The following is a 72,089-nucleotide window of genomic DNA, read 5'->3' on the forward strand; positions in this document are numbered from 1 at the left end:
AGTGACACAGAGATCCTCCTTTTCCCATTGGCAGGTGAGTGGCACTTAATGGCACTCCTTTGTTAGCCAGTGACACTCCTATGGCAGCTAGTGACACCCCGAGTGGCACTTGGTGGCACTGATGTAGCATCTAGTGACACTCCAATGGCAGTTAGTGACACACCTTTCTTAAGATAGTGACACTCCTATGGCAGCTAGTGACACACCTTTCTTAAGATAGTGACACCCTATGGCAGCTAGTGACACACTGAGTGGCACTTAGTGGCCCTTGTGTAGAACCTAGTGACACTCCTATGGCAGCTAGTGACACACCTTTGTTAGGCTAGTGACACTATGGCAGGGTTAGGGTTAGGGTTAGGGTAACCTGGCAAAGCAACATGGTGGACCCTGTGGAAGAGGACCGGCTCCCTCTACAGATATAAAAGGCTCATCCTACATTCATTTAATTTGGAGTCATGTTCTTGGTCACCTTACAATTGTAAATCTCCTTTTAGCTCTTTTTTGGTCTCCGCCAACTCCTGAGAAAATATCTGGCTCTTGATGATACATTGAACATGTTCACTGGCTAGTTGCTAACTCTGTGTGCTGTTTGGTGCTGAGCAGGTAGCATACAGTGGGTCCATCAGAGTTTTGAGAACACTTTGGCTGGAAACAAGGTTGATGAGACCAGTCAGTAACGGGAACACCCGAAAAGTAAATCTGCAGGCCAGGAAACCAAAACACCAGCCATATGTACCCTCTATTTTCTAATTTCCTAGTTTAATTAATATGCCTCAAACTAATTCACACAAGAAAACATTGGGCCAGGTGGTATTCTGGCACAGGAGATCTGGCTAGTTTTTCTGTGTGTGGGCAAATAATTTAAGCTGCCATGGACAGTCTGCTGTATTTATAACAGGGTATAATGCACAAAGGTGATGGACTGAATTATTAATATTTATTTATTTTGCTTCAGGGCCCCTGTTACATGTCAAACTGACCATTTACCCAACAGTATCTGAGCATTCACCCAATTGTCTAATATAATATAAATTATGACGATAAATCACATTACTACTGAGAGAAAAACACAGCAAGCACTCAGATTCATTTCAAATGCCTTGTTAACAAGGATCTCTCCTGCCCCTGTGCTGCTCTGGTCCATGGTAAACAGTTCCCCATGGAAAAGTGTGTAAAAGACTGGACATGTAAAGCACTTAAAATGACTGGTACAATACAATCTTATTCATTATGTGAGCAGAGTAGGATTATGTTTAGGCTTCAAGGTTTCCTGTTGTCTGAAAAGTAGATTTCTCTGTTACTTTGTGCAACACTGTAGGTGCGCTTACACACACAGCAAGACAGGTTATGTGGTTTCAGAAGCTTCTGCCAGACTTGAAGGACAAACAAGCGTCAAACTGTGAGACTGGCAGGGGAAAGAGTCCGGCACAGCTATTATTACACACACACACACACACACACACACACACACATACAGTGATGAAAGATGTGCATGGCTGTCCATTGACAATGGCAGTGTGAACCCCACTGGTATGCTTGACTGTTGTTTTCTCTCTCTCTCTCTGCACACACACACGTTTGCGCAGAGTGACAAATAGAAAGAAATTCCTTTTTCATAAAGAACGCCCAATGTCAATGGGTCGCTCTTAAGCCTGTTGAATGAAAACAGAAGTGCTTATTTGCATTCAAGTGCTGTCATTCACAGTGTATTTTATTTCAACACCAGGAGTTCTTCTGAATGACACCAACCTTTCTCGCTGAGAGATACCTCTTGAAACGTATTCAAGAAGCAACTGAGAGCAAAATTTACCACGAATGAAGAGCACACCAAGGCTAAAAGAAATCATGCAGTTGACCTTGTTGCTTTCTCTGCGAGGTTGAACTCTTGTTTAAGAAGCCTGGGGTCACATGCCACAAGGCTCCCATGAAGGTTCTGCCTGTTGCTTGAAAATTGACATGATAATGATGTACATTTTAACAAGATAAATCTACATTGTATCATCTTAGCACTGAGAAGGAAGCTTCATAATAGGGCCTTTGGTAGAAACAGAAGAAACACTGTATAAGGCACCAGCGCACGTCGCTTCTGAATCCAACCCGGGGACACAGATAAATGAGCTGAAAGCCTTGCACCGCTTTTCACAAGGATCAGTTCATTTTTCTACTAAAACTTGGGCTTTTTTCCACAAAAAATCTACGTGTAGGAGCTTTAAAGGAATCGCAGAATTTAAGAGGAACCAAGTCTGTTTCCAGGTGTTAGAAAGTACTAATGTATACGTGAAAAAAGTTGTAAATCCTCATGCAGCTCCAGAGAGAGCTACACAAAGTCAGATAAATTGCCTCAAGTGATGTCGGTTAGGGCTGAAGACTACAAGTTAGAAAATGAAAACGGTCTAGGGGTTTGGAGTTGAAGAAGTGAATTTACCAGACTTCTGTAGCTATTCTTCATCTCAGCTTGAGGCTAATTGCTCAAGGCTACATTAGCATCTCCAACTGAACTGTTAGAAATCAGATTGCATTGTGGGTAATGTAGATGCATTTCGACAAGGACGAAGATATATAGTGTTACATATGCAATGCTGAATTGGAGGAGTGTTGTTTTAAGAGATCCTGAATACACAAAAATCTGAAAAAAGTTTTTTTTGCCATATTAGCATTATGGTTCCAAGAATGACAGCGTTGGTTTGGTCCACCACTTGTGTCAGGACTAAAATATATCTAAAAAGTTCCACTGATTACAGATTTGTTACAGATATTCATGATGCCCACCAGATGAAGTATAATAACGTCAGTCATGGTTTCTGACCAAATACCTTTATGCTAATAGCATTCCCATCGACCTCAGCTGTGCTTAATGCTAATAAGCAATAAAAAGCAATAAGATGTTGAACATCACCATGTTAGCATTGTTATTGCCAGCAACTTAGCATGCTGACTTTAGCATCTTCCCTCAGTGCACAGCTGTACCTAATGCTGCAATGCATTACAAGACAGAAGTCGATATTTTCCAGTCATTATTCCCAACTTCCAATCTAAATGCGTCCCAGTGCATTTGCTTGGGAAAACGTGGATGCCCGCGACAAACGGATGTTTGTATGGCAAGTCTGTGGGCTTCACAAGCAACTACATCAGCTGATTTAACAGATTGGGGCACTTAAAAATAGACTAGAGGAGTAGGCTCCTACTGCATGCTCACAAAGACTTCTACTGTATCAAGCATAAATCAAATGAATTGAAATGACAATGACAACTACAAAGTTGATATTACAGCACGTTTGACAACACGAATAAAGTAAAAAGTGATGAAAGGTAGTTGTTCAATATGTGCGCCGCCATACTGCTGTGATGTCATCTGTGTTTGTGTCAGTGAAACTGGGCTTCGTGGATCCTGCCCGAGTTTCCGACTTGGAATTCCGACTTGGATGACCGTTCCATTGCACTTCTCTGCATCGGAGGTCATTTTCCCCCCAAGTTCCGAGTGCAACAGATTGCAGCATCATTACAGTAGCAGCATAAAGACAGTGTTGAACTACAACAACTCAATCAACTCCACCTCCAGACGGATGTGTGGCAGATTGAGGAAAATACCTGAATAAATGAAGCAGCTCTGTTTGGGTCCACTTGTCCCCTTAGAGGGAAGGGTCATTGCAAATCAATACAAAGTTCTTCTGAGTGATCACCTTTATTCTATGATGAAACATACATGTATCTCACCTGATGGTAGTGGTCCCTTCCAGGATGCCATTGCCCCATCCATAGGGAATGAGGGCTCACTGAATGGTTTGTGAGGATGAAAAATGATGTCAATCATATGAGGCCTTTGCGGTCAGTGAATCTCAAGCCAAGTAACACATATGGGAGACTCTGGACCGTGTCAGCATCCTCTACCACCACCATCACCAGAATTACCGCATCGCGGTTGTATGCCTCCAAGCACCAGTCAAGTTGCTGCTCCTGAGCTGTGGCATTGAATATTGGCCAGAACATTTTTTACAGAATATTATGATGTCACAGTATATTTAACCTCTGACCCTTTGGATATCAAATGTCACAACTTCATCAATTTATCCAATTAGACATGTGTATGTCCGATTGTATTGTAATTATCATCTGAATTCTTCAATTATGGCTAAAAATGTGTTATGTGAGGTCACAGTGACCTTGACCTCTGATCTTTGGCCGTCAAATTCTAGTCCCTTCTTCCTCGGGTTATAGTTAACATTTGTACCAAATTTGAAAAAAATTCCTCAAAATGTTTCTGAGATATCACGTCAGCGAGAATGGGACACCATGCGGTCACAATGACCATTAGACCATCAAGTGAACATTTATTCCTAATTTGAAGAAATTTGAAAATTTTGAAATTGTCCCCCATCTGTGTACGTCTCTATGACAAGTTTCATGAAGCAGAAAGGCCAAGTGAAGAGCTCTCTGTGGTCATTCTCTAAATGTTAGTGAATACAGACCCTGTTCATTGTATCTTACGAAAGAGAAACAAGAAAAGCAACGGCGACCTCATAGCTACTCATTCTTTCATACACAAAAAAAAGAAGGTGAAACTCAAGGACTTAAACCTCCTTTTAATGGATTTAGTGGACTTGCAACAAATGTGAAAAAAAGTTGGAATGAAGAACACATCAAAGTTCAATTTCTTCTGCCTGAGCTGCTTTTATGAAATATGAAGGTGTTATGAATAAGGCACACTAGCCTTGCAACACTTGGCATAAATCTTCCACAGTGCACTCCGTGGCCTGTTAAGCACTGAATTGAATATTGGAGTGATTTGACACAGAAGAGAAAAGAAGTTTCTTTTAAAGTATAGCGATAAATTCAAGTAGCAAGAGACATTTTCCAAGACAAGTCAGGCACTGCTAACACAATTGATTGCCTTGTACCTTTAACAAACAGGGGGCAAAGGGGGGTGGCAGTTGCATGTTATATCAGGGAATGGAGATGAAAATGATCAGGAAACTGTAATTCTGTGCCTTGTTATTCAAAGTGGCATTTTTCTTTGACTCCGTCTGTTTGCTTTCTGTCTTGTCTGCTCTCTTTCTCATTTTCCTCTCAAACCTCAGGGAGACGTTAACAGTCTCTGTAATGAAAGGCAGCGGCTAAAAACCTCTCGACAGTGCTGAGCTGCACACATTACAATTTTAAACATATTAAAAAACAGTGGGAGATCTGAAGGCAAGGCCAAAGCATGTCTGGACTGTGAAGACATACACTGGACATGGACATTCTTGTGTGAGGGGGACTTAGCACGTACTACATTTAGGTTGTTTTGGGAGTGTGCAAAACTCATCAGGGGAAACGGGAGGGTCATTTATTTCCTAACCCCATATTTCTATTTCATTCCAAATTTTGTATTTGTGAAATGTTTAACATTAAAAGGGGATCAATTATTTACACCAAAACATGGTTGTCATATGCACCTTTTTCCACATACAGTGGTTATGGGGTGACATGGTTCACTCACTTGATGGCTGTTATTGCCACCCAGCATTTCGTCCAAAGTAAATGACAAAATATGTTGTTTGTCCGTGCCGTCCAAGCGGGAGGCAACCGCCATTCCAACATACCGCCATTCCGACATTAGGCCCTAATTGTCGGAATGGCAACACTTAAACCTTTAATTAAACGTCCCATCATTCCGACATTTTTTGCCTCCTAAGGTCGGAATAGTGGTATTTATTTCTTTTTTAAACGTGTTGCCATTCCGACACATCTTTTAAAAGGGTTAGGGTTAGGGTTAGCCTTGTCGGAATGCCGGGACGAAACTTTGTCGGAATGGCGGGACGTTCGCATGTCGGAATAGTGGTATGTCGGAATGGTGACACGTCTGAATAGTACAATGTCGGAATGGCAGTATGTCGTACTGGCGGTCTGTCGGAATGGCAGCATGTAACCGTCCAAGCTACACAGGCCTACTCGCGTTCCCTGATCTGAAGCCCCTGTTAGCAAGATAACATCATTTGTCCTTTCGAAACTGTTACACTGTTGACAACTATATGTTTTATAATGTGTAACATTATCAACAGAATGTAAAGAAACAGAGCTGATGTTATGTCAAAGACGTCTATGTACTGTCTACCAAAGTTAGCATGCTAACCAGCTAGCCCCGGCACGTCCAGTCTCATAATACCATCCTTTTGTACCAGCAAAAGACGATGTGCCTGTTGTTTCAGCTAGGAGACATATGCCAGACAAAATAAACTCACAAAATGTCAAGACATTAAATACTCCTATTTTCCTCACTAATTCAAGTCTGAATTCAAGTTTGTCTCTTTTAGCGAACCAAGACGAACTTAACTGCCTCATTAACTCATCATAAAAAGACTTCATTCAAATTTTACAGAAATTAAACTTGCCGAAACATTCTTGGTTGAAATAAATCCTCGATTCACAGAGTAAGATGTGAAAATATCTGCTGCTGTGACTCTCGGTCACTTCTCTCCTGCTGCATTGCCTCTCGTGTCTCCACCTGCCGTGTCTTTTCATCCCAAAAGTCAGCGTCCCAGTCATAGCCATTGTAAATCACCTCCATACTGTATCCCCTGTTGTCAAACTGACCTCCTTCGGTCTTGGAGACTGTGTTCAATTTGGACTGGCCATGATCACTCTCAGGCTGCCAAATCCAGTTGAGCTGGACACAGTCACCTGTGGTGACTTCCCCTGTGATCCAAGGTCCTGGTTCAGACAAACTCTTGGGCCGCTGGTTCCACGGCTAAATGAGCCATGAGCTAATTAGCTAACGTTAGCTAGCTACAGCCAAGGGAAGCTGAACAAAGAACAGCAGTTACCCATTTCTCTGTGACATGCTGCACCCTATGGTTTTGGTGCTACCTTCTAATTCTGGCTTTATTTTACAAATTACACCTTTAAACTAAGCACCGTTTGTGTTAAATTACTACTTTGTGAAAGATAGGGGTCCTTTGTCATCATGGTTACAATAATGAACATGTAGAAAAAGTTAAGATCAGCTTTAAAAATAATGTTGACTGTCTGTTAGAAATGGGAAATGACAAATATGTCCTGTGTTGAACTGATGTTTTGTTTAACCTTTCATCCGGCCCAACCACCTCCACATGTGGACTTGCTCTGTTCTCATGTCACCCACGTAAGGATATGTTCCTTTTGGCAGGTGATGAACCAACTGTCATTCTGCTTTGGAGGACATTCTTGTTTTGTTATGTTTATGCCATGTATGTTTATTTTATTTCTAAGATTAGGGGTCAGGTATCGCAATTCATTTCTACCTGAAAGGGAGGCTCATACTTGTTTATAAAATAAAAAAATACAATTCATCATCTGTCCTTAACCCAACATCTTCCACTTGGTTGATGTGCAGTATCACATCATGCAGGAATCATGTAGATTTTCAGTGTTTTGCTGAAGGACACTAATAAGACTCATGGCTGCTGCTGATGTTAACCTTCAGTCCCCTTTTAGCCTCCTTCGCCACACGCCATACTGCACTGCTAGATTTTAGAAGCTCTTAACAACATTTCTAAGTGTCAATGACTGTCCAGATCCATTAACTATTTTTCTTTCACTGATCTCTCCCAGTATGTTTTCCTTTTTAAACCAAATCCAACTGCACAGCAGCTAAGCTTGAAGTGGCTTTTAGTTGCCACCCTTTACACAGGAACACAGTCTATTATTCCTCATAATACAGTGTGGCTTATTCACTGAAGGGCGGAAAAGTGAGAGTGCAGAAAAATAATGTGACCAAATTACGAGGCTGAAGAGAGGAGGGATGGGAGTTTGCTTTTGTTAACTTGAGAATAAATACCTACTTCAGTGGTCCAATTAGAAGCATAAAGGATTCACAGATGAAGAGATACTGTTACTCATGAGTTCGCTCATCGGTTTGAAGCACATAGACACACGGTGTATGTTGGCTTACATACAGGGATGAGTTTTTATATGCCATGCACTCCCACACATTCAACTGAGAACCAACAGGCTGGTTTCACGATCCCATCATACATACGTTATGCTCACTGCAGATTCAGCTAAGTAGGTATTTCAATTGCTCTTCATAGATAACTTCTCTTGTTATTGGGTTCAAACATCAAAAAGAAAAGATAATATCAAGAACAGAGGCTTTAATCAGCATTTCTCTCTCTCGCTCTGTCTTGCACACACACACACACACACACACACACACACACACAGAGAGAGAGAGAGTTTAGCCTCTGCTAGCTTTTACCTCACCTTGAAAATAAGATTAAAATGTTATCAGTTGCACCACCTGCACGGTGCTGCTCTGACTCTAACTATAGATACAACACATCAAGCTTAATCCTGCACATGAGATATGTTAACGCACACACACAGGCTTTGGCTGCACAGAGTCTGATCGATTAAAACGGTGTCTACAGACACTTGTAATCATGATGTGTTACTCTAATGGAATGGTTTTCTTCTACTTCTCTATTCCATTACTACATTAGCAGGCAGACAAGAGGACTAATATCATCTGAAAATCTCTGCTGTGGTTCTCATTTTAGAACAAAGTTCAGTGAAAGGCTGACACCAAGTGGTCGACTAAGATAATACAAGTGAGATATTGTTGGTGACAGAGCTGTATTTAAAGGGTAACTCCACCAATTTTACATATTAAAGTGTGTTTACAGGTTTGGAGGAGTATGACTGCATATGTAAAAAAAAAGTAGTATGCAGCCTTTTGTGGCTCCAGAGGAAGCTGCATGTAATCTGATACATTGCCTCCAGTGATGTCACTCAGTGATTAAGTTGCATTGTGGGGAGTCCACTGGTATATCACTGCACTCCTATAACATTAGCTGTGTTTACATGCCCCAAGTATTTAATCAGAACATAACTTTTTATTTTTTTGACATGTGCAAAGCATCTAATCTGACGGAAATATAATAAAAAAGGGTTTTTTTCCGACCATATCGAGAATATTCAGTTTATGCATTCATTAGCTGTCTGTCAATACACTTTTCGCGTTCATGTTTTTTGAGCTAATGTTGTGATGTTAGCATTAGCTGTCAAGACTTAATTTACCAATAATGCTGCTGTCCTCGAGTAGGAACACAAGCCTCAGACGAGGTATCCTCTAACTCCACAGCCACTCGTCGCTCTCTCTTCAGATCATCCCTAAGTCTGTCTGGGTTCGAACCACTTTTACCATTTTGACTTTCAGCCTCGTAACGTTAGGCTGCCTTCAAACTTCTCCAGCGGTTTCTGATCTGGTCGGGGGTTCAGTGGATTCAGGCTTCATTCATCTTTGCAAACACTTGTTTGAACAACTTGTTGTTTAAAGCCTTTCAGCCGACTCCTTTAAGACCTCCAACAAAAGAGTTGTATCTATCTTGTATCATGTTTTGCTCCTGCCATGTTTTTGTGCTTCCTGGAAGCAACATCATCTATTAGCCCCACATGGGGCGAGAATATATTTATACCAACCAAAGAGAAACAATTGGAATAAGTGTTTACATGGTTAATATTTTCATATTGATCGGAATATCAAAGCTATATACCAACCCTTAAAATCCTGAAATTCATTCAGATCAGGCCGGACCAGATCAGTCTCTTCATGATTGAGGTGTTTACATGTGGCATTTTTTTATTCTGATTAGGCAATTATTCTTATTACTAGTGGAATATTAGGGTCCATGTAAACGCAGCTACTGCTGGACTCACTATGGACAGTTTAAAAACAAATGATCAAAAGTGATACAGCAGAACCAGAGACGTCACCTTTTCAAAACCTGCTGCCTACATTACCCACAATGAAACTCAGCCACTGAGTGACATCACGAGAGACTATTTATCAGATTACATGCAGATTCCTCTGGGGCCACAAAAGGCTTTCTACAACTTCTTTCACCTGTAAACACACTTGAACGAGTAAAATTGGTGGTTACACTTTGACTCTTAAAAAAATCATCAATCTTTACTTTTCAAACAGTCAATTTAATGTTTTTAATCCTTAAAAAATAGCAGCAAATAACAGGTCAAATTAAAAATAGATTTCTAATATATAAATACATAAATAGGTATAAAATAATATGAATTGGAAATGGAAACAACAAAACAAAAGACAACCAAACAAAAATAAATAAATAAAAAACAGAAATAGTCATGTCCTATGAAATGCTTGTAACTGAAAACGAATAACAGGCTAAAAACTGCACTTTTCTGAATTATAATGCTTCCACTGACTTATTGTAAGCCATGACCAATGATAAACTCATACTAGAAGGTGTGTGCTCACCTGTTTCTATGTTGCAGCTATCTAATTCTATCTATTCTTCACCAACTTTAGACACATGTGGAGCTCAGCGAGTAAAGCTGTAAATAATTTGGTCAATAAAGTGTGTAAATTACTTTTATCTACCCAAAATATCACATTGAGCAGGTTGATAAATAGCAGCCCTGGTCCTTGATCAAATACAAAGTAGGTGCTTTTGTGTTCACAGGCATGGTGCTACTGATATAATGGAAGAATTTGAGTATTCACAGAATAAATAGTTATTTATTGATCACACTTGACCTCCTCTCTGTGCGTGATACATTTCACAACACACTGCTTTGTGTCCTATAATAACACTACAACATCTTTGTAAAGTAGATCAACCTCTCTGGAATGCACAGAAGAATTTAGGACAATCACTTCAAGAGACACAGGAAGCATTTTTGCAATGCATCACAGCAACTGTAGTACACAGCATCTTAATCTAAAGGAAACACACACACCAAACTCTTTTTTTTCATTGGCTGTCCACCATCATACGTCCAGATGAATCCTCTGGTGGCGTTTCAGGTTACACTTCTGGGTGAAGCGTTTGCCACAAGCCAAACAACAGTACGGTCTCTCTCCGGTGTGGACCCGCCGGTGGGCCTTTAGGTTGCTCAGCTTGGTGAAGCTGCGACCACAGAGGGAGCAGCAGAAAGGCCGCTCGCCTGTGTGAGTCTGCAAGTGGGCCTTTAGGTTGCTGGGGTGTGGAAAGCACTTCCCACACTGGCCACAGCGCAGGAGGTGTCTGGGGCCAGTGTGAGGGAGAGAGTCTGGGTGGGGTAAGGGGTTGGTGTGATGGGAATTTGCAGACTGAAGTTGGGTTTTGATGCTGACCCACGGGGCACCAGTTCGGTTATGTGCTGCTGCCTGCTTGTCACTCAGGTGACCTCGCTGGACTGAGAGTGAAGGAGAAGCTGCGGCTTTAGATGTAGAGGGGATTCTGTTGAGGGGATTTACGTTCACGATCTGAGAGTGGGCTACAGACAGAGTTGCTGCGGAGTTGTTCGAGAGTGTGTGGGGGGGCCTTTTCATTGGTCGGTGCAGGTGCTGTATAGCAGCTTGCAATCTGAGACCTGCACCCACTTTGGAGTGCAGCTTCACGACCTCTTGCACAGTGGCTTTATGGGAAAAGTGGTTTTGTTTGTGTGGTACTGAACTCACCCTATGGTGTCTAACTGAACATGGGAAAGATGCCATCCCAGACTTTGTTGTTCTCTTTTCCTTACGCTCGCTTTCCACATCAGAATCATCGATAACCTCCTGCTTGATAGTCACACCTAACGCATCACTGTTTTGCGGTCTTACCGTGGGGGACACTGAGGATGAAATCTGATCTCTACCTGGAGCAACAAGAACATCCTCCTCCAAAGACAGATCTGTAGCCATTTGTGTTTCCTCCTGCTCCTCAGGAAAGACATACGCAGTAGAGACCTGTGTGTCTTGCTTAATGACGTTCCTCAATAGTTCCTCACTGATCTCTTGAGTCTCTTTTGGCTGCGCCTCAATCTTCTCAGTAGCACTGTGTGATTCAGGTCCTGCTCCGTCTGGAAAATGAATGAAAACAAAAGTTATATAAATGACTTCAAATGCCTTTTCTATTGGCAGACATTTACCAAAAGAGCAAGTTGGTTGCTCCCACAGATAATGCTCCCAGCTCAGTATTGTAGTCTGAAAACAAAATGTTACTGAAATCATTTTATAACTATAATTTGAAAAACCGCCTGCATGAGAAGGTATTAACCTTTCTATCTAAAAGCCAGAGTTGTAAATGAAATCCAAGGTCTTCAAGCTACTGGGGGAAATTATTAACACTTCATGCAGAGCACAAGGGAAGTTTTGTACAGTGGTAATATGAAATGCACAAAGTTGGTTGTAATGCAACAGAGCAGTCGATGCATGTTTTCAGCCGATACAGATAACCGATAATGATTTCACATTTTTCTATTTTAAAAATAAGTTCATAACCTATAGTTTATGCATCCCTGAGGGTAAAAAGGCTAAGACTTAGTGGGCAAAGATGGATGATTTATAGGGTTGCGCAATTTCTGCCGAATTGGAATATGATGATGTCTACAGTGAAACAACGTGATGGACGATGACATCGCTGTTTCCGAATTTGAGGCAGTGTGTCCCCTCAGTGTTGTCGTAAGGCAGCAGTTGTGTATTAGCTCGCCACTGTAGCCGCCGCTGTGCCCACCGTTGCTCTGAAATGAATCTCCAACTGTCTCACCCTGCAGAGGAAACCACCCCCCATTACCACTGACATACATCACTCTGCCAGGTTGAAAAGCATCCTCGTCTGTAACTTAGCTTTGTTCAGCCTCATATGCATAAAACAATGTTGGCAGACTAGCCAAGGAAGCTAAGTTAAAAAAACTGTGTATAAAAACGGCATGACTGAGAGAAACAGCGGCCCGCGGAGAAAGAAACACTGCTGCCACAAATTTGACAGAGTGTCTTGGGTTCACCTGGTTTAATGAGAAAATAATAAACGGGACGTGGAGACGTAAAGTTAGTGCACTGAGAGGCAACATACTTCTTTTCATTTCCTCTCTCCACATATCACAAACAACAACTCTTGCCTTACAGCAACTCTGAGGGGACACGCCACTTAACTGTGCTCTGGTGTCAGCCATCAGCAATGGACAATGGCATCATTCATCGGCCCAACCCTCATGATTTATTATTCAAAGCTCCGATAAGATTTATTGTGTCAAACTCTTTTTCCTCTCTGAAACACTTGCGGAACATGTATTAGAAAGTTACAATTGTGTTGTCTTCTTCTGAACTTGAAAAACAACGCCCACTCCAGTGACGACATGTGTGGCTCTTGTCCATGTAGCATGGCTCTACACAGGTGCAGCAGCTCTATGTCTACGTTGTTGTTGTTCTTCTCTGTGTTTATTGGCGGCTGGCAGAATAACTTTAAAGGTGCATACCACCACATACTGTGTGTAAATGCTGCACTTGTTAAGTCAACTGCAGCATTTGGCTTTGTATTATCGGTTCCATTTATCAGCTATAATTTCATTATCTGTATCCCCAATACAAGACACTGTACCATCAAAGCGATTTTGAAGCCGTTATTTAAGGTAAATAAGTTTCATAACACAGACAGAAAGTCAATTAATTATCAGCTATGACTTAATATCACTTATTGCAAGGGGTGTAACAGTACACAGAAGTCATGGTTCACTACGAGTTTGGTACATTGGCAAAAAAGTAAAAAGGAATCCAAAATGCAGGAGACTAGGTTTCTTTTCATATATTTTAAACTGACAGTAGTGCAGTTAGTTTGTTCCACCTAGTTAGGACATTACAATTTTTTTTAAATTGCATTCAAAAATAAAATAAAACAAGCAAACGTTAGCAAATAAATAGTTAAAGATTATAAAGAGGTTATGTATCTAACTTATTGTAAAGCCACAGTAAAGACTTATGTTTTAAGCCCTGATTTTAATGGGCTGACAGTTTTAGCAGACTGCAGTTGTTCAGGAAGGTTATTCCACAGGTGGCACCAAAGAAACTCAAAGCTGCTTCACCTTGCTTGGTCCTGCATTAAATAGTAAACAGTGAAAACACACTCTCATATAAATCATCTTTTTATGAAGGGATGATAAAAATGAAAAAAACAAAAAAACAAATGTAAACGTGTTGTAAAGGCTAATTACTACATTAATGTCTTTGGTCCTGTCTGCTCTCATATCCAGAGGCAGCTTAAAAAGAGCGGGGATACTTTGCTGGACTGGTGTTTTATTTACTTATTTTTTGCCTCGCTCCAGTGATCAACACATCTGGGTGCTGCTAGCATGTTCGACGTGTTCCCCCTCACAACTGTCGGACAACACCCAACACACCTTCCTCGTCTGATCCACCACTCGCTCTCTGAAACGTTCCCACACAGATGGTTTGAAAGCAGAGGGCAGGTCTCTGTGATTTAGCCATAGCGCATCACAGTGTCTTCTTCTTCGTCTTGATTTATCACGTCTTCTTCTTCTGCTGTTGTTGTTTAATGACAGTTGGAAAACAGCTTTTTGACGCATTGCTGCCACTTACTGAATTGGAGTTCGGATCAGAACAGTTATTCCCTCACCCACTGATATACGCTCTCATCTCGTCATCACACATACTCATCGTATGACTGTGTGCAGAGGACCATGACGTCCATACCGAGACGGTTTGGGACGAATACATGTACCGTTTCACCCGTACTGATCAGCACTGCCTAGTTTGACAGTTTGATGTAAACTTCGTGAGCCTGGTGCACTGCTGGACGGACCTGTAGACTGGACACTACTGAATAGACAACACATCGGAGCAAGGTAACATGTGAGGTCTGACTTTTTTAAATCTGGATCGGTAAATTTACGGTTGTGATAGGCCCATCACAAACCATGACAGAGGAAATCTGTCTGAATGGGAGGGTGGCCAGACAAAGCTGCTAGAGTACATAAAACCCCAGGTTCCTCTATAAAATATGCAAAATTAATATGCAACAAAAACAAAGGTCGTAGGTGACACAGCGTAATACTCACCATCTGGGCTACTGCTCCACAGTCCCAAATGCACAAAGGAACATGACGGCTTATTCATATCTTCTTTCTTAATATCCACCACTGTTAACACGTCTTCTTCTGGTACCTGAACAGCACAGAGAACAGAGAGACTTCTAAGAAAGTGTTTTCATTTTGATTTGTTAGTTGAATGCGCTGTGCCAAATTTTCCTTTCAGACCAGGTACTCATTAACCCTTTCAGAACAACACTGTTGCAGCACCAGTGACGGAGTACTTCTGCTCTGAGATGGTCTTGAGACCCACCTGTGTTTCAGGGCTGCGAGGGGCTGTAGGATTGTCCGCTGCCTGTGCCATCTCTGGTACGACTTCCTGTCGGCTACTCGTCCACCTTTCCACAGAGTCGCCCTCTTTTTTCACACCGCAGTCCCTCAAAATGTCTGATAATAAGAAGTATTGAAGAAGCATAAGAGAATACAGAGTGCTTATATACCTGATTAAATATCGTTCTGTTTCTTCTTACCATCCTGCTGTTCTTTGGAGCTCTGTCCTGCAGTGTCACAGGACAGCTCCACATCATCCTTGGCACATTCGACACACTTCCCAGTCTTCCCCCCTTCCTTCCCCTCTTGGTCACTTAATTTCCTCTCAGCCCACTGCAGCTGAATCCTCAGGGTCTCCACCTCCTGGTTCCTGCGCTTCACCTCCTCCAAGAAGCCGTCCTCCACCAGTCTGGTGACCTCATACATGGCCGTCTTCACCACAGTCTCCATCACATCCGAGAGCTGGGTCTGGAAGGTGACAATGAGGGTGTCCAGGTCCGACATGATGCACTGTGTCGGGGTCCAGTGTCTAATAATTGTGTAGTAACACGTGTGTGAGAGAGAAAATACAAACGAGGGAGAAGGTGTTCTCTTCTTTCTTGAAAATGCTACCACAGGTTGTTTAGGTTGTTCACCATTATCGCAAGGCAGTCTATTTTCGACTTTACGTCCACTTATTGTTGTTGATAATTAATGTAAGGAGAAACAGGCCAATATTCATTGGATTCTGAATGTTAAATGGCTGGACTTACGATACTCTTCGAGCTATTTAATAACACGAGTAAGCTTCATGTCAGCTAGCCAGCTAACGTGACTCCTTAGCTTGACGTTAGCATTCGTATGCTAAGTAACGTAAACGGCGTCACACCGTTAGCAAAGCGTACACAATAACAAATGACATAAACCATAGTCGAGCCTAACGTGTTGCTCTATTTACACTTGGGTTTATCTATTACTCTAATAGCGACGGTTTATGTGAGCAAACGCATGTGCACTGATCATTAAACCATGCTAGCCTCCAAACAATCGCTTGTGCTCCTTGTTTTTGCTCGTGACGTCATTCTCAACGTAGTACGGTGGCCTCACCGGAAAACTGTGAATAATAACAAAACGCGTTTTTATAAAGTGAAACCCAAAGGTTGCGCCAAGCGGCCGCTGCTCACTGAAGCTTATTGTTTCAAATAAGGGCACGTTTTAGCTATTGAACTACACATACTGGTCCTACACGACCGCTCTCTCCTACAATGCTCTATTGAAAGTGAGAGTGATACTTCCATATAAAAGCTGGAGGCTTAATATTTTGATAATAGCTTAGCAATATAAACTTTCCACTTGATTATTTCCCTCAGATTCCCTCACCAAGTACTACATTTAGTAGTTTGTAAGGAACAATTGCCAGTGGTCGACAGGGACATTGTAGATGAGGCAGATTAGTGCCTGAGAATATACTTTTTTTGTTAATTGTGCTTAGCCTAACAGCAATAAATAGATAAATGCATACATTTGGCCTATATATGCTAACTAGGAGCAGTGTACAGTCAGCACTGTGACCGGACAACATACTGTACTCCCATCCTTCACAAGAAAAGGATTGTTTCTGGTCAAACCTCTTTTGAAAGAGAAACCCCATGTAAAATCTTTGTACACTTAATGATCGCATGACTAATGTACTAAAACTGTGCTATTTTCAATGTACTAACAATGTACCTAGTATGCTAATGATATATCATTAGTGCTACTAAAGACATACAGTAAATACACTGAAGTACAACTGACTGTACTATTTTGAGACACCATTATGATGCACTTACGTATACTTGTGTACATATTTTTGTACCAATGCTGTACTTTTTAAATAAATTTACTTTTTTCTTCAAGTATACTGAGACCCGTTTTTAAATATCTATAAAACGTCTAACATATAAGAAATGTATTTGTAATTCAATCAAAATGTGTGAAAAAGACTTTGTTTGAATTTTGAATTCATTTGAATGATTCAAGTTGTAACAGAGTTGGAATAACATGTACTTTTACTTTTTACATTAATAAGTTGTACTTCAGTTTTTTCAGCTGCTTGCTAATGGTGTCTCAAAACAGTTTTAGTATGTCTTTAATAGCACTAATGTTACACCATTAGCATATTAAGTATGTTTTTAGTATGTAGAAAACTGCACACGTTAAGTACATTACAAAAAAAAGAGGTATGGTTAGATTAAGTCTAGTTCACTTAAAGCACCATTACGTAGAAATTGTCATTGTGTGCGATTTGGCCCCCCCCCCCCCCCACAGCTTCTGAGTGCAACGACTCTGTTGTAGATACAGATCCCAGGTCTGTAACAATTTGTCAGACGTAATGTAGGTTCTAACTACAAACAAAACTCATTACATCATACAGTAACAATGTTATGTGTTGAAGACTTGTATGTTGAAGTAAACACGTGTGTAACGCTGTGATCCTACCCTCTCACTGAAGTCACACAGTGCAGAAACAAGTGATGGGGTGGGTGGGGTATAGCTGCAGTAGAGGATGCTGCACTCTCAGGACTGCATTTCTAGGACCCTAGTTTTCCGCCACAGCGCCACCTACCAAATTTGACAACCGCGGAGATAGAGGGCAAGACATGCGTATGCACGTAGATGAGAGCAAGACGGACAACAAATAAGTGTGAGTGCTGAAAGTGAAAAAAGTTTTATTTGACAAACAACTGAAGACAGAAGGACGACCATTCAGCTGGTAAGTAGTTACCCACTTCACATAAATAATGAATCAATGTATTATTTGGGTGGAATAAACCTTCAGAACTGATAAAAATATTAAACTAGGGTCCTGAAAGTGCAGCCTCCGCTACTGCAGGAACATAGTATTGTGGGGGGCAGATTGGCTGAGACAGAGAGACCATTCGCCCTATTACAAGACACTGTACCATCAAAATCATTTTGAAGCTGTTATTTTAAGGTATTAAAAAAGTGACATGTTGCTTTAAGTTAAACTTCCCAGTGCTGAATGCACACTGGAATGCCACCCAGTCCTTTTTTTTTTTTTTTTTAAGGACCCACATAGATTTCTCTTGACACTTACATAACTTTTGATCATGATTCTCTTGATGTGTCTCTACTGTCACACTCCTCACCCGCACAGCAGCATGGCTCCACACTGACCGGGCCTCTATGCCTCTTCTCACTAGGTACAATTCATCTCGTCCCTCTCATCAAGCTTGTGCTCCCCCATGATTTAACCTGCCCTTTGGCAAACAAGTCAAACTACTGAACACTGTTTAAATCAAACACATTGCTCAACATAACAAATCAAGCTTCATGCATTAAACTATAGTTGTGCCAGTGGTTGCTTGGCTTGCTATAACAAAGGCATTTTTCCATCCCATTCTTCTCCTTTTGTCACGTGGGATTCACTTGAATTTAATTGTAGGCTTTAATTTAAAAATGGACAATTGCTATGAAAATATACCTGTGAAAATACACACCCTCACTGTGTACTGCAATATAGTTTATTGGGTCCTTATACCTTCAGGAGAATGTTGTTTTTCGCAGGTCCAATGACTATTATGTAATTTTGTGTTTTGTAAGTAGTCAGTTCATTGATTAATAAATAGAAATGCAGGAACAGCTTGTGATATAACAAGGATTGAAACTCACAGCTTTGGCTCCAATGTTTAATTTAGAGAAAAAAATTGCAGACACCATTTTAAGTCTTATTTTGAATGTGTAATGAAATCACCACAACAACAGTGTTACTCCGCCTTTTACTCAAGGTCATTTTTTCAGTAACAAAATATGCAAAAAAAAAAAAAAAGCAACAGATGGGACATACTTTATCAAACACATGAAGCATGTATGTTATCTTTGTCCCATGTTTTTCATACTACAAAAAAGCTTTTGAAAATAACAAAGTACTTTGAACTGAAGAGTAGAATGAAAATAATCATGATGTGATTGGCTGATAAATGGCTCATAAATAAAAGCATACATTTTTATATCATCTAATACAACAAACAACCTTAAATGCTCTGAGGCTCTCTCCCAAGTCAAGCTTTATAGATCTGTCATGTGTTTGCGTTGATGTGATTTCAGATGATCGAGGCGTTTGAAGCTGAGGCCACACACGGTGCAGCAGTATGGTCGCTCCCCTGTGTGGGTGCGCTGGTGAACCTTCAATATGTCCGCCCGTGTGAAGCTCTTATCGCACATGGTGCACCGATGAGGTTTTTCCTGTGTGTGAATTCTCCGGTGCAACTTCAGATTCCAGAGACGGCTGAACTTGTTCCCGCATACTGAGCAGCAGTAAGGTTTGTCACCTGTCTGGCCACACTTGTGTGATTTTAGGTCAGAGAAAGAAGGGAAACCTTTACCGCAGTGGCTGCAGAGGTGGAGCCCCTGCCCCGAGTGAATCCTCTGGTGGACTTTGAGGTTACAGGCTTGAGCGAATGTCTTTCCGCACTGGGTGCAGGAGTACGGTGGCGCTTGTCCGGTGCCTTTGTGTGTCTGTTTATGAGCCTTTAGTGAGACTGAATCAGAGAAGGACATGGAGCACTGGTTACAGGTGTGTCTTCTCCCACCTCTACCTCCTGCCTGATGCTGCAACCTCTCACCCAGGTTTAAAGTATCGCTGTATGCAGCCGTTGGTCCATACATATCCGCTGTGCTTTCCAAAGGTGGGTCAGTGCGAATGCTCTGCCCTCGGAGGTTCAGCCTGCTGCCTGACTCACCAGACACATGTTCAGGGTACAAGATATTCGGGTCCTGTAGGTATCCTTCTTCATTGATCAATAAACAACTGAACTCTCCACCCACGTCGATGTTAGTCCTTGAGGGTGAGCCTGCAGCTGCACCCACTGCACCCCTTCTACTCCTCGGAGCACCTGTTTGGTAAGCTTGATGCTCAGCTCCTTCTGGTGCTTCCACATCGCCCTCGTAGTGCCCCATGTAACTCAGATCATCGCCCAAGTGGGATGGTGATCCTTGTAACCCATCCAAGTTACCCATGTCTATCATATTGCCGTCTCCATAGCCAGTCTTGTCAAAGCCACCCAAGTCTTCCATAGCATATCTGCTCTGGAAAAGTGGTTCAGATGGGTCACCCGAGTGTCCGTCCTGACCCGACTCTGGTCTCTGGTCAAAGCCAACTTCCCAGTTCACGTGGCACTTTGGGAGCTTCTGGTCAGTGTAACGTTTACTGGGCCCCGGCTGACCTGACGATTCTGTTTCTGACCAATGAGAGGAGAAAAAGATTTTCTAACAGTGATGGATGTATGGTTACATGGACTACAATGGCAAATCTACTATACTAAAAGTGGAATGTTCATATGGTTGATAATGTGCAACATCTGGTTTATAATTTTCAGATGAACCAGTGCTGTAGAAATGACTACAGATTAACATGAAGAGCCCAACTGATACTGGATTATCGGGGCCAATGCTGATATCAAAAACTTGTGATAAATATGTATGTACAGTAATGGAGGCAGGATACTTTAAGGTTTAACATTAACTTTACAGAAACAATGAACTTCACTGGGAATTTTTAATAATTGTAAATTTTCCAAACATCTATTCTCTGCATTATGTTTTGTAAAAAAAAATTAAAAAAAAGGTTTTCATATATCAGACAACATATACGCCAATATTGATATGTCTGTGATAGGCCAATATCTTCCTAAAATAACAGACAACCAATATATCTTTCTGGCTCTACTTATATGTGACAGAAAAATTAAGGATATTAATCTGCTTAAAATTCCAGTCAAAATTATTTTATTCCTGAATCTATATGAAGACAATGACCTTCCAAATTGACTCCCCATCTCTCTTGGGGCTCAGTAGTTTCTGGAGTTATCCGCAGGGCTTCCTCCTTGAGCAGTCTGTCCAGCTTTTCACCCTGCACACCTGGGGACTGGCAGACAAAACAGGCAGAAAGACATCATTAATACAGGAAGTTAAGCTTTACTCACCTCAGGGGGAAACCATAAGATTGTCATTACATCAACAGGCTGGTCTGATTGAATGCTAAAGCATTTAAAAGTTACACAAAAAAGAAAACAGAAAATACTGTAAATATCACAGAGATTACTTGACTCATGAGAAGTGTACAACTGAATCGTCACTGACTGTGCTGAATAACATTTTTAACAATTAAACCTAATTATTGAAGCTTAAATAGTGTAATAAACTGTCTGCTACCTGTGGTGCCTTCATGGCACTGGGGGCCTCTTCTGCCTCATGACTGCATGTCTCACCATCAGTGCCCTGGGAGTTGTTGATCTCTTCTTGCAGCACTCTCTCCTGTTTAAGATTTCTCTCTGCAGCAGAAGATATGGATTAATTTTTCTTTTACTTTGTTGAGACTTTCAGAAATTTGGATTATGCCAGACAAGCTGTATAGAGCCATTTTATTTATATTTTCAGTTATTTTTTTAGATTGTAAAACAAGTCCCCATCTACTTCAGTTGTTTAGGTGAACATTGCCATGCTGTTTTGCTGTGAAGCTCCAGACATGTTTTGTGGACTGCAAAACTTCACCCGACTCCTACCGACCAAATCGGCATGAGGGTGAGTAGATTATGAAAGAAATTTAGATTTTGGGTTAACTCATCCTTTAATCTGCCCACCAGTTTATTGCTGGGCATGTAGAGGACAGTTGGTTCATCAGGGTGTTTTCTCTGGAAAGCTGCCTGCTGCTGATGAAAGTAAGAGCAGGGAAACAAAACAGCGATGCTGGAAGACTGCCAGACCAAATGTCCACAAATTGAGACAGGTTCTAAGAAGTCTGGTCAGCAAAAAAAACACATGAAACACTGTTTTTGTAAACCGGATGCAAACAAAATTTGGAGATGGTTGTAAGTGTGATTCAAATTGGATTTCTACAGATGTGTCTCAGTCCAGATGCTCTGGCTGCTCACATTAGATTTAAAGGTGTCTTTTGTGTCACTCGCAGCGTGACACACAACGACAGCGTCACCTCCAGAGTCATGGAAGTGCATCAGAGCGACTGAGCAGAATCCATGCTGCCACTAGCAGAGTGGTTCATTGCTGATGTAAAAATATCGATTGAGAAAGTTTTAAAGCTGTTGCAGAGCAACTTGGTTCACTTAAAGGACCTCTTTGTAAGAAAAGTTGATTTTTGACTCCCAACTCACCCCAAATAATGACACTTTGGGATTGTAGGGCAGGTCGGCTGTCATCCCAAAGCGTGGGATCTAGTTAATCTATTTACATGCCATTAGAAAACTGCAACTGATGTTTATAAACCTTGACAATTACTTAATAAATGGTTTATAATGCATTTAATTCTTTATAAACAGTGAAATAAGTAAAGTTTAATGGACTCTAAATTGAACATTTATCAATGATGGTTATTATAAAGTGTACACAGAGCAGGTGTGCATTAAGTCACCCTATGACTGCATCAGTATTTGCTGTTAATACTGTCTGGATGTACAGTACATGACAGTCTCACCTGTGGCTCTGGGCTCTTCCTCACTGGACAGCCCTGCTCTGCCGCAGTCTGAACATCTCCCCCTCGGTTTGTCCCCCTCTCTTTCCTTCCGTCGTGTCTCGGACCACTTCAGCCTTCTCTTCAGGGACTCCACCTGCTCCCTGCACCGCGTCACCTCCTCCAAAAAGCTGTCCTCCACCAGCCGGGTGATCTCATACATGGCAGCTTTGAACACCGTCTCCATGACCCCGGAGAGCTGAGACTGAAACGTTACTATAGCCTCGGCCATTATGCCAACAGTGCGTGGACAGTGTTTTCTTCTCGGTGAACTGAAGAGAAGGCAACTTTTGACTGGCACTTAATGTAGAGGCACTTGTCGGGCACAGCTAACGTTTGGTCACTTTAAACTCAGTTTGTAGTGCAGGCGACGTTTAAACAGGTTGCAGATGTGTGTAAAATGTTTCACTTTTACCGTGTAGTTACCTCCATCACACCAAACCTAATGTTAAACAAACAATAGGTAGCTTGCCATGTCAACGTTAGCTAACTAGCTTGCAGCACTAGTTTTGATTCAGAGTTAACGTCACAGATTCCGACCGCTGTCATGAGCTATTATCGGAAACGTAAAATTGCCATATTTTACACGCGTACAGTGTATGTTTACTGCAAACGCTATTAAAATACTTAGCTTTGGGCTAACGTTACAAATCGTTTTCCGTAGAGCTGTCGCATTTCCTCCTGATTCCGTAAACAATCGCACTTCCGAGATTTAAACTACGGGTCGAGAGATGGGACAATCTTCATCGATTCAGCTGTTTCTGCTGAAGAATCAGGCTTCCTGGGCAAGAATGGTGGACTGTAACGCACATTAATGGTAAATAATTACTATGGAACACAAGGAATTTAATAGTAAATGGCCAGTGATTTAAATGATTTATTAAAGGTCTCAGAAATCAACTTGAAATTACATGTATTTAAGAAACTTGGCTTAAGACAGCATTAGGTTTTGTAATTAAAGGCTATGATACCATACACAGAGATATGGAGTGAAGTGGAGGAGACAGTACAATATTTGTCAAGCAACAAATTGGGCAATGATTGTAAATATAAGTTTCGGGAATAGATAGCATTATCAGAATTAAATTATTTTACAATCCTTGCAAGAGGTTTTTGTAAGTTTTAGTGCTCAGGGTTCATCATGGTATGGCTATATTGATGGAAATGGAGAGGTGATTGAAATGCTGATAGAAATAATCAAAACAAACTTAGAGTAAGATAGAGTAAGAGTAAGATGCTGGAGGATTAGATAGATGGGTTTTCAGCAGTTAAAGCAGATTGGTGATAAAGAAATGCAAAAAACAAACACAAAAAAGTTAATAATAATGATTTTGATTATTAATGTTATTATATTATCATTATGTTTGTGAACAATTCAAAGGAATTAGGGAGGAACAAATAGAAATTTAAAAAGAGAAGGAGTGCAATAAAATCTTAAAGAAAGCACTTAAAAAATGTTGACAAGAAACATCATTTCCAGAATATTTTTTTTTAATATAAAATGTGCGAGCTAATGTAAGGCAATATAAAAGGCAAAGAAGGGCTTTGAAGGAAATTTTGTAATTCAGTAGCTTAACAGAAATGGCCAAATAAAATAATAAAAGAGATAAAAGAGAATGAATGTGATTTGAAGTGAGTATGGTATTCTGTTGTAATCGCCAATAAAACAGCTCAGTTCATCACTCTAATAATATTTGTGAATAGGGGCAAAGAGGAGTGTAAGCTACAATATCTGAGAATAAGGAATTACTATCATTATCAAATGATAAATGATTTAATAAATATTATACTCACATCAGCAGAACTGAATCAAAGATGTCACCAGGGAGGCATACTAAGAAATAGCGATGCAGATGCATAATAGATCTTTATTTTATTTTGAAATTGTATCTAAAGGGTACAAGGAGATGATTTTCAAAAGGTACAGGTATGAATGAGGAGGGCTTTAAAAATCAGGAGGTGTTGTCACAGACGTATGCATGTGTTTGTGTGTATAAAATATTAATATGTTATGAAATATAAATTTGCGGTATATAAAAAGATATAGAAATTTGGTTAATGTATATATGATGTATATTATATTATAAGCTATGTATGTAAATTTGTATGTGTGTGAGTCTATGTATGTACATAGATGTGTGCGTAGGTATATGTACATGTGTTCAGCACATGTATATATGCATTTGTGGGTGTGTATGTGAATATATGTTTATATAATATGTGATTTATTAATTGTACATATAGTATATTGAATTGTATATAGTTCCTACTCCTTTTCGGGCATGTCAATGCTTGTTAATGAAATATACTTTGTAACATGCTTTTCATTTTATTATGCTTATTTATCGAGCTAATTTAACTTTTTGTTTTGTTTTCACACGTCCGAAATAAATTTGCATTCATTCATTCATTCATTCATTCATTCATGTATTAATTCATATTTCATTCTTATAGACGGAAGTAAAGTGGGTCCTGTTGTACATGCTCCGGTACAGCAGGTGGCGGTATGAAGCTCGTAGCTGACAAGTAGGTGAAGCACAATAAGAAGAAGAAATCGATGTGCGTCATACAAAGCGGAGGCCGCGGCTCAGGCTGTCTCTACGGGAAGAAGCCATGTTGAGCCAGCTCCTAATAACATGTATTTAATAACGCTGTTGTGAATGTAGTGTCCTAGCGGGATTTATATTTATATTCGGGCGAACGGTAAACTATCCCAAACATGTCAGCGGACGATTTTCAGTCGAAGTACGCCTCTGTCATGGAGAGCATGCTGAAGAGTGCTGTCGCAGAGACCACGAAACTTTTCGAAACTATGGTCGACGAGCTGAAGGCAGAAATAGCCAAAATGAAGAAGGAGAACGAGGAGCTCAAAGCAAGGTGCAGCCAGTTTGAGAGGACGAGAGACCAAGCGACTGTTTACATCAGAGAAAGTGAGCCTCCTCCGGGGCGAAGAGACACCTCTGAGAAACGTGACACGGCAGTTCAGTGTGGTGAGTTGTGATGCAGAGTTTAGGCACCATAGGCTTACTAATCCTCTCCAGTGTTAATGTCGGATACTGCTATCAGATGATTTCGCCCAAATTATTAGTCTAGTCGTGGTGTATGCAATCAACACAGCAGCTCTAAGTTACTGAAGTACCAGTGATATTAGCTTAGCCTAGCATAGTGTAGAGCGTGGGACCCAGATTGGGAGGGAAACCATACAATGCTGTCCTGGCTAACGGTAGGCTGGAGGTTTGTTAACTGAGTGTTTCAACAACATCCAGGCTGTTATTAATGAGATAACAAAGAGACAGAGGTGTTTAATACACTTCAGGGGGAGGCAATCATCAGCAGTGTTTTAAATATATGATAGAATGATATTTGAAATCATGGGATAATGAGTGACTACTCAATAGGAGGAGAATTACGTACGTATATTACATTATACACTAACTGCCAATTAGTATACAACTTTATAAATATGCTGTCCTCATTAACACTTGCAACAAGGCCTTCAGCAGACAATGTATTTTTCAGTTTGACAGCTAGCCTAAAATTATATTCTCCAGCATTGTATCCTCCAAGGAACAGACAGCTTGTTGTCTTTGAGGAAAATGTGTAATATTGTAGAAATACAAGAGAGAACACAAAAATGCAAACAAATCAGTAAATTTGTAAGTACTGGATAATTTCTCTAACACATCAGTAAAGAAAAGATCACTGACATAAATCAATGTAAGCTGGTGCTATTACGTATGTAAATGAATGTAATAAAATTAGAAAATACAGTAGACATAATTTACACAAGCTCTGATGCTATAACTAGCAAACATGAAAGCATCTATATGAGGCGGACAACAGCCCAGCCATCATCAAAGACAATATAATCAAACTATAAATACCTTATAACTTACAGATAAAGCCGCTTTGATGGACTTTAATGGATGGATTACTTTGATTGCTGCACTGAGATGCTTCTTCTATGAACCCATGGGGGAAGAGAACTTCCTAATAACAACTTCCTGTTGTTGTGCACTTGCAATTTTACCTCACTTCCTCTTCACTGCAGCTGTATGCACCACTAGATGGTACTAAAGTGCATGCAAAAAAACAAAATCACCAATTTCACTACAATAAACAAGATCCCTTGAATAAAAAGGGTGGCCACAGGTCCTCAAAAAGTCTTAAAATATCTTCAATAAAGTTTTTCTAATAAAAGGCATTAAAAAGTATGTCTTCAATTCAGATTTGATGGGTCTTAAACATTTTGGTTCATATTACTGCAAAAATTTCTCCAGTCAGACAGACCGAATAAGAAGAATGTTTTTCACATATGCACTGCATCATCAGAGAGGATTGAGGCAGAATACAGGTCAAACTATAGCTAGCTGGCCAGCCTACTAGCAAAGATGTTGCTGCAGGTGTTGGGAATCCACAGCCTACAACGCAGTCATCCGACCGCCAAACAGCTTTTGGCTCACTCAGAGCTGAGGTAGTGCTGGGCGGTATACCGGTTCACACTGAATACCGGTGTATATTTTCGTTATGATATGAATTTTTAATGTACCGCCATACCGGTGTATTTGATTACACAATGTTCGGAACGCTACGCTGCGCCGCGCGACACTGTTTCAGACCGGACCCTTTTCAGTGTTGCGCTTCTAAACACGCATGGTGCGACTGCGAGGCGTGGTGAGGGTAAACGGTAGTGCTCTGGTGTTACGTTACGGTGAAGATGGATAGGATAGACATTAGCCTCATTCACACTGCCGTTTGTATGCGGGGATCCTGCGCCAATTCTCCACATCCTCCTTTGTGTGAAAGTCTCAGATGCGGCGAGGGGTGAAATTTCGCTGCGCTTCTGATGCGGCTCCGGGGGTAGTATCAGAGGCGCAGTATTGGCGAACCGAACCAGTGTGAATAGATAAGCCAGCGGCACGGAGCGAGGGTGTGTCAGTCTGGTGTTCACTGTCTGATAACTGTACAGGTCCTTCACTCAACAAAATATAGATAAATGTCCCACAAAGCAACATTACAGGACCATACAACAGTAACGTAGTAACTGGTCGTGTCTTTGGCAACTTATTTGTGGAGAAGTGTCTGTCCGACCGACTATTTCTGCCCGAAAAACAGTGTCTGTCCCTGGCAAAAAACTTTTAACTCACCAACTGTTTGTCGCAGTGAAAAAAATCACCACGATGGTCAGCCCTCCCGACCGAGACTTCAGTTAACTTTCCCCCATAAACAGCCTCCCTCCCCGCAAGTGATAGAGTCAGACAGTGTCCCGTTTACTGATGGCGATTATGTAATTATGTAATTAAGAGAAAAATGTAACTTTATCATTTTCCAAGGTGTTTGGTGGGTCAGGATCCCAATCACAGCACATTATAACAGCATCCATATGATTATAAACAGTCAGTAGGTACATGTTTAGATTAACAGGAGGACACCGGGAAACACCTTGAAAAAAAACACATACGTCATCATCATGACGTGTACCGTCACGCCTCCTTTGGAGCCGCGGCCTCTTCACTAAGTCACACTTGTTTTCTATTTCCTTTTTAGATTTACTTGAATACTGTGTAATGTACCTGGGCTTGAACTTGAAGCAAAATATAATTATTACAAGTTGCACTACTTTTTGTATTGGTTTTATGAAAGATGTTTGTGAAATTTGCACAGTAAAAGTTCTGTATTTTGACTGCTATTGTCTTTGCATTCTGATTCCTCACTTCATTAGAATCATGGGTGGCTCTTTTTTGTAAACCTCATCATTTTCTGGGGCCATGCAAACCTGTATTACTACTAGTGTGGCATTATTCTACAATATTCAGTCATCATGACAGTAAAATAGACCATCCTAAGTCAATCTACTGCAGTAATTCCTCTCTCAACCAGTAGAAAATGCTGTGAACACCTGATTATTCATGAAAAAAAAATACCGTCATATACCGTGAAATCGTTAGAATTTTGAAAAAAATACCGTGATATACATTTTTGGTCATACCGCCCAGCACTAAGCTGAGGTGATTTGGGTGCTGATAATCGAGAGTCTGCAGTTTATGTTGATTGTTCAGCCTCATCTGTACAATCAAGTTACATTGGGATGTTGCTCCCAGGCTTTGAAATGTGGGCGGACATTGGGCTAATGTTACTTATGTAGGAGGTATGTCGGAGGGAGGCAGAGATCATCTGCGAGTGATAATAAAAACTCACCGAGTATTTTTTAAAACAGACATCTTGAGGCACATGTTGGATTTTATGACCTTGCTGAGACGCACGAACTGGATGAGACCCACGCTAAGTGTGACTTCTGCCTCACAACGATTATTAATCACGTTAGCCATTTTCACCTGAAGCTAACGTCTGCAGCCATAAATAATAAGTGTTTACAGCAAGCCCAGCTAATCAGCCAAGATCTGAGGAGGCGCTGGCAACTTTGCTGTCCAATTCTGAGAAAGGTTTGTTCAGCAGAGTTAATAAATGCCTTATCTTAAAGCTGCCATGTGAAAACAATATTATTGTAGATTACAACAAATGTGTAAGCCATTGCAGATGGATAGATGTTTTGTTTTTGTAATGTTTATGTATTGAAAAGATGTAGCTTTTATTTTGTTGACTGCTGTCATCTGATTGTTGGAAGGACTTTCTGAATAAAAGGGGATAAAAGAGCCATACATCGAGACTCATTTTGCAGTCAATCACTTAGAGCTGAAGGTGGAGGTCTTATATTGAAGGTCTTACATTTACGTTTAACTTGTTTATATCTGTAGACACCCTGATTTAAAAAAAACAAAAAAAAAAACATGACCATATTTCAAGTTACATAATATAGAATACAAGTATTTTTAAAAATGTCTTCTTGAAACATCCTAGGGAATGCAAAACAATCTGTTGTGTGTCAGTGAGGCTGCGGTAGGCATGTCTGTAAATATCAGCACACTTGAGTATTGCAATATTATGGTCTAGTTCTAAAAACTCTGTCTAGTTCTAATTAATAGCTTACATGCATAAATGTATGGCAGTAGTTCATTTTGTATTACATTTAACCCCTCAGCAGCTAGATAGCAATGTATTTATTAGCAGGTATCAAATAACTAAGATGCTAAAAATAAACATCCTTGCATATCGGAAACCGGTTTTACAGAACGTCTAATTACATTGTCACGTATGCACTGCTGCCCAAAAAAACTTGTTCCCATAAGCCACCATTGTGAAAGAAGTATCTGTTAAACCGTCGATACATTTTGTTGAGCATCACAACCCCTGCGAAATTACTCGTTTTACTGTCATAACTGGAGCCATTCAGTCCAATAACATTTGGAAAGTCTAGAAGAGCTGCATAATTAAATTATTTTAGCCAAAGCTAAACCGGAAGTATGCCGGCTCAGGTGGCACTCACTTCAAATGCACATTCAGGCATGTCATACGTTTGCAGATGACAATAACCAATCAGTGAGCTTGTTAAATCGGCTAATTTACAATGTTTTATCTCATTTTACCAGCTCATGGACCAAAGTGTCACGGAAAGGCTAAATGGAGAGGCTAAAAGGAGAAACTAAATGAATAAGTAAATCGAATAGCTAATAGGAAAAGGAAAGAAATAGATTTTTAGATTCCATTATTTATTTATGAATTCTTCAGTGCGTTTTTAAATGATGTACTTATTGATTGTTAAATATATATTGATGGATTAGTATTTCATTTTTTAAATTCTATTATAATTCCTCTTTTTATTGCCCATTAAAATATCAAATAATTAATTACTTTGTACTTTAGTGTATTTATTAATAGATAAATACATTTGTAAGCTAATTTATTAATGCCTTTTTTATTGTACAATTAATTAAATGCTTTATTACTTTTTTTCCGTGATACTTGTGGTCCTTCATATTTAATCGGTGTCAGGCTTTGGAAAGCAAAATTAACCAAAACTGACATCCCTATCTGGAACCGTGAATGCACATAAACTGGCTTGCATTGCCGGCAGCCATCCTTTTTCCCTCTGTTGGTATGTCTACTCTATTGATTTTGTTCGTCCGCAGTATGTTTTATAAAGTCTTCCAAAAACACACCTGGCATTTTGTTTGTTTTTTTCACTCCTAAATCTGTCTTTCCAAACATCAGCCTAGGATTCAAAGGGTTAAAGACAACCTCAGTCTCTATTTGTATGCAGATGACACTCAGATTTACTTATATTTTGATTACAACATTATAATGCAACTATGCATTCAACTCACTGGCTTTACTTAAAAGTAACAATGCTTAAATAGCACCTGTTTTTGTGTGTTTATGTTTACAGACCTTGTTCCTCTTCGCACAATGCTGGTAGAGCAATGCCAACCATTGAGTCTCTCATCATTGCAAAACCAAAGGCAACAATGCGGTTATGAGGAGGTGCATTATGCTTTGCAGGAGCACGATTATGAGAGCCATGGAGAGGGAAATTCTCAGATGGCATTTATACTTGTCAAACAGGAGGTGAGTGTTTATTTGGCAGCAAACAAATGTATTTTTCCATTTATGTCCTCTTGAAATTTAAGGTTTTGTCACCCCTCTACATTACCCTTATGATGACTCTTCTTTACAGTCTGTCTTGAAGCAAGAGGAAGTTGAGTCCACTGTGGCATCCAGGCAAGTCTTGAGAGATAAAGCAGGTGGGGAATAATTTTTTTTTTTTTAATAAAATTTTGTTCTTTTGTAAGATTGAATCAAGCATACAAAATTTGGTAAGGTTTACGTCTCACCAGTCTCATCTTTTTATTTCTTCTCACATTTACACTGTGATGTATTTATCTTCCTAGATTCACCATGGGCCGCTCCTTGTGGAATTGAAAATGAAGGTCCTTTTATTAACACAGTATGCTCAACTAGAGAAACATCCTTGCCCCAAATACACAAAGAGACCCAAGTGGCCATGGAACTACCTATTTTGGTAACATATAGTGGTTCACAAGGAGCCCAGAACCAGCCATCTGAACCAGAGCATTCATTAGTCATTTCACTTGCTGCAGTAAAAGATGACCTAGAAGAAGTGTCTGAGGTCAGTCAGAAGATGGCAGAAATTGGTAAACAGGGAGAACTCATGACACCCGAGCATCTGCAGGCATCAGTTGCCCCCCAACAAAGTCAAAGAGAGGGCGAAATGTCAGTGAATGAAAAAAGTGATGTTACTCTGCAACAAAATACAGATGTGCAATCTACACAGGACCAGTTGGCGCAACCCATACCACTCAACAATGGAGAAGCATGTGATCAGTTAAAAAATAGTCTGGCAGAAGTTGAGGCTAGTTCCCAGCCTGGCTTGCAAATACGACGTAGAAGAGGACGGCCACCGAAGAAAGCAAAACGTGTGCAACAGCAAATGAAAGAAATACTTCAGTCATCGTCTTCTGATAGTCCAACAGAGCTAGAAATGGAAAAATCCCTGTCTTCATCAGTTATCACTCCATCAAACCAGCAGAGAGCAGACACTTCTTTAGAAGATGTGGAGACCAGTAAGGTTGGTTCTCTGGCAGTTTCGGTAGTGTGCTCAAGTAGAAGATGTTCCTCTGAAAAGGAAAAATTATGTGAAACTCAGCAACTTTCCATGGACATGGAAGAGGGCACAATTCAGGCTCCATCCACTGAAGCTTCCTCTGCAGTTGAAACACTTAACACTCCACCAGCTGAGTCACCACAAGCACCACCAGTTCAGCCAAGTGAATGCCACACATCTGTAACTCTTCAGGATGCACTGCTATTAGTTGAGGCCATGAACCAGTCACCAACAGATAATACAAGCCCTCCTCTGCAAAGAAAAGCAGAACCAGCCCAAACCCAGTGTGCTCCTCCAACCAGTGAAGCTCAGGCCCACATTAATGTTGTCACACCAAAACAAAATACAGTCCCTCTATCTTCATTGCCCCCATCAACTGCTGCAGCTCAAACAACTGTGCAGCTCCATCCCCATTCTCTGATAAAATCAGTAGCAACCACTTGTCGGGGTAAAGCATTACCTCATAAAATAATTATCGTGCCAAGACCAGCATTCTCATCAATGTCTCGTAAAATTGCAGAGCAGTCTCCAAACCAGCTTCCTAGTGATATATCAACAGTTATTACTGCACAAAATAAAAGTAAACTCCAAGGTTCTACAGCTGCAGGCTTACCTATTGAAACACCTTCTTCTTCCTCTGCTACTCAGAAAACAATACATGTAACAACCAGCAAATTGCTTCCTGTTGTCACAAAGTCCACCAGCACCTCCCAAGGCCTGTATTCAGGGACTCTACTACCCCCAAAAATAAGTACTGCAATTCTAAGACAGGTGGCAGCGGCAGCATCAAGGAATCATCAGGCACAGATTCTGACAGCACAGCAGGATTTAGCCAAATCCGCTGCTCCTGTTATGGTGTCAACGTCAAAGTTAATTTCTTCGACGCAGGAGTTGAGCGTTTCTGTGGATACACAAACCGCTTTAAATGATGTGACCACAATCTTGTCGCAAAAGAGAGATGATACATCTGACAACTTGAAAACTTTGACAAACCTGCAAACTAAGGAAAAACTCCCTGCTGTGGTCAGATTATCAAGGCTCCCATTTCCAATATCAACCAAAGAGTCGGTCTTTGTTTCAAGACTGCCTACAAGTGGATCAGCTGGCTCTCAGTCCATTTTGAAACAAGGTACCACACAAGAGAAATCATTGTCGTTTGTCACATCAACACAACCATCAGAGACGCTTGTGCTATCTACTGACAACTGTCCCAATTTAAAAGAAACTTCTGTTGCTATGTCTGTATGTACCACTCGGATATCAGAAGAGCCAATTGATATCGAAGAAAAGATATTATCTTCTGAAAACTGCATTACTTTGGAGGAGTCACCTACCATAGCCATCAGCATGACTGACCCTTTAGCTGCATCTGGTACAGCTGGTGAACCGTCTTCTAATTTGGAAGATTGTGAGTTATCAATTGACCAACCAATAGGAGAGAAACAGTCAGCTGCCTTTGTAGGTCTGACCTCCACCAAAACCAAGGACACATCTGACCCCCATTCACAGATGAGTAAGGCCCAGTTCCTGGCACATCTGGCAGTATCACCTGTTGCACAAGACCCCAAAGAGGTAATGGATTAGTAAACTCTTCTCCATCTCTTTAACTGTATGTTTGCTGTGGGGGGGATAAAATAATATTTCCATTAGTTACTACACATTCAGGCAGCCTATAGTGGCTACCCAGAGACAGAATAATCCATATATACTCACCTTTGTGATAGGAATGCAAATGTTTAAGTTTTGTTGAAGCTGAAATGGAGTTTGGTTTTTATTGATGGTCATCATGTGCATGAGAGTTTTCATATTTAAGTGGAATTTCTGTATTCTGAGTATTGTGATTGTTCTGCCTGTATATTATCTTAATATATTTTCCTTTTTGTTAAAGGCCTCCTCTGACTCTGTAGATGCCGAAACTTCCCGTGCAGAGACCAGCATCAGTGACAAGAAAAGGTTACAGCAAACTACCCTCATGGCCCAGCTCCGAAGTCACATCAAAACCCACTTGCAAGCTAAAAGAACTGATGTAAATCCAGAACCACTCACAGAAACGGCAAACTGCACTGTAAGCCCCAAGAAACTCCGATTAGAGAATGATCGTCTAAATGATATAAACACAACTAGTGAACCTATTCCCCTTAGCCCAAAAAACCCAGAAGCAGTTGCAGATTTTACATCTCTAAAAACTACTACTACTACAACTACTGACCCTACTCCCATGAGCCGTAAGAAATCTGGATGTAAAGATGGTGTTAAACCATCTGTTAGTGAAACATCTGCCAGTCCTAGGAGCTCTAAGCCCAACAGTGAAGCAACTCCTGTGAGTCCAAGGAGGTCTGGTTTAGACATAGATGGTGTAGTTTCCACAAATGAACAATCCACTTCTGTTAGTCCTAGGAGGTCCAGCTCAACTAAAGAAAATGCTACTCCTGAAAAGACCAAAAACAGTTTACTCACAAGGAGGACAAGTTCAACTAGAAGTGGTGCTAGCCCTAAAAATACAGTAACTGGTGTTAGCCCTAATTCTAAAATCACCTCTCTAAGATCTAAGAGGACTAGGTCTAGTAGAGATGGTGTAACTGCTAAAAGGACTAAACCTACAGAAGTCAATCCGAGGATATCTGGTTTAAGTAAAAATTGTTCTACCCCTAAAATGTCTACCAGCGAATCAACTTCTTTCTGCCGTAGAAGGTGCACCTTCGCTAAAGATGATGCTAGCACTAAACAGATTAAAGCAGAATCTAGTCCCTGTAGTCCTAGGAGTTGTAGTGCAACTGCAGATGGTGCTAGTACCAAAAACACCAAGAATGAATCCGATTCCCCAAGTGTTAGGTGGCCTAAATTGTCTAAAGATGGTAACAGTCCGAGAAAGACTAGGGAATCTACGTCCATTAAGAAATCCAGATTAATTCAAGATGGTGCCACTCTTAAAAAGAATTTAAGAGTGGTGAATGCGAAGAAGTTGGCTAATGCAGCAAAAGCCAAAACCATAGCCAAAATGAAAAATTCCAATCAGTCAAAATTGCAGAGTGGAGCTACAACAAGCCAGTTAGCAGAGAATCGTGTTAGCTGTAAGGCTGTAAAAAGATGTACAGCTAAAGCTGTGTGGACTCCTCCAAGACTGCAAGCCAGTAAAACACCCCCAGCAGGGGGAAAGAGGTCAGTGAATTCATCTGTAAAGAAAGAGATGGTATCTCCAAAATCCCAGGGTAATTTACATGTTTACCCTCACAGTGTTTCTCTCCACCCAATACCCATCAAAGCACCACCTGTTGTATCGCCGTTACAGCCTTTATCAGTCATTGGTAGGCGTCTGCTCAAGAACCAGTGTGGGGAGTGTGGTCGCGTCCTCAGCAGCAGTGCTGCCCTGGAAAGCCACGTCAGTCTCCACACAGGACGGCGACCTTTCTCATGCACGCTCTGTGGGAAGCGCTTTGCAGACTCCAAGGGTCTTAAACGGCATGGCCGGGTGCACCGGAATGGTAGGATCCATGTCTGCCAGCAGTGCGGGAAGGGCTTTGTCTACCGATTTGGCCTCACGAAACACCTGCAGATGGTGCACAGCAGGATAAAACCTTTTGTCTGTCAGATCTGCAACAAGGGATGCTTCACAAAGCTAGATGTGGAAGCCCACATACGTATCCACACTGGAGAGAAACCATTCCATTGCAACCTTTGTGAAAAAAAATTCACAAGGAGGGTAGACCTGAATGTGCATTTGAGGTGGCATAATGGGGAGAAGAGACACTGGTGTCCATACTGTGGGAAAGGATTTTTAGACTTCAACAACATGAAAAGGCACAAGTATATCCACACAGGGGAGAAACCACATGCCTGCCCACACTGCCCCAAGCACTTCACACAGTCAGGCCACCTGAAGAAGCATGTCAAAAATGTACACAAAATCCAATGAGGTGGACATCCAAGATGACATAGTGTTCCACTGAGGAGGGTAGCGTTATCTATCTCTGAGAGATATAATGTTAGAATATTTGTTTTAGAAAGGGATGTTTGGTTTTTATTTGATGCAATGTGTCCTTAAAATACAGAGGATGATTTCTCTTCTTTAATGAGGAATAGTTTTAGGTTATACTGGAAGATGCACCTGTAAAGCTTTGTTTATATTGTAAAAATATCATTTTTTAAGATTAGGAAGGATTTTTAATTGTACAGATAACTTATAATGTTGGATCTTATTTGATTTAACTTTGAAGAGTTGCTCATAGTTGTATTTTGATGCTTTAAACAGAGCCAGAGTAGATGATTCACTGTGCCCCAAGTCTGTATGCTAAGACAAACCAATTCTTGGGACTCCAACTCGATATTTAGTGCACAACTATTAAAATGGTAACTCGGTAGTAAACAAATAAGCATAATGACCACGACTAATGACCACAACTAATCTTTAAAAACAATGTATTTCAGGGTACTTTGTGCTCTTCACAGGGTAGAAAGCAGTTGTAGATATTGTAACTCCAAGGTTAATCTTACACAAACCGCAAGTAGCCCTTATGATCGTGAAACGTCTATTTTGGAAATGGGATTTAGTGAAAATCTGCAGTAACAGTGTGAATTTGGAAAAGACAAATGTATAAAAGTGGTTGATTTGTGAGCATCATTATTTAACCGTAAAAATGTCAATGATTTCAACTATTTATACAATTTAAGTTTCATATAAATATTTCTGTGTCTAATGTTGCTTTTCTCTGTTGTTGTTACAAAAAAGGCAATAAGGGTTAATAATGCTGCTGCTCCTTAAAAATAATGATTGAGGATGCGTTCACACTGGACATAAAACGAGTTCTACTTTCAAGATTTCGACCATTGGAATGTCTTTGCAGTCTGTGTTTAAGCCCAGAAAAGGTAATGAATGTAAACTTAAGCAGTGTCTACACCGCAAGCATAACGTACGTGTTATTCACTTGTTTTTTACTCGCATCTGTGCAGCTGTTTGTACCAGATCTGTGCGGGCTTGCATCTCATTGATATAACCCCAGACCCAGTGTTAATTATAAACTAACCTACTGCTAACATTTCCCTCTGCTCTGAGCGCAGCCATCAGCACATACTTGCCAAACCAACCAAACATTCGGTAGGAGCTACTCTTTTAACACAAGTGGGAACTTGTATTGACAGCCACTTAAGTGCTTAAACACTGGCGGCATGAAGTCGGCACCAAAGTGGCTGCTGCAGTCAAGACACAGGGTTAAAGTCTTCAAAAAGCACTACAACACTTAAGTTGATATATTCTTAACTTGAGCACATAAATCTTGGCTTTAGTTATCATCTTGAACATGTCTGTTCACGCCTTACAATGTATGCATTTGTGTCGCTTCATGTTTGGTGTATTGTGTTGAATAACGAATGGAGCACATTTAAATCTGACTTAAACTGATATTCAACATTTTCATATGTTGTTATTGCTCTGGTAATTCCTCATTTCTAATGAAAGACAGGTTTGAAGTGTGTTTACTACATTTGAACGATTGAAACCTTGTTTAAGACACTGTACATATTCTAAATGTACATTGATTTTAATGCTGTCAAATGTAGATGTATATTTTCTTGCTCCTGTCATTTTACAAAACGGGTAATAAAGTGATCAAACTAATGCCCTTCTTCAGACTTTTTTTTGTCAGAAACAGGATATGTAGTTTTAGCAGGATTCATTGCTTGGATATCTGTCTCTGGCTCAAGTACAAGTCTTTATAATAATGCTTGACTTTTAATTAAGACTGCAACCAAGACAACCAATGTGACACAATGCTGCAGTCACAGACAACTGTATTTTTAGTTTCAGGGGGAACTTAAGTTGCAATTGAGGCATGTCCGCTACAGAATGACTGATTATTTTTGTATAGCATTCTTTCCTTTAATTCCAATAGTAATTCTCACTTTACAGTGATATTATTGTCTCTTCACATCTCATTGTTGTACCATTCTGACACATTCACTCTGGTTGAGAGTTCTCAGGTTATCTGTTCACTGAAGATCTGACCCTACCTGCCCTGAGAAGATCCATCTACCCAGGGAAATGTCCATTGTCGGTTGATTTATCTAATCAAAATTAGTTATTTATTTATTAGATTTTGGGATATTTTAGTGTTGCACTTGATTGTTTATTCTGTGACTGTCCCCAAAAATAATGCAACACATTTCATGTGACTTTTACTGCATATCCTTGCATATATGCACCCATATCCCAATATCCCTAACTAATTTTGAGTAGTGTACTTAACAAAACTGTACTATGCACTACAACAAGGAGTTAAGTTGGCTTTTGGCATCCAATGATATTTTATTACACAAACAATAAGTCAAATGTTTCCATATGAATTCATTTACATACAGAGTTTTCCATGGTAAATGTGTACAAAGGGAAATATTGAGCCTTACGCTCAAACGCTTCCTCCTCTGAAAGCCTCAAATCTGTTCCAGCACCTCACAAGAAATGTTACAGGCGTGTTGTTGTGCATTTTAAAGGGTAGAAATTAGTAATGTGCTACAAAGACTTTTTTCCCCAGCTGATAAACTAACTTGCCTCCTTCTCATGACCACGTGTTGCTAATCAAAATCATGTTTTCTTCTCCTCTGTGTACAGTATATTGAGAGATCGCAAACCACATTTCAAGGTGCAAACAGCCTCCTAATGTATTGGGTGTGCAAATGCTGCACAAAAGCCATTTGGCTTCATGTTATCGGCTCTATTTATGGGCTAGAATTTCACTGATACAAATAAATCACAGATAATATAAATTTATCAGTCCGATATATATTGTGCATCCCTATTAAAGATGGATCTCTGTGCAGGAAACCAAAGATTTGTCCAAATTAGATTTTTGTCAGCAAAACTGAAATGTATTACAAAAAATATCAACCTTTCCATTACATAAACAATGTATTCATGGCAACTTAAGTACACATTTATTAGCCATTGCTTAATCAGTGCTCACATTTAGCACTATATCTGAGTAACCTCACCTAAGCCCTTTAAAACCCTGTTATGAAGGCAGATACCAGCAGGCACAACCACAGTGGCAGTGACAGGGTTAAAGCAGGAGGACCAGCAGAGTGTTCAATGGAATGATAACACTTCCCCACATTGCCAACTTTATCCACAGCTACCAACTCAACAATCTGTGAGCAGCAGGAGGCTGTGTAGTTTGCCTGAATGACAGGAGCACTCAGGGAGGTGTGTGTCAAGTTTCCATTGCTCTGGTGCAGGGAAACTGTCTCTATCCCGGTGCCGTTTCCATCAGTAAGCTTGGCCCAGAGTTCCCACTGGAAAGGTCCACACTGGGACACATCTTGAGGACAATCAGCAGCCCGCACACCAACCACTTCACACGAAGGCGGAACAAAATCTGTAATCTGGACACAACAGGGAAAGAAAAGTGGGAAGTGTATGTAAAAATCACAGCAATGGGCAATTTAGATCTGCAGGATATCAATGAATTTGTAAGAGCGATGACTGTGGCTATGTCTCAAAGCTTTTTTATGTCATTCTATTTGGACTGTGTGATCAAGGATATGTCTTGTTACCTTGGTAACAACAGACAATCTCAAAACGGCGTAATTGGAGTCAAGACCATTGGACGACTTGGCCTCCATAGTCAGAGTGACATCAGTGCCCGATGGTGTGTTGGCAGGTGGCGTAATGGTCAAAGTAGCATTCGCATATTGTTCAGGTGTCAGTGTGAGGCTGTCGAGAGAAGAGAGAAATAAATGCTTTATGATTATAGGAACCATTACTGTGAACAACCCATGCGTTTGATTTTGAGTGAAATATTAAAAGTCTACAGCCGTACTAATGGCTCTGTGAGTTCACTTGGGCCCACTAAATACTAATGTTAGCATGCTAACATGCTCATACCGACAATGCTAACATGCTCGTGCTAAGCAGGTGGAATATTTACCATGTTCATCATCTTAGCATGCTGACATTTGCTAACAAACATTAAAGGTGCAATCAGCGATAGTTTACGAGAAAGACACAACAATCAACTATCACACATATTGCACCTTTAAACAGATGGCAACAGAGTGCTGTATCTTGAGGAAAGAGGAGATGGGACAAAGTAGGCTTGCCAGAGGAGCTATGAGTGTAGATGCGGGTGTAACCCTATGCTGGATTAAACAAACAATGACGAGCAGGACTGTACAGATGTGTTCCTTTGTATGAGAGTTTGTGAGAACGTACAAACTGTGAATCAAGAAGATGGATGAGCATACTGGCATACTTAAGCCTAACCTTTACTCCAACTAGTGGGTGGGGTTGCAGATGTTACACCACCCAGATGTAACTTTGCCTGGTGCTTAAGGCAACAGGAATGGTGTACTGCTAGAGTAGAGAGTAGTGTCAACATGGAGAAGGGTATTTAACAAAGGAACTGATTTTAGCTGCTTCTTCTCACCTCGTTGGGTAGGACATTTCAAAGTTTCTGTCATTTTTGGCCCCAATGGAGAATTTACCACCAGAGCCCTGGGTCATGACACTGAAGGGAAGAGTGAAAGCTTTCCCTGGCTCCATACTGTTGTCTACCACAGCCTAGAGGGAAATGAGAGAGAAGAAGATGGAATGAAATAGGTGAAAAAGAGTGATATGGTCTTTTGTACCGCTAGACAGTTAAAAGCACTCTGTAAAGGTCTAAATATTCTTTCATCTTGATCTTAAATGGTACACAGGATAAGAAGAGAAAGTGAGGAGACAAACCTGAATATTCACTTTGGAGACAGACATCTGGGTGGTAGACTGCCTCTGAAATCCACTGCTTGACAGTTTGTCAGTTCCACTAAGAATGATAACAAACTCCCCCTCAGGGACTGCATCGACTGTCACCAAGATCCCTCCGTTGCCCATGTCAGTTGTTGTGCTATTGCTCACAGTCTCAGGACTAGATACAGTTACCAGGCCGACATCTCCAATAGTCAGCGAGGATGGACCTTTCCTGCCCATTACTGAGAGCATCAGGGTGGCTGGCTGGCCTGAGTTTTCAGAAGAGAGAAACGAAGAAGGAAAGTAGGGGGAAGAAAATTAATTTCCATGGAGAAAATGTCTTGACTGATTTAACAGGAGTCTATTAAGCCCGAGGAAAGTTGACTTTGCAACAAATATTTGCATTTCCAAAATGTGAACTGGTTCTAGATGCAAAAAATGCTAGTGTAGTAATTAATTTACTTATCATGCCTTAATTGTCTTCATGAAGCCGTCATTGCAAACTTGTTAGTAAGCAGTTGCTTATGCTGCATACTTTTCTATTTCTAAACTCTCCACTATGTTCAGCAGCTTTGTCAGTCTGCTGTTTGGTGCTGGGTATTGTACGGTGGGTTTATCAGAGGTTTTTTACTGAAAACTGCTGCTTGCTGCATCTGGAAACAACGCTGAGAGACAAAATAAAACTTTTGTGGACATTAAAACCAAAAAATTAGCTGGAAGAGAGGAAAGTTGGGCAATAATTCAAAGGAAAATGGGGGACTGGAGCATACTGGTGATGTTTACAGCCTAAAATTGTGCAAACAAACTACTAAAAACTTTTTTTTTTTACTACTGTGTCTTCATCATAGTCCAAATAAGGGTAATTATTGTCTGATGGTTTTACAAACCTCTAGATATAAGTACTCATGTGATCGATTCTTAAAGGATAAGTTCACCCAAAGATGAAAACTTAGTCATTATCTGCTCACCCCTATGCTGATGAAAAGCCTTATCCTTTAGTACGAAAATATTATAATTGCAGCTTTAACTTGTATTTCTCTTTCTGCCTGAGCCATTATGTAACAAGTTTGTCATTTGTGTGTATTTGGTATTTCATTTGTTTTATTTTCTCTTGGTTTCTTACAACATTTGCAAAAGTCTCTTAAAAGGTAGCTTTGGGGATTTTTAACCTGTAGATGATGCTGATACAATGAGGCACGTGTCTGCATCTTTTGTTAAAACATGGACACATGCTCTATGATTAGGATACATGTGCAGACATAGAATTTAATTAAAAAATATAAATTCCAGCCAGCAAATCTAACAAAGTCTTAATCATAAAGATGTAGAAGGACCATTACATTTATGATTGGTGATTACACATAATCACTTTGTGTCTGTATTGTCTAGAGTTAATCACGTACTAAGGTTGTAAAACAGTAAAATTGCTTTATTGTATGTAGTGTACCTTCTTGCGGACGCCCACTGAGGACTGCGTAACCTGGATGAGGTCCCTTGAAGCTTTCCACAAAGTCATAGATAAAGGTGATGGTACTCTGGCCTGGAAACACAAGTACAGACTTACAGTAAATACAGACATACAACATGAGAAAGACTTGACTTTTATGAGGCCTAAAATCAGAATCAACCAACAGATGAGCAATGACTTGTGTTCTATTGTTTTGACAATAGTTGAAGTATGAATGTATCCGGTTTGTATGGACCAAAACCCATTCAAAAATAAATATGAAATAAGCTCCTGTTTAAATAATAGTTAACACAGTGTGGCACAGATTACCTAAAGGAACTATTCAATTTCAGACAGACATTTTGGGAAATACATTTATTTGCTTTCTTGCCTTAAGTGGATCATCACCACTCTCATGTGTTTCCAGTAAATATGAAATATGAAAGAAAGTGAATAAGCGTATTTCCCCACAAGTTGAACAACTCCTTTAATCTGCAATTTAAGTGAATGCACAAGAAGACACAATTCCTGTGACAACTTCTGACCTGTGATTTTAAGTGTGTATGGTTCTTTGGAGTTTATATTTATCTTCCAGGTTCCTGTCTGCTTGTCTGCATTGAGACGAATTCTCCTCAGGTTGCCCACTGTCTTTACGGTCCCCAGTTTACCGCTGGCCTCATTTTGGCTCTGGCTTACACCTGGAACATACATTATTGGTCATTAATATGTATCACAATGACATTCTCAGTAGTTCATTGTCAAAATAGCTTTGCTTGCAGTTGCCAGTAGATTTCATGGCAAAAAATGTGTTAGCATGGTAACAATAGAAAGTTATAGAAAGTTTCAAACACTGCCAATATGTGGCACTGTGACAATAACTGAATATTGGCATGGAAATGTCTTAAGGCTTGGACTTTATGGGACAGTTTGGGACAGATTCAACCATGCATAGTAAAGTCACAGCAGCTTCCTGTTTAATGGTAAAACATCAGAATTCACCATTCTACCATTGGCACACGGTTCAACGACAACACACAATTGTCACAATAGCATCATCAAGGTCTTCAGACTTTTCTGACTACATTTGAGGTGGATCTCTTCAACCTGCGAGTACATCAAGTACAAACCATGTCATTCCTGATGCCACTAGGTGGCACTATGGCTATGAATGATTTTCAGTGGTTATTGTCTTTGTTGTTTTGTATGTCAAAGTTTTGGGCAGGTTCGACCATGTACTGTTGATTTACAGCAACTTCAAGTTTTCCTCCCAAAGGAGTTAAAATTTCCGTGACAAAATGTGAAGTTGATCGGGTTAAAGCTCTGCAACACCTGTAAATCATAAAATTGAGCATGAACTATAAAATGACTGACTTCCTGAACTGAACATTTCATCCATGGAGGTGAAAAAAGTCCCAGGGGCAGTTCTTTAGGGGGCGCTAGGGAGCCTTTTTTTCCCCCCATAGCCAAATCCCATAAAATGCATACATTTCCATCACGTCTGCCAAGTTTTATGAGTTTTCAAGCACCTTCAGAAACACAAAAATGTGATTTATTAAGTGAAATTATTACTGCATTACAATTGGGCCTCCGCACTGGTCAGTGCTTAGGTGTGACAAGGGGTGTTGAGTTGGTTACAATCTGCAATCTCACTGCAAAATGCTGCTAAATCCTACACACTGGATCTTAAAAACTGTGTAAACATTACATTAGGAATGGTGAGTTACCTGCAGGGTTGGTCAGTGTGAAAGTAATGGATGTTCCTGTGATGTAGATAGTGATATTTTTCATAGATTCATCTAATACAAAGGAAAAGGTCTCCTGCTTTCCAGGGTTCCTTGCTCGCTGAAGAACTGTCACCTGATGGAGAGTGGAGGACGAGAGGATCAACGTAGATGATTTACATCTCTACTTTTCAAACTGGTCCAACCAAGAAAGACCTGGCACTTGCCTCAGATAGTACAGACTGTGCCATTAGAACTGCTCTGTCTTACCAGAGCTGAAGTGGATGTGTCAAGGATGACATCTGTGGCCTCAGGCAATTGTGTCTTAGACACTTGGATGGCCTGGCCTCCAGAGGCCAAAGCCAGGTCCTTGTAGTCTTCAAAGCTAGCAGCTCTGAGGGAACGACGACGCCTCGCACCTCTCCCCGCACCTCTCCCCGTCATGAAAAATGACACCTGTGGAGATCATTTAATGTGGAGATTATACCCCCAGCATTTCAAGTTAAATTCACTTAATAAACTGCGTAAACAGAGCATCACTGGTGCCATCAGTGTGGGTACTTACAGTTGACTTGGTGCTCCTGATGAGAGCAATAATAGTGTCCTTGAGGTAGATGTCTTTGGCTGTAGCATCAGTGAAAACGTAAATATGGGAGGAGGCAGGGGCACCGGTGAGAGCCAACTGGAAAAACAAAATAATGAAACTAGTGAGTGCATTTCGTGAGTCTTTAAGGGATTGATGAAAAATATCTGGAATGTTTTCACCAATCAACAACCATCTGACAATGTCATAGTTTTAGTACCTGAAGTCCTGAGAGGCACATCTCAGGGGGATCACCACCTCCGCGGGCTTTGAGCTTAGAGATTTCTCTTTTCATCGCATCAGGGTCTGTTGTTCTGATCATAGGTCCAAAATCTACATATAGAGCACAGAAAAAGGGCCACGGTCAAAGCTTTTTGGACCAAATGTAGCTTTCCTCTTCAAAATCACTTTTCATCCTACAGAATCAATGAGTCTTACAGACAGATTTACAGTTTGCACCACAGTTTGATACATGTATATGGACCTAGTATAACATTTCATTTACTAAATACCAATTCTATGGCATTTTCATACACCAGGGGACAGATGCATAAATGATATGCACAAAAACCATGCATATGCCTTTTCCCACACAAACTGGTATTTATAAAGGATGAATGTGCGGTGAGAATGAACATCCTAATACCCAAAACACCTGAATAGATCTATTGTCAGCATCCCACAAAACAACATGACCACTGCAGCGTAACAGCAGCACACATATCAGACCTTCGTCATACACTTCCTAAACATCAGTAAGATCGAAGAGTTCATACCGGGGTCATTGAAAGGTACCAGAATGTACTCGGACGGCTCATCCTGTGTTCCTTTTTTGCTATCAATTATTTCATAAATAACCGCCCTGGCTTCATCGATGTCATCTGACATACTGCCAGTGGTGTCAATAACAATGCACACGACCGAGGAGCGAGCGATCCCCATCATTCTGTGAGGGAGAAAGAAAGAGTGAAGAATTAAAGCTCAGGTCAATCTAATCATCCTTCTCAGTCAGTTTTCATCATAAAGTAAAACTTAGAGATTTGAGATCTGAAAGGCACACCTCAGAAAGTTATTGTCACCGGCAGCTAACCGGATGTCCTCCAGCAGCTGCAGGCTGGCAGCTGTGGCCATAGTCACTGCAGCATTGTAGAGGGCCACGTTGTCCGGGCGACGCTCATCTTTGCTGATGCCTCCACGAGGAACTGCCGCGCTAGTCAGGTCAGCTGCACCTCCATGGCTACATTTACCTGGTGCAGGACAGAAGGGACAGTCAGACTGGTTGAAATAGCAATTTATAGTGGACTTGTGCAAGTTATGTACTCCATCGTGTTTTCTGGGTAGACTGAATACCACCATAACATGCTGGCATGCTGCATCTGGATTTGAATACGTTATTAAAACCCAATCACTACTGGGGCGTATAGAATGTTAAATGAAAGTTATAGAGGTGATGTGTGTTAGTTGTGGTTAAGTATAATTTCTAGATTCTTTATAGGGGATTGAAAGAGTAGTTTGACATTTTGGGGATATGCACTTATTTACTTTCTTGCTGGGAGTTGGATGAGAAGATTGACACCACTCTCATACAGTATATGTCCATTAAACAGAAAGATTAAGTCAGCAGCTGGTTAATTTAGCTGAGCACAAAGACTGTAAAACAGGGGAAATAGCTAACCTGGCCATGTCCAAAGGGAGGAATATTCCACTAGCACCTATTGTATAAAGCTCACTGATTAAAATGTTATATGTCATTTGTTCACACAAACCTTGTGGCTTCTTAGCAAGCAGCAGTCACTTCCTGTCTCACTGATTACCTCGCAATCTCATGATGATGACAAGACTCCAGGAAGTGACTGCTGTATCGAACTGATATCAATCTTCTCATGTTATCTTGGCAAGATAATAAGACAGGGCTCATCCTTTTCTTGTTTTGCAGATAAATGAATCACTTAAAGGTGCAATATGTAAGAATTTCTACTTAAAAACATTAAAAAAAATACAAAAATTTTCAGCAGAATGTTAAGAAAGTTTACATCATGATATTATGATGTCTATGTACTGTGTTCCAGAGATGTTAGCATGCTAACCAGCTAGCCCTGGCCCATTCCGTTTCAAAGCTCTTGTGCTAGCTGTGTAGACACCGACACTGCCGCGGTGCTCCAAGCTCCCAGTCTGCACCAAGTCCCCAGGAAGGGCGCCAGGCTTTGAAGCCAACTTTCAGTGGCCAAACTGAGTAATTACAACACCATGAGATGCACTGGGGCCCAAAAAGACTTCTTTCCATAAGCTTAGATTGTAAAAGGAGCGTCTGTATAATGGAGGATAATTTTTTTGGAGCGTCACAACACCCGCAAAATGACTTGTTTCACCATCATAATTTGAGCAATTCGGTCCAGTAACATTTGGAAAGTCTAGAAGAGCTGGGCACTAAACTGGAAGTTAGCCAGCTTGGCCAGCATTATTCTTGGGTGCGCACGCTCTATGGGCCCCACAACACAGATTTGATATTATTTGCTTAATCAGTTTTCAATCACGTAAGTAAGTGGGTGAAATGTCTTGTTTTGTCTACTTTCTTTAGATAATGATGTGTTTGTTAAGACATGTATTCAAGCAATAATGGTCTCATATGGATGTTTACGTATCTTGACAAGCTGTGAAAGTTCATTTTGTCCTTGAGGGCAATGGAAACAGTGTATTGACTCTAGTGGTAACTCTCAGCCAGTCCTGCTCCTTGTGTCTGTGAATATGTATTTGAATGTGGTTTGGGAATATGTTTGTCGCTGATACCTTGAGGCTTGGCAGCAGAGAAGATTCCCATGTAGCCTGACGTGAGTTTCTTCTCCTTCAGGATGTCGGGGAGGATGGGATTGGGGCATGATCCACTGGCACAGTCACTGCAGGTGGCAGTGGCGACATCTAGACAAGCAAAATGCAAATAGGACGCACAATGAGTAAAGCGAGGTAAGTTTCATTTCATCAGGCTACTTAAGTTGTACGGTATATGTTAGAACACTGATAGGAGTGCTATGTCAGAGCCGTATGATTATCTGAAAATAATGCACACCCACCAGTCAATCAGAATGAATCACCCTCTGTGGCCATGGCATAAACAACCAACTCTGCTCTTTGGTCTATAGATACAAACCCAGATGGAGTTTTACCCAACCTATAATTAGATGATATGTCTACTGAATTACGTTTTTACCCAACCCACAATATATGCATAGTCATCCTACAACTCTGATTCCAACAAAGTTTGGAGGCGTCAAACATAAAATAAATGAAATGTTTCTTTTAGGTTTAACACAGCATTCCGACTTTCTTTTGAATCAGGGTTGAACATATATGGCAACAATAACACACACACACACACACACACACCTGCCAGGTTTTCCAGTTGATGGTTTGGGCGTATAAGGTTGATGTATGGATCTGTGTATCCCAGCTCCACCCAGTTACTATGGGCGTAGAAGTCCTGATAGTGCATGGAAACACACACACATTAACCCTTGTATACATACATGTAGAGAGAGAGATGATTAATATTCAATACACTGAACTTTAGAACCTTGGTTCCTTTCGGTCTTGTTCATTCCGCCTCCACTAACTTTATCAATGTTTCATTCAATAGCCTATATGTCTGTTTGTCATCCATGTCCTCCTCATCTTGACCTTTAACCTCTCTGTGCCCAGCTGTTTTGTTCCGGCCCTCTCACCTGTAGTGTATGTAGGACTCTGCCCAGTGTTTCCCTGGCAGCCTGGAAGTTCTTCTTGAGAATGTTAGCCTTAATGGCCACCATGCCCTCCGTGATTAGGCCACGTCCTTCCAGAAAGGCTTCTGAGTTGAAGTGGTGTGGAGCACTGAAAGAATATTTCAAGTGTAAAATCAAGTCATATTTTAAGTTTAGAAACAGTTCCATTATTTGATTGCTTTTTAGTAAATGGTATTTCGTTTGATTTCTCTTCTACCTGTTGACAAAGTCACGGTCTACCAGTCCATTCTGCGTGTAGATTTGTTGAAGAGCAGAGTGAAACTTGGCCCCAGACACTTCTCCTGCGGCTGTGGGGCCTAGACAGGCCTGGACCAGCTCCTCAGGAGATGAACCCTGTGGTGAGAGGTGAAAAGTGAGAGGTAAGAGTTCCAGTAGAATCCAAAAAGATCACAAACAACATAACAATTTGTAGAATGTTGGACCTTTTCAATTGATTATAAACCTGTTGTTATCATTCAACAATAGGAATGACATGAGCTAAGGCTGATCCTTCGTCTACAGTCATAATCATTAAGTATTCAAATCTTCCAAACTTTGACAGGATTGGCCAGGATCTAATTAATGTTTAATGTTTTTGATAATGTTCAGATTGAAAGCTATACTTGCAGCCTCTAAGTTTAACAGTAAAATCAACTGGAGTAAAGCAGCTGTTCTCAGGAGCTCTGTCAAATCTGTCAGGACATTTTGATAAAAACAGTGTCAGTATAAGTCAACCGAAACAAAATGTCATGGTGATCCAATCAATAGTTGTTCCAATAGCTTCAAGCGGTGGACTCACATTTGCCATGACTTAAGTCACACCACTAGCGTGCCTTAAAAAAAATCAGCCAGTGGAGCCTATAACTGCTGCTCTATATAAAATCAGCTCCCATAAGCTTCTGCTACTCTCCTAACCCTCAGCTTTCATGTTGGTAATGTAGATTGATGATGTTCATATTTTATGATTCTATGTTTGGTAACACTTTATTTGGATAGAATGCTTATCTGTGTACTGTTGAAAATTCACTGGTGGACTCGACTCACCCCTTGGTATCCCGACAAACATGATAAAGTGCCCTGTAGGGTGCCCTACAGTGGAGAAAATGACTTTCTATAATGACTCTGGCGCCTCACCACATACAGTTGGTGCCCTTTTTATTTTTTTTGCCCCTGCCCTTCAAACATCCGGAGTCCACCACTGTGACAATTTGTATATATAATATTGAACATTGGTTGAGAACTAAAATGTTCAACAAAGATTAATGAAATGGTTTTATAATATAGGTATGTTTATGAATTGTCACATATACCTATAAATACATATAAGTGACACCTCATTTTTATATCCTGGCTGAATTTAAACATACACATGCTGTTTAATCATGGTGAATGTGTGGGTATTCTGTGCTGTTGTGCACATTTTTAATCTTCCATCCTACCGTGGGTTTGAACTCATGACCAGCTGCCTCAGCCACAGCCTGACATGTTTCTTTCACTTTTTGCAACAGAGCCTGTCCTGTAATGCTGACATGAGTGGATGCCCCGCCCCCGATGGATACAAAGGCCAAGGTGGGCCCTGATAGGGCTAAAGCCAGCAGGGCTGTGCCCAGCACTGAAGTCATGATCGATCTACAGGGAGAGAAAAATGATTAAGTATCAGCTATCAGGTTGGTTAAATGATTAAAGATATAAAAGGACAGTTAATTCAATTGATTTGTGTTTTGGTTTTGGATGCTGACATTAGCACATGTTTTTGGAAGAGTGGAAGACACATTAGAATCAGAGAATTTAAATCCCACGTGAGCCACATGTCAGATTTTGTATGTCAGATATTTTATGATTATTTCTTCGGCATTCTTTCAGATATCCAGAAGTGTTTCACAGACACTTGGAATTTCTATTTAAAGCTCAGGGAACTTATTCAATATCATGTATGTGACATTAGGAGTTCATAAGCAAAGACACGCGTTAAGCACATACTTGAATATAGTACCGATGGTGCCGCTCCCCATCAAACTTATCACTTTTTACTTTGTGTTTTTTTGCTATTCACACAGATTTCTCAATGATCATTTAAATAGTGAACTGAAACCCATAATGTCTACGATCCTCTATTTTTTGTCAAATAAAAGGTTGAAAAAGGTGCATATGGTGTAAAAACAAAAGGACTTGGCAAAAAGCAATTTAAATATTACTATGTTAGCACATATACAAAAAAGCAAATGTATAGATCACCATTTAAAACAATGGGAAGTACTTACAAATAAATACACAAACTGATAAAAGACAAAATGTATTTTGCTCTTAGAATAATTTTGTTTTACATAAACCTTAAAATGTCTTGAGGAAAAATTTGGAAAAACTGTTCTCGGTGCAGTAACATATTATTGAAATTAACAAAGTAGGCCGAAACACAATCATACCTTGTTGTTTCTTAGTTGTGATGACTCCACTGACGTGCAACATGCAGTCCCACCACCCCTCTATAGCTGAATATATAGGCTACAGTGCCTTGTACATGATGGGTGGTGGCATAAACATTTAACATGGCTAGGTGGGTGTGGGTGGGTGTGTTGGTGTGTGCATGCTATCTTCAACCTCATGTCATTATTAGTCAAACAGTAAAATCTGATAAAAAGAAGGGTTTCCCCTCATAAAATCTTGGTGTGAACAGTTAATAGGGGGTGTAAACACTGTTGCAATTTATGTCACATCCCTACTGAAATTCAGACGAATAATAAAATAATAAAAAAATTAGATAATGATTTATTAGTTTATACCTGAAATGACCCCACTGTGCGTAACAAGATTTCCCTGCTTGGGAAAGTTCAAACAAAGGTGGAGCGAGTTCACATAATACTTACAATACATTCTTCCCACCTCTCAAGTTAGAGGTGGAGGACTGGAGCTTAATGGCTCCAACAGCATGATGTAGTGGTTAAATGGTTACTGTTGACTTTACGTTTTGCTGACGTCCATTGGCAAGGGAACTGTTTTCTGGTTTAAATTCGTTTTATTTATTCACATAGATACACGTAGACGGGGTATGAATTTAAATTTTCATGTAAAATATTAGAAGTATTTTCCATTTCAATCCTGTTACTCTGACCTGTGTAGAGGATATACTGTACAGGGAGGTGGGATGGATTTAGGTCTTAACTGTTCTGAGGTCAAAGTTTGACATTCTCACAAACCTGTTTTGTCCTCATTTTCACAGCCACACCTTTAATAGAAGCTTGTGTTGGCATATAATGTCTTTCTAAAAAATCAGCACAACACAAAGTGCCTGGGGATGGGGTGCCAAACTTTACATTTTGTCCAAAACTTCTCTCCGTCTTAAATCTCATCTGTTGAGACTATCAGAATGTACTCATCAAACACTTGCTCAAACATATTTCAGAAATCTTGTCATATCTTGCCAGACTACGACATAATACCTTTTATGGTTTTATTGTGAAAGTACAGTCATCTGTGGTTACACAATAGATGCATGTGTTGGCTGTTTCTGGGGATCTATGCAGCCATGTTTCTGCTAACTGAAATAGTGAGACAGATAAATCATTTTTCCTTTGAAATCACACTAGCCTTTTTTCCCGCATGAAGTTACAAAGTCTGATATGAGGTCACGGTTCAATGTTTGACTTCTAGCTGAAGACATTGTGGCATCTACATCTTTTAAAAAGTAATCTCAATTTCAACCAGCATGTTAAAATAGCTGCCCAATCTTGTTTTTCCCAGCTACAGAGGATTAATCAATTTTCCTTTGAAATCACACTAGCCTTTTTTCCCACATGAAGTTACAAAGTCACAGTGAGGACACAGTTAAATGTTTGACCCATTTTAATATGGTGAAACACAACCTGTTTCAACAGGTGACCGAAAATCACAACAGGGTGAATCTAAAAAGTAGTATGATGACTCATGAATGGATCCTCTATATTCATATTATTAATGACTGATTCCTCAGAATAACGAGATCATTTCTCACGGGAAAATGATTTAATAAGGATCATAGGGGTGTTTGGTAGTATCATGTTGTAGAGAATGTATACAACAAGTCGAAACCCTCAGAAAGACGACACAGAGGCAAGGTTTGTAGAAAGTGGGTTCCGTTTATTCCTGGACTGACCAAGCATTTATAACCCCTGGCAAAAATGATGGAATCACCACTCTTGGAGGATGCTCATTCAATTGTTTAATTTTGTAGAAAAAAAAGCAAATCACAGACATGCCACAAAACTATTTCTTTTCAAAATGCCAACCTTCTGGCTTTAAGAAACATTTAAAAAAGAAAGAAAAGAAAATTGTTGTAGTCAGTCACAATTGCTTTTTTTAGATCAAGCAGAGGAAAAAAATATGGAATCACTCAATTCTGAGGAAAATATTATGGAATCATGAAAAAACACTACACCATTAGTACTTTGTTGCACCACCTCTGGCTTTTATAACAGCTTGAATTCTCTGAGGCATGGACTTAACTATTGACAAACAGTATTCTTCATCAATCCGGCTCCAACTTTCTCTTATTGCTGTTACCAGATCAGCTTTGCAGGTCGGAGCCTTGTCATGGACCATTTTCTTCAATTTCCACCATAGATTTTCAATTGGATTGAGATCCGGACTATTTGCAGGCCATGCCATTGACATTATATGTCTTTCTTGAAGGAAAGTTTGCACGTCTTTTGCCCTATGGCAAGATGCATTGTCATCTTGAAAAAGGATGTCATCATCACCAAACATCTTTTCAACTGATGGAATAAGAAAAGTGTCCAAAATTTCAATGTAAACTTGTGCATTTAGTGAAGATGTAATGACTGCCATCTCCCCCGTGCCTTTACCTGACATGCCGCCCCATATCATCAATGACTGTGGAAATGTGCATGTTTTCTTTAGGCAGTCGTCTTCATAAATTTCATTGGAAACAGACAAAATGTTCCAGCGTCATCACCTTGCCCAATGTAGATTTGCGATTCATCACTGAATATCACCTTCATCCAGTCATCCACAGTCCATGATTGCTTTTCTTTAGCCCACTGTAACCTTGTTTTTTTCTGTTTAGGTGTTAATGATGGCTTTCGTTTGGCTTTTCTGTATGTAAATCCCATTTCCTTTAGGTGATTTCTTACAGTTTGGTCACAGACATTGGCTCCAGTTTCCACCCATTTGTTCCTCATTTGTTTTGTTGTGCATGTTCTGTTTTCAAGACATATTGCTTTCAGTTTTCTATCTTGACGCTTTGATGTCTTCCCTGGTCTACCAGTATGCTTCCCTTTTACAACCTTCCCATTTTCTTTGTACTGGGTCCAGATTTTAGACACAGCTGACTGGGAACAACCAACATCTTTTGCAACATTCCGTGACGATTTACCTTCTTGAAGAAGTTTTATAATCCTCTCCTTTGTTTCAACTGACATCTCTCGTGTTGGAGCGATGATTCATGTCAATCCGCTTGGTGCAACAGCTCTCCAAGGTGTGAACACTCTTTTTTAACTGCAGACTAATAAACCGATTTAATCTGATGCAGGTGTTTGTTTTAGAGCTGCAAATTACAGGGTGATTCCATAATATTTTCCTCAGAATTGAGTGATTCCATATTTTTTTCCTCTGCTTGATCTAAAAAAAGCAATTGTGACTGACTACAACAATTTTCTTTCTTTCTTTTTTAAATGTTTCTTAAAGCCAGAAGGTTGGCATTTTGAAAAGAAATAGTTTTGTGGCATGTCTGTGATTTGCTTTTTTTCTACAAAATTAAACAATTGAATGAGCCTTCCTGTTTTGCACCGGTTTGGAAAGTTTTGGCATCTCCATGCGGTTATGTGTGTGTGTGCCCGTTAGGTGTGATGTCATTCGTATTTCCCAATCTGCTGTTAATCTCAGACCCCAAAGCAGAATAACACATTCATTCAAAGGTCAATACTGGTCACCTAGTCAGGCCAGATTTCTCAATAATCAAAGCAAACCATGTGAACCTTTTTATGAACTGTTCCGTTTGTTGTAAGAATGTTCTTAATGATTTGATATGAAGCTATTTACATTTTGATCTACACACAGTGGTCAGCTTGAACTTCCAATGGACAACTTTTTTTGCTTTAACTTAGCATTCTGAAGTAAATATTGATTGCACAACTCTAAAATTAAATAAATAAATAGCACCATCCGCATCTTTTCTCTATAAACCTCGCTTTCACTATGCTATTCAGTCTGCCACTGTACTCAGTTTGCCATTGCGCCACCTAAACAGGAAGTGGCATTGTTTTCCTCGGTCACTATTCCCAGCTGCACCTGGAATAACTGTGGAAACTCTACGCTGCAAGCGAAAAAAGAACCCCACTGAAGGAAGAGGTAAAGAATGAGGCATTCGCTCAATGGAGAGCGTTTCCATGTTGCGACATCTTCTGTTCCCTTGCTGGCACCATGGGGGGACAGTTCAAATCTGTGCACTTATAACAGCATAACAGCGTGCACGCGAGTCTCCCTCACACCCGCTCGCACTACAGAAGCCGCGCCAGACAAGATCAACGAGAACTCGCGATAGATACACACCAATATTTACATCCTGCTGTGAGTTTCAACGTTTCAAATCACTAGTGCAGGCAGATCCCTCTTGTGTTTGTGTGTCGCTCGGTCGCTCACAGCTGGATGTAAATACCGATGTGTATCTATCGCGAGTTGATGCCCGTTATATGGATTTTTGCTGCAGGACGGTACCCCCGCGGGTCTCCAGCTGCACTTTGAGGAATAAAAAACTACACCCGATTTCTCATCAGCATGAGGGTGAGTCGATAATGACTGAATTTTGTTGTGTGTGAACTATTCCTTTGACCAAATACAGCCTTTCCAGACTTTCCAGTACATTAAACCCCTTTCTGGCATCATTACACTGGCTGGCTTCATGTTTTAGAATAGATTTTAGGATCTATGATGATTAATGATTGTTTAATCCCTTATAAGGGATTAAGTGTAGCCTGAGATCGTCCACTGGGTTCCTCTTAAAGATTCCAAGATCCAGACTAAAAACCAGGAGAAACCAGGACTTTAACCAGAGTCCCGTCACTCTGGAATGACCTGCCAGAAGAAATCAGGCAAACTACATCTTTGTCCTCCTTTAAATCTCTTTTAAAAACACCCTTTTTTAAAAAGTGCTTTTACTTGATTAATTTCTTTATTGTTTTATTATGTCTGATTGTATCCTCTTTGATTACTCTTACTTTTATATGAATGCTTTTAATAAATCTCATTTTAATGGATTCTGTTTTTATTGCTACATAAAGCACTTTGTAACTATGTCTTAAAATGTGCTGTACAAATAGTGAATTATTTTTATTTACACAGTAAACAGTAAAAATGTTATCTACACATGCTCACATTGACAAGACTGAATCACAGAGTTCGGACTCGGATGCAGAGCTGGCGATGATACTTTATTTTGAAGATCAAAAACAGAAAGCGCCTCGCAAAGGAGGGTTGGCTAGGAAAATTAGCAACTAAAATACCTATCTTCTAGGGAGCAATAACAACGAAAACGAAGAGAACAAAAAAAGCCTCCGAGGAGGGAAAAAACTACAAAAGGGATGAAGTCAAAACTAACTCAGGCTATGAAAAGTTAAATGACAAAAGGTCAACAAAAAACTCTCTTAGGGAGGCAAAAACTGAGACTGAGACTGAGGTAATACTTTGACAAGAGTGATGCTTCACAACACACGACATGACACACTGGCACAGGACAAAGGGAGACGCCGACTATATGAACACATGAGGTAATGGGGAACAGGTGGACACGATCAGGAATCAGGGAAGACAATCAGACTGGTGACACATGAGGAAGGGCAAGTGACCTGAAACGAGAGGAGAGTTAATTTCCAAAATAAAACAGGAAGTCACAAAACAAACATGGAGACAGGACAAAAACTTAACTTGACATACCGGTGTGACATTACCCCCTCCCTAAGGCCGAATACCAGACGGCCTGGAAATATCTGGGTGCTCTTTATAAAAGTCCTCGATGAGTCCAGGATCCATGATGTGCCGGGCCGGGACCCACTGACGCTCTTCAGGTCCGTACCCCTCCCAGTCCACGAGGAACTGCCTGCCCCGGCCCCGATTGCGCACTGCTAACAGCTTCTTAACTGTATAGACTGGCCCCCCTTCGACCATTCGGGGTGACGGAGGTGGCTTGGTTGCTGGTATCATGGCACTGTCTTTGGCTGGTTTGATCTTACTCACATGAAAGGTGGGATGTACTCTGAGGGACCGGGGCAGACGGAGACGCACAGCTGCAGGGTTGATAATCCTGGTGATGGGGAACGGACCGACGAAGCGTGGAGCCAGTTTTCGTGATTCTACCTGAAGAGGCAGTTCCTTGGCTGCAAGCCACACTCGCTGGCCGGGCTGGTAGACAGGAGCCGGTCTCCTCCTTCGGTCCGCTGCCTTTTTAACCCTGTCCCCTTGTCGTAGCAGCATCTGGCGTGCTGCGGCCCAGATGCGGCGGCAGCGACGGACTAGGGCATGGGCGGAGGGCACAGACACCTCGGGTTCGGTCTCAGAAAAGACCGGGGGTTGATAGCCAAAAACACAATGAAAAGGGGACATACCAGTGGCCGAAGTGGGAAGGAAGTTATGGGCGTACTCGACCCATGTCAAGTGTTTGCTCCATGACGCAGGGTTCTGTGCCACCAGGCACCGGAGGCCGGTCTCCAGCTGCTGATTGAGGCGCTCAGTCTGGCCGTTAGCCTCAGGGTGGTAACCTGATGTGAGGCTTGCAGTGGCTCCGATCAGCTTGCAGAACTCCCTCCAGAACCGCGAGATAAATTGGGGCCCCCGATCTGATACGATGTCCCGTGGGAAGCCATGAATCCTGAAGACATTGTTCATCATGATTTCAGCGGTTTCTTTGGCTGACGGCAACTTAGGTAAAGCTATAAAATGAGTCATCTTAGAGAACCTATCCACCACGGTAAGAACCGCAGTGTTACCTCTGGAGACCGGGAGCCCCGTGACAAAGTCCAAGGAGATCTCCGCCCACGGCCGGGAAGGGATGGGGAGAGGCTGCAGTAAGCCTGCGCGGGCTCTGGAGGAGTTCTTATTTCGGGCGCAGACTGGACATGCCTCGACGTACTCACTGACCTCCGGCTCCATGGATGGCCACCAGAACCGCTGCGAGATGGCGTACATGGTCCGACGTACACCCGGATGACAGGTGAGCAGGGACGTGTGAGCCCAGTGTATCACCTGTGGGCGCAGATTAACAGGGACAAACAGACGATTATCTGGGCACCCACTAGGTGGAGGGGTCTCACCATTCGCCTGCTTCACCTCGGCTTCTATGGGCCAGGTGACCGCTCCAACCACACGGCTAAGTGGAAGGATGGGCTCTGGTTCTGTGGCCACGGGCTCGGGACTGAAGAGACGGGACAGGGCATCGGGCTTAGTGTTTTTGGACCCCGGTCTGTAGGACAAAGAAAATTGAAAACGGTTAAAAAACAATGACCAGCGGGCTTGGCGAGAATTTAACCGTTTAGCCTTTTTTATGTATTGGAGATTCTTGTGGTCGGTCCAAACCATGAACGGGTGTTGTGCCCCCTCCAGCCAGTGCCGCCACTCTTCAAGGGCGACCTTCACAGCCAGCAGCTCACGATTTCCCACATCGTAGTTGCGTTCTGCTGCCGTCAGACGTCGAGACAGGAAGGCGCAGGGGTGGAGCTTGTTGTCCGCTTCTGCTCGCTGAGACAGAATAGCCCCGATCCCCTCATCGGATGCATCCACCTCCACCACGAACTGGCGAGAGGGATCGGGAAGTGTGAGGATGGGCGCTGTGGTGAACCGCTGCTTCAGCTCCTTGAAGGCTGCAGCTGCATCGGCGGACCAGTGGAATGGCACCTGTGGAGAAGTGAGGGCATGGAGCGGAGCTGCTATTGCGCTGAAGCCTCTGATAAACCGCCTGTAGAAGTTGGCAAATCCTAGGAATTGCTGTACCTTCCTGCGGCTATCTGGTGTTGGCCACTCAGCTACAGCGCTAACTTTAGCCGGGTCCATCTGAACCCTTCCAGGGGCTACGATAAAGCCTAGGAAGGAGATGGTCTTGGCATGAAAATCACTCTTTTCTGTCTTGACAAACAGTTTATTTTCTAGGAGACGTTTTAACACAAGCTTAACATGTCTCTGGTGGGTCTCAAGGTCGGGAGAGTAGATAAGGATGTCATCCAAATAAACATAGACGAAATGATCCAAGAAGTCTCTCAACACGTCATTAATCATACCTTGGAAAACAGCTGGGGCGTTAGTGAGGCCAAACGGCATGACCAGATACTCGTAATGGCCGCTAGGGGTGTTGAATCCCGTTTTCCACTCATCCCCCTCCCGGATGCAGATGAGGTGGTAGGCATTTCGCAGGTCTAGTTTGGTGAAGATCTGCGCTTGTTGGAGTTGGTCAAATACTGAATTCATGAGGGGAAGGGGATATCTGTTTTTGACTGTAATCTCGTTGAGAGGGCTATAGTCTATGCAGGGTCGAAGAGTGCCATCTTTTTTCCCCACAAAAAAGAACCCCGCCCCCGCTGGGGATGAGGAGGGCCGAATTAATCCAGCCTTCAGGGAGGTCTCTAAATATTCTTTCATGGCCTGTCTTTCAGGCCCAGACACAGAGTAAAGTCTACCTTTGGGGATGGTGGAGCCTGGCAAGAGCTCGATCGCGCAGTCATAGGGGCGATGAGGAGGAAGGGCTGTGGCCCTACTTTTGCTGAAAACCTCTGCTAAATGATGATAGCAGCTTGGCACCTTGGTCAGGTCAGAGATCCCCGAGTCTGAGTTAGCAGAGACAGTCATTAATGCATGTAGGGGCTCTGGTTTACGACAGCGGCCCTTACAATCCTCCCCCCACCCCGTAATAAACCCGGTGCGCCAATCAATGCTGGGGTTGTGGTGCTCTAGCCATGGGTATCCGAGGATGAGGGCGTGGCGAGGTGAGTCTATCACGTACGGTTTGATGTGTTCCCAATGATCAGCTATTTGAAGGGTTATCGGCTCGGAGATGTGTGAAATGTCAAAAAGCGCGCTCCCGTTCAGGGCGCTTGCCTTAATAGGCATATTCAGAGGCACAACCTGGAGCCCCAATCTCTGAACCAACCCCCTGTCAATAAGACTCTCGTCAGCCCCCGAGTCGATTAACACATCTACTTTATAGTCTTTGCCTAGGTGTATGATCTTAACGGTAGTCAGTTTGCGTGAGGTGGGGGTGACGGCTGTGATACGACTCACCGTTAGATCCATTTTCACGGGGCAGACGGCGACGAGGTGCCCCTGCGCGCCGCAGTAAAAACACCTCCCTTCCTGGGTGCGCCGTAGCCGCTCCTCCCGAGAGAGCCGGGTCCTACCCAGCTGCATGGGCTCCTCCTCCTGCTTGGAAGAGAGTCGGGGGCGCTCCTCGAGAGGATTACGGTAAGGAAAGGCGCACCGGGGAACCGGGGAAGAGCCGTGCGCGATGGCAGGAACCACTCTGGCCCCGCGCCGCTGCTTCCGCTCCTGCAGACGGTTATCGGTACGAATGGCGAGGGCAATCAAGGAGTCGAGGTCCGGGGGGAGGTCCAGCGGAACCAACAGATCCTGAATGGGATCTGACAGTCCTTTCAGGAAGGTGTCATATAGGGCTGTAGGGTTCCATCCGCTCTCCGTCGCCAGAGGCCGGAAGCGAATGGCGTAATCACAAACAGGATCTCCACCCTGCTTCAGTCCGCTGAGCTCCCGAGCCTTCTCCCGATCGGTCGCCACTGGGTCGAAGACTGTCCTGAGAGCCCCGGTGAACTCCTGGACCGAACCACACACTTTTGAGCCCCTGGCCCACTCCGCGGTGGCCCATGCCCGGGCTCTCCCCGTGAGATGAGACATCATAAAGGCGACCTTGGATCGTTCGGTGGGGAAATCTTGGGGTGAGTGCTCGAAGTGGATCTCACACTCCACGATGAAGGACCTACTCTGTCCAGGATCCCCGGAATATCGCTCTGGGGGAGCCAACCTGGGGCACGCGCCGGCGTGTGTGGTTACGGGGGGCGTGGGAGGGGACTCCGATGTAGCGGTGGCCTGGTCGGGTACTGTAGCTGCGCCCTTCGTCAGGAGAGCGCAGAGTTGCTCCATCTGGGCGCTGAGGAGACCCACCTGGGAGGCCATGGAGGCTTTGAGCTCATCCTGACTGTGAGCGAGTCCTCTGACACTTTGGCCGAGAGCGGCCACCTGCTCCTCTTGCTGCGTGAGACGGCATGCCTGGGAGCGCAGCGCCAAAGTCAGCTGGTCCTGCTCTGCCGAGTCCATGCTGGCCAGTGTGTACTGACAAGACTGAATCACAGAGTTCGGACTCGGATGCAGAGCTGGCGATGATACTTTATTTTGAAGATCAAAAACAGAAAGCGCCTCGCAAAGGAGGGTTGGCTAGGAAAATTAGCAACTAAAATACCTATCTTCTAGGGAGCAATAACAACGAAAACGAAGAGAACAAAAAACGCCTCCGAGGAGGGAAAAAACTACAAAAGGGATGAAGTCAAAACTAACTAAGGCTATGAAAAGTTAAATGACAAAAGGTCAACAAAAAACTCTCTTAGCGAGGCAAAAACTGAGACTGAGACTGAGGTAATACTTTGACAAGAGTGATGCTTCACAACACACGACATGACACACTGGCACAGGACAAAGGGAGACGCCGACTATATGAACACATGAGGTAATGGGGAACAGGTGGACACGATCAGGAATCAGGGAAGACAATCAGACTGGTGACACATGAGGAAGGGCAAGTGACCTGAAACGAGAGGAGAGTTAATTTCCAAAATAAAACAGGAAGTCACAAAACAAACATGGAGACAGGACAAAAACTTAACTTGACATACCGGTGTGACACACATGGCACTGCTGATCTTTAAAATACATGTGATAAGGAACCTTTTCACCCTTTTTTGTTTCTTATGATAATCAGTTGATTATCTTGTTATCTCAAGATAACGAAACTCATTTTCTCGAACTAATGAGATATTTAACTGACGATCTCCGGATCATGGCATTGAAAAAGTGATTGAAGTGAGTGGCTTGGCTTCCCTATATAATTATTCAAGCACTCTCAGCAAGTGAGAGAAGACAAACATATTGAGGTTTGGAAGGAGACAAACAACATTTACATGACAGTTGCTATACAAATTGAGATTTCACATATAAAACATGTGATGAACTTACAGTGTTTCCTCTGTAACTGTTTTGTAGCGGTGGTGGCAGCGAGTAATTTTTGGTATTAGTTCCACGTCCATCCCTGTCTTTGTTTTGGTTCTAGTGCTATAAGTGGTTGCAGCACTAATATTGTAGATATTTGGTTATTTGATCATGATTAAAGGGACACTTCTACGCAGTATGGCCTTATGCTTGTTTCTGTTTTTTATTTAGTTTTTGTATTATAGAGAGAGTGTTATAGATCTAGATCACACATGGGCAAAATATGGCCTGGGGGCCAGTTCCAGCCCGCGGACCAATAAAAAAGCAACAGAAAGCAACAGAATTTTGAGTTTGGGGGTCTGTTGGGGTTAGGGTTCAGAAATGGGACTTCACAGCAGAGGGAGCAAGGCCATCATTGGTGCACAGTGGAGGACCTTGCCCAACAAGTTGAGGCAGGCAAATGCTATGTAGTTAAAAATTATGGCATTGGAAAGTATGGCACTGGGCAGCGCTCCATGTTAAGCTGCAAGAATACAGCCATGTATTTCTGCTCTCCCTTCGAAATTTCAAGCGACGTGGAGGAACAAGCTAGGAGGCTGATACCCTGATGATAGAACACTGGATTACAGTGGAGGGGTCCATAATATCAGTAAGTTGCAAGAATGTACCCGTCCTTTTTCCATCTTACCTTGGCTTTAGATAACAGTAGCCAACATTGCAAGAAAATTAAGTGACTAAAAGATAAACAAAATAAGCCTGAGGTTCATTTCAAGTTAAAAATGCCATTCACGGAAGCCTACACATACCTACACAGTTTTTAAAAAGTCTCTATGTTATAAAATACATTACATACATCTGAACACACTATCCAAAAAACTTTGTATTATTTTTCATCTACATTATACTAGAGAGAAGTGCCTAAGAGAACTTTGGTGGTTTTCATGGCATTTTTTTATGACCAATTTTTCTGTACACTTCGTTGGAGCCAGTCCAAAATATTTCGGGGACCGTGGGGAGGCGCTGTCCAGATATGAAGCACAGTCACTTTGTCAAGTTACTGTACAGATTTTTTGTATGTCATACATAAAAGCACGCATTAAAGTCAGTCAAGTGAAAGATACATTTTCACGGCATTACATTTCAGTGATCAGTGGTGCTTATGCAGTCAATTTTAAAACTGCAGGGAGAGGCAGAAGTAAAGATAGTCCCCTGGAGGGTGGCAATCATCCCAACATTAAGTATCGGCGTTCCCATCAAAATCAGCCACCTTAAACCTCGACGATCTCCATCATATGGCTTCCAACGCCAATCATCTGGCTACACTGAAGTTGAAGTGAGTAAATGACTTTATGTATGTTAATGTTTCCACCACAGACAAACACAGATGTTTGTTTGGTGTGCCATGACTGTCTGTGTTTGTTGGAGAATCAACATGTTCGTTAGTCAATATCAGTAGGCATATCGTAGCAACGTCTCCATAGCAACACAACTTGCACAAACCCATTATTTGTCGTAAATGATAGTCATTTTGCCACCCTGCCAATGTATTTCACATTGGTGATTGGTGTGTCATGAGATTTACTGAATATCAGACAGGGTGGTTTATGCAACAATAACTGAAAAATGTATTTTTTAGAATAGGTCATTGCTGGACAAAAGGAGGTCATCGTCAAAGGCATCAGAGTGGTGTTGGAAGGGATAGAGATCCTGGATGACAAGGATACCGAGTGTTTTATTTCATGTCTGGAGAAAAACGTTCCCAGACGCAACAATAGCTCTACAGGAGAGAATAATGGTGAATTATGAGAAAGGAAGGGTCCAAGAGGCGATTTGTTAATGTAATCAGAATATTTACTTGTTGTTGTTGTTGTTTAATACATTTTGGGTGTTGTTTTGTTAATGAATTGCTTGGGCCTAAAAGTTGCTTGATTGTACTTATGGTATATAACTGTATGTTCAAATGTGTGATTTGTGTTTCGGACCCCAGGAAGATTAGCGGGAGTTAGCTAATGGAGATAAACTAATACATAAAATCAAATATAAATCCTGTTATCGGGCATTTTAAATGTATGTGTAGCTCTGCTTGTTCACTGCAGCTGGCTTTATCTTTTGTCCATGATGTATAAAACACATAAAAAGCCCAGTTTGTCTGAGAACGTGCGGGGTGTTTGTATGTGTCATATTTCCATGAAATAACTAGTCATGGTTCCATGGTATTGAACTTGAAGCCTTCAGTGCACAGACACTGAGAATGGACTTTAATATGGACAAATAAAGAAATATTTGCATATTCATATCTTCTGGGATTTATTTTTAATGGGGCAGAGAGAGTAGGTGTAATTTTAGTTTTAGTTTTAATGTTGTAATTACACTTCTTTTCCCTGCTAAAACCATGTTAGACATGCATTAGAGAATTTTTATGTCTGCCTTTATCCATGCGGGGACGGGATCTTTCATTAAATGGTCTGTTTCAGCCAAATAGTGTACTTTTTTTACAGTACCAATAACTTTAACACAATGGAAAGACAGTGGTCTTAATTGTACATAAACAATTAGCAGTGTGGTTTGGTAACGCTCAGCATCTTCGATCTCTGCGTACATTTAATAATAAGCGAACAATTCCAGACCTCACCCTTTCTATGTTCACATAAAAGCAAAGTATTAAAAAAAATAATAATAAGCGAACAAATGAATTGTGTGTGAAGTCTAGTTCACCACTAGATGGTGACTGAGACATTTGTGACCAACAGGAAACACAGCTTTCTCCACTTCACACTTCACTCCCACAGATACTGTGAGCTGCCAAAACGATCACATGCAGACTGTGACTTGTGATTTGGGGCTTTTTAAGTAAAACTTGACTTGACTTGCTGTTGTAGTTGAAAGCAGAGTAGGACTGCCTGAGGAAAATGTTGATCTACTGTATACTTGATGCAGTTTATCGTCAAGTAAACTCCAGCACAGAGTTATCAGAGGAACTAGTTCACACAAGTCCGGCCCTGGCATGATACACAGTCACGTAGGACAGATGATGATACATCACACACATCACATTATGCAGTGGCGGTCCTAGCTTGAATGACGCCCTGGGCGAACCTCACCTCACAGTGGTGCCCTGGGGTGCGGGCATCAAAGCGAAGGTCGCTAACAGACTGAATAAACTCATAAAGAAGGCAGAGTCTGTTGTTGGCTCTAAGCTTGTTACCCTGGAGGAGGCGGTAGAGGACAGGATGCTGACAAAACTGCTGGTAATCATGGACAATGCCTCCTACCCCCTCCACAAAACTCTGGACAAGCTTAAGGAACAGCACAGGAAATCATTCCTACCTGCTGCCATCAGCCTCAGTATTTTATTTTATTTACCTCAGTATTTTATTTTATTTACCTCAGTATTTTTTTGCAATTCGTGATGTGATTGACTTTAGCCTACTAGCTGCATTAGTTGTGCACTATTAGATGAATCCCCTGCTTCACCGCTGCCCCGCACCAGTAGGGAGAGCTGAGGTCCAGAGGTGAACCTACCCCCCCTCCCTCTTCCCCGTCTTCCACAGCCTCTGTATATGAGACTCTCTCAGCAGCAGCAGACACACCTTTTCAAAACAGAGGGCGCCCAGCCGCCCACTCCCCACACAGCAACGTGACATAATTGACTTGACGTGTAAATGAATACAAAAAGGCGGCTGCTACAGAGCTGGTTACTCTGGGCGACTGTTTTTTTTTTGCTCATGCTGCCCCTCCACAAATTTCAACTTCAGTCGAATTGCATCCTTTATCACACACACCCTCACTAATCACAACTCTTATCAGCATAGGAGCAGAGGAAGAGGAGGTTTGTCAGTGCATATTTGTGTGTGGGTGAATGAGGGGGCGGAGCAGTGGGTATGTTCAAAAGAGGTGTAGAAAGTGACAGAACAGTAGTGATGGAGTGTCTGTGACAGGAAGACGAAGAGGAAGACAAAAGATTGCTGATTGAAAGATTGCAACTTCCTCAGCTGTGAGAGTAACCCAACGTCGAGGTGAGTGTTACAAAAACTTCTCAATGAATTCACAGTTCACAGCACTATGATGACTGTATACCTGCGATCACATCAACAAGGTGACTTTTATTAAGCAGTTCCAAATGTTTAATGTGTCTTTTATTTTATTATACTTCATACCGGTGTGCTCTCTCATCCTTATGCAGTTTTTATTGTTGTCAATTGGGCTTGTTGTTGCTGTTGTTGTTGCAGACCTACTTTTTCACATGCTGACCTATCTTCCAACAGTGCATGTTTTTTTTCCTAATATATTTGAATCACAGTTTCATCATATAGCTCTACAACACAATGTGAACAGCTCTATGTGTTTTTTATGTAGACAGAATAGATTCTCATGCAAGATACTGAGATACTGTCTCTTATCTCCACATGTCATGCACTACCAGATTATACAGTATTTAATATGAGGAATTTTACAAGAACAAAGATTGCTGTGAGATTTACAGAATGGTACAATATCACATCGCTATATATTTATATATACATATATATATACTGATGTGATATCATACCCAAATTTGCATGGGACTATGTAGTCCTATTTACACGGGACCTCATGTAATTTAGTAAGTATCAGCCACATCAGTGTTTCGTTTGGTGCATTCACACAGTGAAGTCTGTATGTGTTACAGTCAAATTTACTGACATTATACCCTGGATATGATGTCAAAGCTTCAACGTAACATCAACATTTTAGTAGCAAAGCATCTGTTCTTCAGCAGCTTTTATAAATATAGTTAAGAGTTGATTTGCTCACCCTCTGCATGTGTTACAATCATAGATACACATTTGCAGCTCATTTAAACCAAGTAATGGATGCTTTGTGGCTGTACTTGACTATAACAGCCTTTCATTGCTGCTAACCCTGTCTGTCATCACTCATTTTTATCGCCAATATAACTTATCTCGCAGCACAGCTGTGGACAGTTGTGCAACATGTTAGGAGCCACAATCCAAATTTCACAACCGTTAAGTTGTCTGACAACAGATGGGAAATAAAAAATATGACCCAAAAGCACAGAGATGCTGATTCCCATGGGACTAAAATCATCATGTGGCTTCTGTGTTTGATGAAATATGTTTGCTAATTTGCAGAATCTTCTCAAATTACAGACTTGATAGAGTCGCATGGGATTAAGATCACAGGTGACAGCTGCAATTTTTAAAATACTACAGATCCCCATGTAATTGTCCTGCGTGAATAGGGATAGTTGCTAGTTTATTACCTGATACATCTGCCACTAAATGCAGTCTGATAAAAGAGCCCTGCAATAAATCCTTCCTTTATGACTGTTAAACTGTTTTAGATAGGTGTTCATTAAACTCTGTGGTAATTGCAGAGGATTTATTTTATGATCCTTCTGAATTTTATTGCTTGCTACCAATGGGATGTTTCAAATACTTTGCTCCTTTGATTTATATAAAATGATGGAAGACTAAATATTAGCCTGGTGTCCCCAATAAAACTGATTTTCTTTATTAAATGTCAAAAGCAACCAAACAGCAGAGCAGCTGATGGCTCGTCAGGCACGAAAGTCAGCACACCGAAAAATGATACACATCCTTGTGTTCACTGAAATGTGGTCACACAAAGGAAGTATAAATAAGAATCTGCAGAGTCAGCAGTTTGGTGCTTTGCTGATTGGCTCACTCTGACCATAGTTTCTCTGTCTGTAGCCTACTGTATGTTCAGCATTTCCAAGAGCCCTTGTTTCTCTTATTGTGGTTAGTCAAGTTCTCAATTTTTCATCTTGAAGGCAGCTCTCACGGCAAGATCTCAAAACTTAATTGAAGCCAAAACACCCCCTGATTTGAGACCATCTCAGCATTTTACACTTGAGGGGGAAAGGTGTCACGTCATGGATAGATTTACTCATGTCTATATACCTGTGCAGACACGGTGCTGTGTTTACCTCATCCAGGCAGTCAGGAAAGGGGGATGTGACTAAGCATGTTCGAATGGCTGTATGTCAAAATACAATGGCAGCATTTGAACAGTCAGTGTTTAAATGTGCTGTGTCACCTAAAATAATTTAGAATTACTAACAGAGAAGAATACTGTAAGATGGGACCAGAAGATCTAAATAGATTAAGTTCCAGTCAGGTCACAGAATCTGACATGTCACACAATCTGATATTGCCATGTTGGTGTTCCTGAAAAATCCTAAGTAATGCTGCTCCACAGCCATCATTGAAACTGACCAACCATTCTTTGGTAATGTTGTATCTTAGTGACTCGAGGAAAAAGACTGGAAAAATAGCTGATGGGGGACGTTATCTTTTCAAACACGTTAAGCATTGTATTAACCCAAACCTCGGTTTTTCTACAGACCAAGTATTTGTGTTCCCTAAACCTGACCGAGTATCTGACCCAGTCTACTGAGTGAGAGTCCTGCACACAACACACTCAGCCACAACAGCTAACTCTAGATGTGCTTTTTTACGCTATTTCATAGGCTGAAATGAATCCGACCTCATCAGAAAAACAACCATATGGGTAGAAGACGAAAGCAGGTTATTACGACCCATATTTACATTTTTTTTGTTGGGCGTGACCTCTAGAAGCTGTAGTCATTTTTACAGATGGACAACATTTTCCTAACCCTAGTCAAGTAGTTTTAGTGCCTAAACCTAACCTACTGTGACTAAGACTGTAAGACGAGGTCTGGTACTTAAGTTACTGTTACACTGCCACGGTCATGTTGTTTTAGTGCAGTGATATATTTCATTTTAGGACACGCTGACAATGGACCTATTCAGTCATGTAGGCATGAGGATATGCCGGTTTAACATTAATTATGATGTTCCAGGAACAACATCAACATGAGTTACAAAGCTATGACATCAGATCATCGTGATTGGTCAGTTCTTATGATGGACCTGGAACAATCTTAATTATGATGTTCGAGGAACAACAACAACCTGCAGATATCAGAAACATCTTGCCGCATCAGACCATGTAACACTGATTATACATTTCATTTCTTTCATTTTTTGGCCTGCATTTTATTCTTTAAAAGGTCAACTTGGCTTAGTTGTTCAGTTTGTGCTGTTTAATATAATTTGTTAATTATTCAGTATTCTACAATAGACATACATCTAGCTTGTGTTAGTGCTGCTAACAAGTCACTGTACGCAGTCAGTGCAACTTGTATTAACTGCTCTGTTGTTTTAAGTCCTCCTCTGCCTCATGTCCTCATGTCACACTCCACAGCACTGGTACCAGAGTCCAACAAAAAGTGGCGTTCTGCTTCCCTTCAGTGGGTAGGCTATAGGCTGAGCAAAGCTTTTTATTATTTGCTAAGTACAGAGTATTTTTCATTCTTTAGACTTTTCTCAGCTAACAGGTTTAACAGCAATAAAAACAGTGTGACGTACAACCACTGCTAACCATGCAGCCTGGCAAGTCAGTCGTCTTCATTGTGGTGTCTTACTTGCAAGCCAGTGACTCCAGACTACAGTGTTTAAACCATCTTGGTTAAACACTCTAGCATGGGGTGATAGAGTGCTGACAGGCTTTGTATCAAAAACAGATAGAAAGACAGCATCTTAGTGAATAAGGTTTGACTGTCTTTTTTTACTTTCACATTTCACTCAAGTTAAGTTTGTATGTGTCATGGTGGTTTCAGCCAAAAGGAATGATACGTGTGCTCCTACTAGTGAAAAGAGATTGATATACACAGATAAACACCAAATACCGACAATGACATGCTTGTAAAACTTTCACTGCCTGCATTGCTTGACTACATGCGTAGTTGCTGGTATGTAGTTAGGCCACAGGAACAAGCTTTGGCACGTTGTATCAGTGAGATAATCTAGAAGAGTAGGATTCAATTACAATGTTCTCACTGCAAGCCAAACACGTTGTTTGGTATTTGAAGATGGTGGGAAAATAAACCAACGGCTGGGCTTGTCATTGCGACATATTTTCAGGAGAGCACTTGCCAACTTGTGATTGTCAAAGGATGTCAGTTGTTTTGAAAGACTACAAAGTGTGACCAAATGCTGATTTGTGAAAGATACCCAGGGATTTATATGAAGATACCTCATCTGTACATCCTGCCTTGACACCGTGCCACTCTCTGCAGAGATGAATAAGAAGTGAGATGGCTCTCTCATTAGCTATTTCCATCAAAACAATGTTTTAGTTTAACTTCTATATATGATATGAGTATATGGTAACTCACACTGTATGTATATCACATCTATAAGCATATGTCTGTGGGACATACATGGACATGTACACTATAGTAGATGTAGATTTTTTTTCTCATTAGGTTTTCTAGAGAAAGAAGAATAAAGGGAAAACTGTATTATGTGAGACTACGGTGCATACCAGCTGGTTGGTGAAGCACTTTCCTTAAAATTCTCAACCGCATGTGTATCCAAAGGACAGACATTACATCAGCGTATCATCATCAGCTTAGGGTCAATACTCCAAAAAACTACTGCATCACACTTTAGTCGCTACATTTTTAAAGAAGTAATGCATTACTTATTATTTTACTTATTTATTTACTCCCTGTAGAAAGTAATTTGATACACTACTCGTTATTACGTTACTTTTGTGTTACTCTGCAACGATGCCTGCTATGAACTGTCATGTAATTGCCGGTTAAGAATATAACCTTAAACTTCACATCTACCCAGTGATGGCGTGTAACTAAGTACACTTACTGAAGTAATGTACTTAAGTACAATTTTGAGCTACTTGTCCTTCACTCGCCTATTTTCAATTTCTGCTACTTGATACTTCTACCATTACATTTTGGAGGCCAATATCGTACTTTTTACTCACAACATTAATTTGATAACTTTAGTTAGTGGATACTTTTCTGATTGCATCCTGCATCAGAGCCAGATGAGTGCATTTTTTTAATTTAAGTATTTTAAGAACAATCAGAAGAAGAAAAAAAATACTGATTCAGATAATCAGAAAAATGCTGAATATTGGATCTAATAATTGACCAGGTCGATAATCGGTCAACTCATAGTATACAATATTTACATACATGTTAATATATGATTAATTTACTTGTACTCTTGATACTTAAATATATTTATTGACAGAAAATTACTTTTAAGCACATTTAATATCAGATAGTTTAAGACTTTTACTCAAGTACTATTGGTATGGGTCACTTTCACTTTGGCCAAAGTATTTTAACACGTTGTCTTTACTCAAATATGACTTTTGAGTACTTTATACAACACTGCATATATTCATTTGACTGCATATATTCATTTGATAAGGAGGACACACACAACAAGTACTCTTTTCTTAATGCTCTTAATACCACAAAGCCAAAAATGAGCCAAACAGCACTTAAAAAAATACACAGAAAAATATTGTGAGCAGTATGATAAAATAAAAAAAAACTATACCATATATAAAACAATATAAAAGAGATTGGCCTTCCTTATGCAACCAGTAAAGATATTGCCTTAAAAATTATTTTTCAATAAATTAAATAATTTGAGACTGGCCCTTTCAACACACCATTCGATGATGATGACAGACTTGAAAAGGAAAACACACATTTTAGTGGCAGACGACTATAGACTAGTCCAGCTAATGTGACGTGTTTATCACCAAAGCCGTGGTTACACCTCATCAGGTGAGTCTCTCAATTCATTTGTCAGACAATATGTAACCCCCTCAAAATCACCACAAGACTGTCTGGGGGAAATTATTGCACAAGCGTGCATGAAAAGGCATGTTTGATGTTTTTCCCCGCTCTGCGTATTATGTAGATAATTAAAGGACTAAAAAGCAAGTAAGGACATAACTGTGTATTAGCAACAGTAATGTGATGACTGAATTAAAGAACAGTAACACGCGATATTACTGCGTTACAGTCAAATGTAATGTGATGACAGTAATGTAAAGGCTGTAGAGCAGGGCATGAATACATGATGTATGAAATGTCCTTCCTTGTAATTACTAAAAAGAAGAGAGAAATTCATTTGTTTAAATCTGTTGTTATTTTTACACACACACACACACACACACACACACACGCACGCATGCACTATCAGCATATATACTCACACACTGATGTATGAAGGTGATGTGGCTACCGCGTAATCAGACAGCCCCCAGCAGTTAGAGGGTCACCACAGTTTCCTCCGTAGTGAAGTAGATTTGTAATTGAGCAATAAAGACTAACAAGCCAGACGATTATGGTACTCATTTCCTTTAGTCATTGTACATGAGGAAAGGGAGTGACGATTTATTATCTATCTGCAGGCAAGGGCAAGTCTACTGATTATATCATCATCAGCATCACTGCAACAAATTGTTCTGGGAAATCTTCCCCTCTGTAAATAAGAAGGAACATAAAAAAAAGATCAGATACTGCAGAAGGTGACGTACAAAGTATTCAGGATTAAAACAAGCACAAGCATGTGTGCACCTGCGAATCCTAACACTAATCTTAAATCTGTCTTTCTGTCATTTTTCTTTCAGAGAGCTGATGTCGAACACCTCAGAGGCCTTGGTCTGTCCCCTGCTAC

At 41.1% G+C, this 72,089-nt stretch overlaps 4 protein-coding genes and 1 long non-coding RNA gene across 6 annotated transcripts in view; 2 read left to right on the forward strand and 3 right to left on the reverse strand.

Moving 5' to 3' along the window:
- Positions 1–10,487: 10,487 nt before the first annotated feature.
- Positions 10,488–16,164, reverse strand: LOC141003607 (uncharacterized). Its single transcript, XM_073474997.1, has 4 exons — positions 15,306–16,164; positions 15,089–15,222; positions 14,806–14,911; positions 10,488–11,814 (listed from the first exon to the last, which is right to left on the reverse strand). Exons 1-4 carry the CDS (start codon positions 15,607–15,609, stop codon positions 10,760–10,762), a joined length of 1,599 nt encoding a protein of 532 aa, XP_073331098.1. The 5' UTR covers positions 15,610–16,164; the 3' UTR covers positions 10,488–10,759.
- Positions 16,165–18,847: 2,683 nt separating this feature from the next.
- LOC141003593 (uncharacterized) lies at positions 18,848–23,267 on the reverse strand. Of its 2 annotated transcripts, none has more exons than XM_073474985.1 (4): positions 22,577–23,267; positions 21,301–21,419; positions 20,905–21,013; positions 18,848–20,321 (listed from the first exon to the last, which is right to left on the reverse strand). In XM_073474985.1, the coding sequence occupies exons 1-4, from the start codon at positions 22,842–22,844 to the stop codon at positions 19,156–19,158; spliced, it is 1,662 nt and encodes a 553-aa protein (XP_073331086.1). In that variant the 5' UTR covers positions 22,845–23,267; the 3' UTR covers positions 18,848–19,155. The 2 variants fall into 2 exon arrangements, with proteins under 2 accessions (XP_073331086.1, XP_073331078.1); XM_073474977.1 differs by having other exon boundaries at positions 18,848–20,327.
- Positions 23,268–25,219: 1,952 nt separating this feature from the next.
- LOC141002541 (uncharacterized) lies at positions 25,220–37,743 on the forward strand. The gene is made up of 5 exons (XR_012179634.1): positions 25,220–25,602; positions 30,897–31,075; positions 31,185–31,251; positions 31,399–33,704; positions 34,021–37,743. It is a non-coding gene; the product is annotated as an uncharacterized lncRNA (long non-coding RNA).
- Positions 37,744–39,122: 1,379 nt separating this feature from the next.
- Positions 39,123–49,973, reverse strand: vwa11 (von Willebrand factor A domain containing 11). Its single transcript, XM_073471587.1, has 17 exons — positions 49,791–49,973; positions 48,569–48,705; positions 48,316–48,460; positions 47,981–48,074; positions 47,387–47,515; positions 45,660–45,846; positions 45,376–45,545; positions 44,820–44,932; positions 44,582–44,698; positions 44,287–44,472; positions 44,020–44,152; positions 42,841–42,993; positions 42,296–42,388; positions 40,846–41,117; positions 40,547–40,680; positions 39,675–39,834; positions 39,123–39,503 (listed from the first exon to the last, which is right to left on the reverse strand). The coding sequence occupies exons 1-17, from the start codon at positions 49,971–49,973 to the stop codon at positions 39,123–39,125; spliced, it is 2,787 nt and encodes a 928-aa protein (XP_073327688.1).
- A 22,076-nt stretch (positions 49,974–72,049) lies between these two features.
- Positions 72,050–72,089, forward strand: part of LOC141000808 (prostaglandin D2 receptor 2-like) — a 4,542-nt gene continuing 4,502 nt past the window's right edge. Inside the window, exon 1 of the mRNA XM_073471713.1 lies at positions 72,050–72,089. This exon is cut by the window's right edge and continues 672 nt beyond it. Coding sequence (XP_073327814.1) covers positions 72,050–72,089 — 40 coding nt within the window.

This window comes from Pagrus major, chromosome 1, assembly GCF_040436345.1.
Source record: "Pagrus major chromosome 1, Pma_NU_1.0".
Taxonomy (NCBI): Eukaryota; Metazoa; Chordata; class Actinopteri; order Spariformes; family Sparidae; genus Pagrus; species Pagrus major.

Excerpts from the sequence above, each read along its gene's own strand:
- LOC141003607 (XM_073474997.1), bottom strand. The coding sequence starts at position 15,609 with ATGTCGGACCTGGACACCCTCATTGTCACCTTCCAGACCCAGCTCTCG. Across the intron at positions 15,223-15,305 it reads CTCCAAAGAACAGCAGGATG|ACATTTTGAGGGACTGCGGT; the intron begins GTAAGAAGAAAC and ends TCTTATTATCAG. Across the intron at positions 11,815-14,805 it reads GTGGAGCAGTAGCCCAGATG|ACGGAGCAGGACCTGAATCA; the intron begins GTGAGTATTACG and ends TTCATTTTCCAG.
- LOC141003593 (XM_073474977.1), bottom strand. The coding sequence starts at position 22,844 with ATGGCCGAGGCTATAGTAACGTTTCAGTCTCAGCTCTCCGGGGTCATG. Across the intron at positions 21,420-22,576 it reads GGAAGAGCCCAGAGCCACAG|AGAGAAATCTTAAACAGGAG; the intron begins GTGAGACTGTCA and ends CTTCTGCTGCAG. Across the intron at positions 20,328-20,904 it reads ATGGGGAGTCAATTTGGAAG|AAACAGAATCGTCAGGTCAG; the intron begins GTCATTGTCTTC and ends CTCATTGGTCAG.
- vwa11 (XM_073471587.1), bottom strand. The coding sequence starts at position 49,973 with ATGACTTCAGTGCTGGGCACAGCCCTGCTGGCTTTAGCCCTATCAGGG. Across the intron at positions 45,546-45,659 it reads GGTGACAATAACTTTCTGAG|AATGATGGGGATCGCTCGCT; the intron begins GTGTGCCTTTCA and ends TCTCCCTCACAG. Across the intron at positions 44,473-44,581 it reads TCAGGAGCACCAAGTCAACT|GTGTCATTTTTCATGACGGG; the intron begins GTAAGTACCCAC and ends TGATCTCCACAG.